At 35.5% G+C, this 72,089-nt stretch overlaps 3 protein-coding genes, 1 long non-coding RNA gene and 1 other non-coding gene across 6 annotated transcripts; 2 read left to right on the top strand and 3 right to left on the bottom strand.

Moving 5' to 3' along the window:
- Window positions 1–19,788: 19,788 nt before the first annotated feature.
- Window positions 19,789–19,895, bottom strand: LOC111921712 (small nucleolar RNA R71). The gene has a single exon (XR_002860251.1). It is a non-coding gene; the product is annotated as a small nucleolar RNA R71 (small nucleolar RNA).
- Window positions 19,896–26,644: 6,749 nt separating this feature from the next.
- LOC128131872 (uncharacterized) lies at window positions 26,645–30,319 on the bottom strand. The gene is made up of 3 exons (XR_008229794.1): window positions 30,139–30,319; window positions 28,105–28,169; window positions 26,645–27,260 (listed from the first exon to the last, which is right to left on the bottom strand). It is a non-coding gene; the product is annotated as an uncharacterized LOC128131872 (long non-coding RNA).
- Window positions 30,320–41,239: 10,920 nt separating this feature from the next.
- On the top strand, window positions 41,240–41,905 carry LOC128131856 (uncharacterized). Its single transcript, XM_052768051.1, has 2 exons — window positions 41,240–41,305; window positions 41,422–41,905. The coding sequence occupies exons 1-2, from the start codon at window positions 41,249–41,251 to the stop codon at window positions 41,833–41,835; spliced, it is 471 nt and encodes a 156-aa protein (XP_052624011.1). The 5' UTR covers window positions 41,240–41,248; the 3' UTR covers window positions 41,836–41,905.
- A 5,438-nt stretch (window positions 41,906–47,343) lies between these two features.
- Window positions 47,344–48,835, bottom strand: LOC128131840 (uncharacterized). Its single transcript, XM_052768050.1, has 2 exons — window positions 48,172–48,835; window positions 47,344–48,088 (listed from the first exon to the last, which is right to left on the bottom strand). The coding sequence occupies exons 1-2, from the start codon at window positions 48,752–48,754 to the stop codon at window positions 47,787–47,789; spliced, it is 885 nt and encodes a 294-aa protein (XP_052624010.1). The 5' UTR covers window positions 48,755–48,835; the 3' UTR covers window positions 47,344–47,786.
- Window positions 48,836–50,897: 2,062 nt separating this feature from the next.
- Window positions 50,898–69,806, top strand: LOC111921704 (uncharacterized). Of its 2 annotated transcripts, none has more exons than XM_023917288.3 (3): window positions 50,898–51,093; window positions 51,799–51,927; window positions 67,510–69,806. In XM_023917288.3, exon 3 carries the CDS (start codon window positions 67,550–67,552, stop codon window positions 69,722–69,724), a length of 2,175 nt encoding a protein of 724 aa, XP_023773056.1. In that variant the 5' UTR covers window positions 50,898–51,093; window positions 51,799–51,927; window positions 67,510–67,549; the 3' UTR covers window positions 69,725–69,806. The 2 variants fall into 2 exon arrangements, with proteins under 2 accessions (XP_023773056.1, XP_042751772.1); XM_042895838.2 differs by having other exon boundaries at window positions 51,769–51,927.
- The last annotated feature ends 2,283 nt before the right edge of the window (window positions 69,807–72,089 follow it).

The following is a 72,089-nucleotide window of genomic DNA, read 5'->3' as shown; positions in this document are numbered from 1 at the left end:
GTCCCTCTCGTGCTCTGCCTGCATAGCTATGGCATCAGCTGCTAGTAGTTGTTGCCAAATGGTGGCAACCTCCTCCTATAAGGAGCGAGTCCTATCAATGGGATCATGTGGTGCTGCAGGGTGTCTCCACATATTCCTCAGGCCCAACACCGGGATCTACCTCCTAACCCATCGTAGGGTCTCCTTCAATTAGCCCATTGGCCACCAGGGCCTCATAGTAAAGGATTCCTTGTTGAACCTCTTCCATGAACACTATGTGAGAAGTTGGAAGGATGAGAAGTGTGTAAGGAGAGTATATGTAGATAGGATTTCAAAATCCTCCTATAGTATTTTAATTTTTTTATGTTTGAGTTCCTTAGAGCTTTTTAGACACGAGGTAAGTTTCTAGATTCATTTCCAACATGATCACCCTCGAACACAAGTTGGTCGTATTCTGAACAAATATAGTTGATCATGCTATATTTACCCCCAATACGACTACATAACTGTCCAGGTTTAACCACGGTGTTCAATTACCTCCAGAGTCTTTTTGGGTTATAATATTAATGTGTACCTAGGTATTACTTTATTCAGAGTGTTTTAGTCCCATTGTATTTATAGTTTCATATTCTGTATGATTTGATATTCCAGTTCACTATAAACAAAGCTCTGATACCAATCTGTCACACCCCCAAACCAGACGGCAGAAACGTCCGGGGACTTGTGTGTGAATCCATTGTTGTAGTATCATTACAGAGTATATAATTGAAACATAACATCATCATCATCACACATGTAATATAACAACATTCATTGTTTACATCGAGTACTGTGTTTTAAACATTAAATGCCAAAATAGTTAAAGTATGATGAAACAAAATATAACAAAATATCCATAAGTTCGTTCTGTCCAACCTGCTCATCAGTTTCCTAAGAATACAAGTTAATTTAAAAAGGTAACATAAAAATGTTGGTGAGTTCATAAGCATGTTTATGAAAATGATTAGTATAACTTTGTAACGACCAGAAAATCCTATATTTTCTGAAAACAATTTAGTATGTTTTTGTCCGATCTTGTATTAATGCATGTGTGTTAATGTTTACTAGAATGTATAAGGGGAATACATAGAATGTAAAGAGAATGTAAAGAGTATGCCCCCAGACACCCCTATGTTGTCTGTGAAAGAGAATGTTGGTATACCAACCTCCGGGGTTGAGTACCGGCGCGAGTATGTTCCCGAGTAACCCAATGAGAAAAGAGAATGGTCTCCTATAAATTTTATAATGTTAATTCCTCTAAGTGAGTCATTATAACCATACTAGATAATGATAATTTCGCCTTTCTTGGCGTTTATGAACGTCGACAGAATAAGGTAAGGTTTTCGTCCCCTAGACTGGTTTTGTCTAACTGTAGCGAACAACTCAGGTGTGGGGTGTCATCCCCATATAGATCTATACACAAATCCCCGATCTCCCTCCAATAGACTTTGGTTGTAACTACAGGCTACGATCGTACACTCAATAGGTGTCAACAACACGTCTCACTAGATCCTTAATCGAATTTACGCGAAGAGAAACATATAAAGCACATTCTAGGCCCAATGAACATGTAAGTGAACAAGCTAAGGCCCACCAAGCATGTAAATCATTTCTAGGCTCATAAGGAATGAGTTTATATAACCCGGGGCCAATATACATGTAAAAGGAAAACTAAGACCTATTTCACATGTATATTATTTAGAGGCCCATAAAGCACGCAAGGAGTATCCTAGGTCTGTCGAGCGTGTTAGTGGGTCAATAAGACCAAATTAACATGTAAAGAGTATTGAGGACCTATCAAGCATATAAATGGGTCACTAAGGCTTAATAACATGAGAATGGCAAAATTTGCCCGTTTGTTATTTTATTGCTTGTTTTAGTTCAATTATTTACCAAAATGACATAAAAGGCCCACTTTTTGTAAAAATAACATTTTTAACTCATTTTTGTCAAAAATATCATTTTTGGCTTGATATTTATAAATATGTGCATTTTTGGCCCATTATAGATAAGTCCATGTTTTTGGCCAAAATTTTAATAGATTCACATTTTTAATCCCTCTTATCAAAATTTTACATTTCTGACCTAGCTTTGTTGAAAATGACATTTAAGCCCATAAAAGTCCAAAAAGTACAAATTTTTGGCCCAAAGCCATGAGAAGCCTATATAAGGCCCATTTATGAAAATGTTTACATTTTTAGCCCTTCTAGGGCCTCAAATATTGCAGCTAACCGTGTTTAGCAAAAAAAAAGCCTTTTTGACCCCTAATAAGCGTGAGTTACTTAATAAGACCCATTTTTGTGAAAATTGGCATATTTGGCCCATTAAAACCATGAAGGCCCATATAGAAACCCATTCGTGAAAATTTTCACCTTTGGCCCCTTTAAGACCATAAATATCATAAATATTCATTTTGATTTAAAAATGACTCTTTTGGTCCTCTCAAAACCGTGAGTTACATAAGAACCTCACTTTTTTGTTTATTTTGTCAAAAATGTCCCTTTACACGATTTTTGTAAGTTCTCAAATATTTTTAGCATGTTTAATCGTTATCACCTCATAATAAGTCACATAAGATGGTTTAGTTTACAAACATCACCAAGTATAGTAGATATTTCGAGTTTAGTACAGATCCAGCATGTTTTCATAACATAAACACAACATATAACATGAAAATACACACATACATGCATAAACACATATATCTACACAAAAAAAAACTTGTATTCTACCCCAAAACATAGTAAAAACCAAAAATAGGGGGTATGAACTTACTTTGGGTTGTTATTCTCGGTTTGATAAAGAGTTTGAAGGAGATCTCAGCCCTAGATGTTTCCTTGAGGAGATTTTCGAGATCTATGAAGTTCTAAGAACATGGATCTTGAAATGATGTGGGTTAAGAAGAGATTTTTAGTGTAAACTTGAAGTTAAACAATAGAGTTAAACAAGAACATACCAAGTTGGGACCTTTGGTGTGGAACTCTTGAACACCCACCCACACACACTCACGGTTTTTGGAAGGGAAGAATGAGAGGATTTCCTTGAGTTTGAGAGGAAAATATGAGAGAATATTGTGTTTGAAATGAAAAATGGAGGAGGTATAGTGAGGGGGTTCGGCCGATGGGAGGGTGAGAGAGAGAAGAGAGAGGCTAGTTCTTGAAGTATGTTGGATAATAATGCAAGTCTTGATATATGGGAGATAAATGCATGGGTATCCTCCATACAATATGGATGTGGCAACCATTCATCATTTGCAATTCTTTTTTTTTGGTTATGGCAGAGAATTTAGGAGAGGAGGGAAGAAATTAGATGTTGGGCTTGAACTTAATTACTAATCGAGTTTGTTTAGTCTAACATGAAGTTTTTCGGCCCATTGGACCCGTATATGGGTTTACGGCCCAAAATGATAAAGGAAATTTGGGTTTTCAGCCCAATGAAGTTCAATAACTTAGTTCACGGCCAAATAGGGCTTATGAATCCATTTACGGCCCAATAAGCCCATGATTACAAGATGAGTCATTCTAGGCCCACATGACCCAAAATACTTTGGTTTCATGAATTTGTGTCCAATTTAGGCCCAATTAGGGTTCCCGGATCCAAAATATCCAAATTGAAAGTTTACTGTCCATTAGGCCCAATAAGAGGATCCTAGCCCATACTAAGTTTGAACCGGGTTATTAGGGTTCCAAACCTACAATTAAGTATCTGAGTTGTATTGAATGAGGTTTTGGACTTCATTCAGGTGTTTTGATTCAAATGGATGTTTTTGATCGAGCATAGAACATGATATCACTTAGAGTACATGTCTTACAATAATGGTTACATGAAAACAGAATTTCCTAGCTAAAAATGCTAGTTGTGACAATTTGGAGGATGATACTTCATCCATATATGAAGTCTCAGAAGCTCTTGTGCAGCGGAGGTTCCAATATCAATAATAGGGTTTTGTTTCTTCCCCAAAGTGGTTTAAACTTATGGATGATGCTCCCCCTGAACTTCTAAACCAGATAAATTTACATCATCGTTAGGTGGGAAGTCAATGAAATTTGCATCATCATCGTAGTTGATTGGATTAAAATCAAATTTGGGAGCTGCGTCTTGGAATCCTTCTACATTTTATTTGAGGGAAGGCTGACCATTCTCCTTCTCAGCCTACGTCTTGGACGATTTTATGGCTATCCTAAGCCCTAGAAATCGTCCACCCCTTATCCTTAAAGGATATCTAGCCCAAAGTGCAACTATCAAACAATTGACAGTTTATACCCCTTTGTTTAATTAATCTCTTTAAGTCACCAAATTAATTCCCTATTAATTTATGACTTATATTAATCAAATAACAATATTATTATTCCTTATATTATACTTATAATATATTAATAATATTCCTTCTCTCATTATAAATCATCCTGTCAAGTTGCTATGGTGAAGGCAACCCAAAAGAACCATGCACAACCGGGTCAAATACTTGCCAAATATAGTTGTAGCCTTAGACACTATTCCAACAGTCTCCCACTTGGATAAGTCTAGTAACTATATATACAAGTATATTCCGATTAGCAATCGTAGCTCTCAAAGACGCTGTCAAACTCTGATCTAATCAATCTTGTCCTTTAGATAAGGGATCGTATAGTCCTCTGTTTAGATATCATGCTGACAATTTTATGGAATCAATTTTGTCTAGCATTTGGTTTCTCAATTTCAAATTTATTCGACATAGAACTTAATCAAACACATCAATTCAGTTCTGACCAGGCCCGGCACATAAGTCAAATCAAATCATCGAGCGGCCGAGATATCACTTTTAACCTCTTAGGATAAAAGTAACAGATAAACTTCGACTTATATGCATTTACTTATTCATTAACCAACTATACACAACAATGTGTTTTATAACATCAAGTTACTGATGCGGTTTCGCATTATCAATGTACAACCAATTAACAAATAACAAACCATATATCTAGGTTTTAAGACCATATGATATTATCGTCTTGCGATCATCCTTTTTTATCATATTCCATAAGGTGATTCCAGCAAGCGCGAGTTTGTTCCAATGCTCAAAAACTAGTTCATAAGCACTCATGAACGTTGTAGCAACCTTTTTCTATGTCTAATACCATTTAGACAATCTACATACCAATTCATGACAATCTTCATTCATACCTACTTCCAAAATATGAACGATTGTGGACAATTTGAACAATTCGATTATTCTTAATAAACTCAATTATCCTGGAAGTCAAAACATGCAAAGCGAAACAATAGTTAAATGATTAACATAAGATAGTAACATTACTCATAAATAATACTCTTTTATTTAATCATCAAATGTTAATTACATTTATCTATTACACGTTTCCAATACTATCAAATCTATACTAATATCATCCTTCAGCCCAATACTCCTAGCATGCTGCAAGTGCTTAACCCTACTCAATCCCTTCGTAAGCGGATCTGCTGGGTTATCTTCTAATGATATCCTCTTCACTACGAGTTGTCCTTCTTCTACACGATGTTTAATAAAGTGATATTTTCTGTCGATATGTCGAGATCTACCATGATCTCTCGGTTCCTTGGTCAAGGCAACCGCTCCTTCATTATCACAGAAAATCTCCATGGGCTCCTTTATGGTAGGTACAACTCCAAGATCACTGATGAAATTCTTCAACCATATTGCCTCCTTTGACGCTTCGCTCGCTGCAATGTACTCTGATTCGCACGTTGAATCAGCTACGATTTCCTGCTTGGAACTCTTCCAAGTCACTGCTCCTCCATTAAGGGTAAAGACCCAGCCCGACTGCGAACGGTAGTTGTCTTGGTCGGTTTGAAAACTGGCGTCACTGTACCCTCGCACCTTTAAGTCATCACTCCCTCCGAGGACTAAGAACCATTCCTTCATTCTCTGAATGTACTTAAGGATATTCTTGACCCCAATCCAATGGGCTCTGCCAGGGTTCCCTTGATATCTACTAACCATGCTCAAAGCAAAGGCTACATCAGGGCGAGTACAAGTTATAGCATACATGATTGAGCCAACTGCGGAAGCGTATGGTACTCGGCTCATATCTGCTATTTCAGCTTTGGTACTCGGACTTTGAGTCTTACTCAACTTGGCATTACTTTGTATCGGTAATTTTCCCTTCTTCGAGTTTTCCATACTAAAACATTTTAGTACTTTATCTAAGTAAGTGTTCTGACTAAGTCCTATTGGTCTCTTACTTCGCTCTCTCACTATCCTTATTCCTAAAATATAGGAAGCTTCTCCGAGGTCCTTCATAGCGAAGCACTTCCCGAGCCAGGACTTAACTTCCTGCAGAGTCGGGATGTCGTTTCCTATGAGCAGTATGTCATCAACATACAAAACGTGAAAGCTAACTATGCTCCCACTGGCTTTGACATATACACACGATTCATCTTCGCTGCGTACAAATCCAAACTCTTTGACTTTCTCATTGAAGCAAATATTCCATCTGCGAGACGCTTGCTTAAGTCCATAAATGGATTTCTCAAGCTTACACACTCTATTCGAATGCTTTGGATCAACAAAACCCTCTGGCTGAGCCATGTAAACATCCTCAGCCAACTTCCCGTTAAGGAAAGCGGTTTTGACATCCATTTGCCAAATCTCATAATCATAAAATGCGGCAATAGCTAGCATCACTCTAATAGATTTTATCTTTGCAACTGGAGAGAAGGTCTCATCATAGTCAACTCCTGGAGTTTGAGTAAAGCCCTTCACAACCAATCGCGCCTTATATGTGTGTACATTTCCATCCACGTCGGTCTTCTTCTTGAAGATCCATTTGCACCCAACGGTCTTACGTCCGGGCACATTATCAACCAAATTCCAAACTCGGTTGTCATACATGGACTGGATCTCGCTGTCCATTGCCTCTTTCCATTTCGTAGACTCCGGGCCTGCCATGGCTTCCTTAAAGTTATTAGGTTCATCTAGATTTATTAGTGTACCATCACTAATATACGTGTCCCCTTCGGTAGTAATATGAAATCCATAAAACTAGGGTTGAAATCTAACTCTTTCAGAACGTCTAAGAGGTAAGGACTGGTCAATAGGCTCAACCAGAGTTTCCTCCTCGGGTTGAGTGCCAACGGTGGAGGTTCCTTCATCTATCGACTCTTGAATCTCTTCAAGCTCGATTTGCCTCCCACTGTCTCCTTGGCTTATGAGTTCTCTCTCTCGGAAAACTCCTCTCCTCGCAACGAAGACTACATTGTCCTTCGGTCTATAGAAGATATATCCAAAGGATTTATGCGGGTAGCCGATCAAAATACATCGCTCACTACGAGGTTCAAGCTTGTCTTGAGCATCTCGTCTTACAAAAGCCTCACAACCCCAAACCTTGATATGTGCCAACGAGGGAGCTTTCCCTATCCACATCTCGTGAGGTGTTTTGGCAACCTTCTTAGTAGGGACTCGGTTAAGGATATGGGCGTCAGTCTCTAAGGCATACCCCCAAAAGGAGATAGGTAGTGAAGCACGACTCATCATAGAGCGAACCATGTCCAACAAGGTTCGATTACGCCTTTCTGCCACACCATTCAATTGTGGTGTCCTAGGTGGCATCAATTGTGAAACTATTCCACACTCCTTGAGATAGTCATGGAATTCAAGACTTAGGTAATCTCCTCCTCGATCGGATCGAAGCATCTTGATTTTCCTGCCCAATTGATTCTCCACTTCATTCTTGAACTCTTTGAACTTTTCAAACGTTTCTGACTTTTGCTTGATTAAATAGATATACCCATATCTACTATAGTCATTGGTAAAAGTCACATAGAAGCGATTCCCATCCTTCATGGTTGATCTAAATGGTCCACATACATCGGTATGTATTAGGTCCAATAGACCCTCACCCCTTTCACATGTACTAGTGAAGGGTGACTTAGTCATCTTTCCAAGTAAACAAGACTCGCATGTGTCATCTTCCCTAAGGTCGAATGACTCCAAAACTCCATCCTTTTGGAGTTGGGCTATGCATTTCTTGTTGACATGTCCAAGACGACAATGCCACAAGGATGCTCTATCCATACCATTGGAAGAATCCATGCACAAAACATCATTTCCTAAGTTATCTACAATCATAACGGTTTCATAAATTCCATTACATGGTATAGCTTCAAAATATAAGACACTATTTAGAGAAGCAAGAATAGAACCATTCTCATTATTAAAAGAAAATCTAAAACCTTGTCTAAACAAACCATGAAATGAAATGATGTTTCTTGCCATTCCTGGTGAATAGCAACAATTGTTCAAATCTAAACATAAACCATTCCTAAGCACTAAAGAATACACTCCAATCTTGGTCACAGGTGACGATCTTCTGTTCCCCATGATTAGATTTATCCTTCCATGCTCCACATCCCTATTTCTTCTTAGTCCCTGCAATTCAGAACAAATATGGTAACCACAACCGGTATCAAGGACCCAAGAAATAGCATGAGATGAATCGTTAGATTTAATTGTATAAATACCTGCGAAAGATGGCTTGATCTTTCCTTCCCTTATCGCTTGCAGGTACTCTGGGCAGCTTCTCTTCCAATGCCCTATTTTATGGCAATGATGGCACTCTGCCTCCTTAGGGTTAGGACAGGGTTTAGCAGGATCAACTTTGGTCCCACTAGAAGAGGAACCATCTCAGGACTTTCCTTTGTGGTGGCTCTTAGATGGAGCCTTCCTCTTCTTGCCTCTTCCTTGCCCAATGGCCAAAACAGGAGCAACTGGTGGATTGGGAGTGGGTGCAACGGACTTGTCCTTGAGGTAGCTTTCAGCAACCCTAAGGAGACCTTGGAGCTTACTTAGGGTGACCTCTTCCTTGTTCATGTGATAGGTCATCCTAAATTGGTTATAGCACGGAGGCAAAGAGTGAAGCACCATGTCGATCGCCAAGTCTTCCCCAAAGTCAACATTCAACTTGCGAAGACGATCGACATACCTTTGCATCTTTTGCAGGTGCACGGTAAGAAACTCTCTAAGACCCATCTTGGCGGAAATCATGTTAGTGAAAATCTCGTAACGCTCTTGCCTCGCGTTTTGGTGGTATCACTCCAACAAGTCTTGGTGCATTTCGTACGGATACATGTCCTCATAGGACTTTTGGAATTCGAAATCATGGTGGCTATCATGATGCAATGTACCTTCGTTGCATGACGCTCATGAGTTTCAAAAGCGGTGATTTCAGCCGGAGTAGCGATTTCTGGGTTGATCTTCTCGAGCTTCTCATCGAGGACATACTCTTTGTCCTCATAGCGAGCAATAGTGCGAATGTATCTTATCCATTCGCTAAAGTTCGTCCCATCGAAAGTCACCTTTTGACAAAGGTTCATCAATGTGAACGAGCTAGCAGCAGCATTGTTCGCGTTCGACATCTACAAATAGAAAGGACAAAGATAGATTAGAATTTTGAATCCCTAATAATTACCCAATAAGAAAATTAGGGCTAGGATCCAACAACAATATTTACACATTAGAAAAGGGATATCGTAATCTAACATGCAAGCATTTTGAAGGTAAGTGAATGACGATTCACTAATTCTCCACCATAAAACATAACTTTAAGTCTAAATGTATTGAGAATTCCTAGGTTTAGATGAGATTCATTGAAAATTTTCAATGGCATGCTTAAATCTCGATATACCCCTCTCATTTGTGACTGGGATACCGAGGATCACAAAGTGGGTGTGAATTACCATGCAAATTCACATGGTGCCTTCATTGTAACAATCACCTATTCGACGTGCCGGTAAACCACACACGCTCCATCGAACTATGATAAACAATGAATCACCCTTTGCCACCTTTGCTTAGAACCAATTAGTGTGTCGGTAAACCACACACGCTCCACTAACTTCTTAGCAAGGGTGCAAAGTGTAATTTCATGGGATTGCATCAATTCACTTTTCCTAAAGTAACTAAGATTGGGAAATTTTTGAAAACATGTAGTTACTTTATAGGTTCATTATACTTATTAATGAGTAGAGAGAGTTTTCATATCCTACTCGTTCGGCTAACGACCCTCCACCGATCAAGCAAGCGGTGGGTGAGAGTGTTCACCCATTAAGCGCCATTTTATAGGCAGCAACCTTATACCCACCTTATATACCGGCTTCGTGAATGAGGCCTACTAACGGTAAGACTAGCATTTTAATTATACATATACATACATACATATATATATATATATATATATATATATATATATATATATATATATATATATATATATATATATATATATATATATATTAGTCTTGTAATATTATATTAGTATAGGGTTGAATTTTAAACTTGTAAAATTCTAAGGTTTGAAATTTAAATTTTCCTAAATTAAACTTTTAAACACAAAATATAAATTTCAAAACTTGAGGGCAAGTTTTAAACTTTTAAAACATAGAGGATCAAATAACAAATAATTCAAACTAACAATTAATCACATAATTATCCATTTTTGATTTATTTAATGATTTCTTGCAAAACAATTTACCAATTAAAATAAAATAATTAATCAATTATCACATAAGGAAACAAATATTTTATTAATTGATAAATATCTTCAATTAGGTCAAGAATATCATCATATTTATCATAAAATCGGATTTATATTGATCTAATATGAAAAAGGCAAGTATCTCAAAGCTAAACATCAAGAAATCCCGAAGTTATCATATTCTGACGCTCGAACTCGCCAAGTTCCCAGATGGACTCGCCGAGTTGAGCCTACTCGCCGAGAACCACCATGGGACTCGCCGAGTTGAGCAGGCAGAGAACAAAAAAAACGAATTTTTTAGTAACAAACAAGCAATCAAAGTATTAATTCAATAGAAACCAATCTTGGCTCTGATACCACTGATGGGTTTAAGCCATATGAACATTTCTATGTGCACATGCAACCCTAATGCTTGGATCTAGGTTTCTCTAATTGAACATACATTGAATCCAAGACTTCTAATGGCTAATATACAATAACAACAATAGGAAATCAGAGATTAGAAGTTTACCTTGAATCACTTGCTTGATCTTGTTGTCCTTGAGGCTTTAGAGTCACAATTGTCACTCCTCTAATGGCTTACTGTCACACCCCGCTAAAGCGGAAACACGAGGCGTGGCAGTATAAAGGGTTTCATAGCAAAAGTTAAAAGACAACACCAACCATAGTATTAAAAATCATTACAAACTTACAATGGGTTTGAACAACTTTTACAAGAAATTACAATGAAAATATAAATACAACACATGCGAATGCTCCTAAAAGTGAAGTGTCCCTAAGTGCCACTTACTCGATAATTCCTGAAAAAGCATGTAAAACGAGCGTCAACTATGAAAATAGTTGGTGAGTACTCACAAGTTTGAAAATAATATTGCTTTCATGAATCGAAATCAAAGTTTTGATAAGAGTTTCCAATAACAAAAGTATATTGTTAAAATGAGTAAATAAGTTTGTATAAACAAAGTTTAGAGTTCTTTGTCACCATGAGAAATAAAGTATGTTGCCCAAAAGAAATGCAACGATCATATCCTCATGGGAAATAAAGTTTGTTACTAAAATGAGCAATCAAGTTTCATTGCTACAAGGAGCAAACAAGTTTGTTACTATAAGAAGCAACCAAGTTTGTTGCTAAAACAAGTAAATAAGTATTTAGTAACAAAAGCTCGTTGTTATAATGAGATACCAAGTTCATTGCTATAATGAGAAACAAGTTGATTGCTATTATTGATAACAAGTTTATTGCTATAACAAGAAACGAGTTTGTATGTGGATGAGCAAACAATGAGTCTCAACCAAACCTATGACTGAAGCCCTGTCGAGATCTATGCTTATCGTTCCGTAGATGAATATGGTATCATGCACTCCAGCAATAGGGCGAGTAAGGAGTTGTCAATTCCTAATAGCGTTATCCATAATGACCATTGGCTTAAAGAGTTAATGGTTAGAGATAAGGGAAGGGCCTTAGTACGATAAGTTCGCATGTTCCGTGTTGCATAGACATACATGGAGAAACATAGCAATACAATAGCAATCATGTTTGATACAAATCAATTTAAATACAACATGCAAATAATAGTTTTTCTGAACATGCTTTTCCACCCCAAAACATAAAAACTGAAAATAGGGGAGTGCATGAATACTCACAATATGCATTGAGATGATGCAAATGATGCATTGATCTACGCTCCACTGGTACTACTATCGTTTTCCTACAACGATGTTACACACTAATGAGTCTCTAATCGAAATCTAACACTAGTATACATACTACTACAATAGAATTATGCCAATATTGTATCAAAATTTAATATTGATAAGTTACAAACATTTTTCTGTGGAAATTAAGTGTCAAAGAATCAATTGTTATATAACAATTTAAGTGGAAAAATTTCCATTATTGAAATGTTAATATTTAACATTTTAGAAGTGTTCCAATGATTAAATATTCAAAAACTAAATCAATTTAGTTCTAAAAATTCCCAAAGTTTGCATTTCAGTTTTAATTGAAGTCAAAGACCTTAAGATAATTTTTCTTGACTTTTTGATGTGTCTAATTAATTTTCACCATTTAATTCCTTGAATAATCATAAATTCATGGAAAAATAGTAAAAAGTTAATAAAAATGACCAAACTTCAGATTTTGGTTCTAACTATATTAAACAACTTCCAGATAAATTTTCATGGTTTATAGATATGTATAACCAATTTTCTTATATTTAATTCTCTAAATAGATACAAATTCATGAAAAATAGAAATAAATAGGAAAATATAAAAATTTATTTCTAAACTTTTTAACCAAATTTTCTGATTTTTGAGCATTTATTCAAATAAAAATTGAAATAAATAGGAAACAGTTTCCAAAATTGCCCAAAAATTTTTCAACACTTTTATTATACATGTAGAAGCTGTGAAAATATAAAAGATATTTTTAAATTAGTCTTTCTATTTTTCTTTGTTTTATCCTCTTAAATAATCATTAGTTGGAGAATAATTATTAAACAGTTAAAGTAAATTACCAAAAAAAATTTATAACATCATTTACAGTTTAAGTAATCTGGAAAAAAAATACCAAAAGTGGTTTTCATATTGTATAATCCGGTTTTGGGTATTTATGTGTATTTAAGTGTATTTAACCTTAGAAAATAGGTGAAAAAGAGTATACAGTTGAGAAAAATCATCAAACAATTTTTGTAACCTCCTACTGTACAACATGATGTTCTGGTAAAATTTCATGAATTTTGGATGATCATAACTATTTTTCCTATTTTTAGGCCATTATAATTACCAAAAATTGGGAAAAATAGGAAGACATGATGAAAAATTCTGAAATTATTTTTCATAGTCTCCCACCATAGGTAAGAGCTGCTAAAATTTTTAGATACAATTTCACACTTCCTAAATTGGTTTTGTGATTTATTATACCCAAACAAAAAGCAAATCGAAAATCATACTAAACTGCAACATAAATCGATGAAATTTAATGAGAGGTCATTATTCACCGTAAGGGTCATCCATGAATTTATTCCGGATTTATAGACCTCTGGAAGTATTTTATATGATTTATTACCCTATTTTATTGCATTAATTATAATAATTCGAGAAAATGAATTATCTTCTGGAAATTTACAGAGCATCTTATTTTGTTGATGAGAATCTGGGAAAAATCGGATTTGGTCAGAAAATGATTTTTAGATATTTATTTTGAAATAAATCTTTCATTAACATATTTGAAAGTTTTTTAACAACAACTTTGATCATCAAGCATCTAAGCTTGAAGATCATCACATGCATGTTGTTTTGAAGACCATTCATGAGTTTGAAATGTTCAAAAATCTTTTTTGATGGAAAACTTTGGATGCATGTGGTGATTTTTACCCAAAACTTGTATAAAAGGGCATTATGTTGATTTTGACTTAGGTTTTGGTCCTTGGATTTCACCATTAACAACATGCATGTTGTTTTTGGGTGAAATCCTACCACCATCATCATCAAAACCGTGAGTTTGTGTGTGTGTGTATGTTTATGTGTTCATGATCTTTCATTAGAATGTTGTAGAAGAACAAAGAAATGCAAGAAAATCCATGAAAACTTGAAGGAAAATGAAAGGAAATCATGTTCTACCTTAATGAACACCATTAGATGATGAAGATTTTGAGTATGATGTGTGTTCTTGGACTTATTCTCTAGAAAATTTCGTGAGTATGGAGAAATGAAGAGAGAAATGGAGTGGTGGTGATGAAGAGTGTGAAAGAGAATGAGGGGTAGAGTGAGAGAGAAGATGGAGTGTAGGGGGAATTGATTGAGTGTGTTCGGAAGAGGAGACAGAGGAGAGAGAGGGGAATCCGACTTTTGAGGGTATAATATCCCTCTCTCCTTCATTTTTCTTTATAAAATTTCAAATCTTTTATAAAAATTATCCAACTTTTTATAAAGTGTGCACCTTAACCTAGTTTTTATGCATAAAACTCTTGATTTTTGACTTATAAATTAAGAGTAATTGTTAATGAGTTCAATTTTATTTCCTTAAATGCATTTTTATAATTTTAATTATTATAAGATAATATTAGAAGCTTCATAATTATTTTTATAGAATTTTTAAGGTTAAAGTTTGTGAATATGAGTTTTTAGGGCATTTAGGGTTTTTGAGAGTTTGTAAGTCTTGGATATCAAAATTAATTAAATTTTGAGACTTCAAATTATTTTTGTGTTTTCTAACTCTTATTCAAGTTAGAAATAATGTTTGTAATTTATTTTTATCGGTTTATTGGCATTCTATGTAGTGATTCCGAGATTCAATCGAAATTGAGGAATCACGTATACTAGTCCTAGTCTTCAACTTTGACTTAAGTTTCTATGTGACTTTGACCTAATTTCTACTACTAGGTCAAGTGCATGATGTGTGTATATGATTCATGAAATGCTGTTCGAGTCAAAGAGTGACCCAAATATGGATAGTCACTACAGCTCAGTAGATGTAGAATTCACATATCAATGTGAAATCTAAGTACATTATCCATTGATTCTAATTGTTTCCAAGTTTCTAGTAGGTTATAACTTAGCTTCCAGTTACTAAGTCTAGTACGTGTAGTGCCTATATGTGCAAATAAGTCTAGTCAAATCTAGAACCGACTCGAATTTTGGCGGTTGTCACAGTCTCCCCCAATTGAAAGAATTTCGTCCCGAAATTCAATTCGTGACACATTCTATTAGAACTCAGCCGGATAAAATTGTATAATTTTAGAGGTGGTGACTTGAAGAGCTATTTGATTATTTTGGGTTAATTCCTCAAGGGAAGAGTCCAAATCTTTAGCTATAATCAAATTAATGTTTCCTTAATTCAAGTTCTACAGTCTAGATTACAAGAAATTTTGATCATGGAAATCATGATCCGACCATGGCGACCTAGTTGAAAAGATTATCTAGTTAGATATTATCTGAATTAAGAGAGCAGTATAAGTTTCGATGATGCACCAACTGCACTGAGCGTTAAATCTGCATTGATCTTTAAGTTGCATTCTAAATTTGCACTAAGTGTAACTTCGCCTCTTAATAAAGAAGAGATTAGGGACAATTTGTTCACTTCCGGGTTGGCTACTACATCTGGAAAAGATATATTTTGAAATAAGAAGGGGTAGCATGAAAGAAAATAAATGATCAAGGGTAAGTTCCTAAAGATACGTATTAAGGGTAGGCAACGAAGTTTTGGTACCTCTCGAATGTAAAGGCTATTTAAGTGTCATCTACAAAATAAATTTCAAAATGATTGAGAATCTCCGAGGCTATAATGACTACTACGGTTACTCTTACAAAAATAGAACTATATTCGAAGAGTATATATAATTAGAGAGTCATTGTTTCTAATGAAGGCGGTGAAAGTTTATGATAAATTAAATCACATTGTGTAGATAGCACTTTAAGTGAGGGTTATAAGAGTGATAGAGAGTCAAGAAAGGGAAGCATTAGAGTCAAAGTATCGAGTCCGGTCCTTAGGGACATGAGCGAGTAAGTCCAGAAGTGAGGAGAAATGTTGAAGATTTATTAGAGGCTGGAACAAATGCAGAATGCCATTTTTTTCGACCAGCGATCTACTCGTCGAGTGCACTAAACTGACTCGACGAGTCGCCTAGTATTCTCACACATACGGAGTTGTCCGCACTTATACTCGACGAGTCACATAAATGACTCGACGAGTCATTCATTTTTAAACAAAGGGGACTGCTGATTTGATGCTGATGAGTGTACCACTTGACCACTTATTTCTTCCATTTCGATTTTTGAAGATCTTACACTGTTTCTCCTGTATATTTGGAGCTGCCACACGAGATTTTGATGCCCAAGCCATGGATGAGCTGTTCCTATGGCTAAAGTCAAGAGAAGAAGGAGTTGAAGAAGATTTATCAACCTATCGACTGCTACCCAAGGGGAGTTTGTTCTAATTCTCTATATACTTGCATTTTTAGTTTTTTGCATACTATGCAATGAGGGCATTGCATAAAATAAGTGTGGGGTAGGGGGTTGGTCATACATTAGGAAATTTAGAATCTTAATTTAGGCTAATTTAAAAAAAAAATTTGCATACCAAAAATATTACTTAGGATTTAATTTAGGAAATTTTTGTAAAGTAAAATTAGGATTCCATGTTAGAATTGTGTTGATGATTGCATGAAAACCCAAATGTTTAGTTGAGCCTATATACGTTCTAGTGCATTTGTGGCTTCCTTATTCCAGTGAAATCATGGGACAAAAACACGACCCTGCTCAGCCCGAGGGATGCAATATGTTTAGCAGCCTAAACCTGAAATGTATCCAGGAAGATTGTTATCATTAACCAATAAAGGTTGAGATTGAGTGCCCCTGCTTAAGCATGTAGGTTTATTGAGTGAAAAAAGTGAGGTACATGTAAAAAAAAAGAGAGAATTACAAGAAAAGTTGTAAGAATTTTGGAGCAAATAAAGTGAAGATCAAAAGATCAAAATTCCAAGAAATTCAAAAGTTGAAGATACCAAAACAATCAATAAAGGTGGTGAATTCAAAGAAATTAAAGATCAAATTATCAAGGAAGTGAAGAATTCAAAAAAAAATTCCATAGGTGTGTCATAAATTGTAATTCTAGATTATGTATGCTTGGGTTGCTCAACTAAAAATACCTTGAGGTTAAGAGGTTTTCTGGGGATGGATTTGGAGGGTTGCATAAAATGAGCATAGTTCGGGGTGAGTGGGCGAATGTTTATGAGGATTGTGAGTATTTGGAATATGGGAGGTCCTTAGGAAAAATTTTAGACACAAATGCATGCGTTGCAGTCTTGGCATAATGGCTAGGTTAGATTGGAGTTGTCATATGTGATTCTAATGTTTTAAAATTTAGTTTTGCTTGGGGGCAAGCAAAAGTCAAGTGTGGGGTATTTTGATATGTGCATATTTAGTTCATATTAAGTATAGATTTTTATTCATTTATTAGCTAAATTATTGCATTTTATGGACAAAAGGTACTTAAAAGTGTTTGAATTATATTTTCAGTCCAAAAATGAAGCTCGGAAGCAGAAGGAAGCAGGAGAAGCGGTTGAGAGATCGAGAATGGAACAAAGAAGAAAAACACCAAAAATAACACCTACTCGGCGAGTAGGGTCGACTACTCGGCGAGTCTGATCGAAGATTCGAGAAGATAAAGACTCAGGATCCCAGAGACTTATCACAATATGGGGACTGAGAGATGGACTCGACGAGTCGCCACCTGACTCGACGAGTCGATTCGTATATATAAAGATAACTCCTCAGAACGATGGAGGGGAGTTCTGGAACGATTTAGAAGAGTTTAGCTGCGATTAAGAAGGCAGAAAAACCCTAGAAGACAACGAGAGAAGCTAGAATTCAATCCCGAAGAAGAATTGAGGCAAAATTCCATCATTCTACTTAATCTTTTGTTTTATCATTATGGTTAAACAATTTGACTCTGTTTGTTTGCTGTTATTTACTTCAATTATGAGCTAAAACCTTTAGACTTCTGTTTGGGGATACAAAGTTGACAATATGGTTTGATTGATTGGTAGGATTAATTCTAAGTTGGTGAATTTTTGTTATTTTAGCTTGCTAAAGAACCTTGTGTGTGAGTAATAATTAATTTTCTGTTAATAGGAAGATAATTGATTAGCATGAACATCTATTGATTATTAACCTCATATGCTATGTGATCACTATGCCATATGTCTAGGATTAATGAACATGAAACTAGAGTTAATAAGAGAATTGAGTAAATTCATGTGCAAGCTTGTGTGATGACCATCAACAAGAAGTTAATTAAAAGATTAAATTAGTTAACTATTGCAAGTCTAAAATAACCCGAATAATTGATCTAGTAAATCTAATTAAATTAGACAACTGGCCACTGTTTAAGTTAGTTTATTTGCTAAGGATTAGTGTAGTGAATACAAATCTAATCATTTGAATCGGTAACCAACAAAAGAATTAATCCATTGCACCATTACCTTAAAATCAACCATAGGATCAATTGAGTTGAACTAAACAGAAGTTCCTTTCCAATTATTGAATCTAGTTAAGTCTTTATTTTCTAGTTCTTAAATTAGTAATAGTTAGCAAGTTTCTAGTCTTGAAAAACTAGAGAAACCCTATTTTTATTAATTAATTTAGATAGAATTAGTTTTTAATTTTAATTTGTCGTTCCCTGTGTTTGATACCCTACTTATCCAATTATACCACCATTGATAGGTTCACTGCCTTTGTGTGTTGTTTTACAATTAAAAGTAGGTTTAAAACTAAGTGAGTTTGTACACATCAAGTTTTTGGCGCCGTTGCCGGGGTACGGTTCTAAAAATTAACGTTAAATTCTAATTTAATCGATCCTTTGTGTGGGATTTATCTCCCACAAAGTTATTTAAAAGGTAATTCAATAAGTAGAATTAGTTTTAATAAAATTCCGTTTGTTTAGAGTAACTAGAAAAATTTTCTGTTTTTGCCTTGAACTCGCCGAGTGCACTCGTTCCGACTCGGCGAGTACATCGTTGTTTCAGCTTTAATTTTTTAATTTATTTTTGTTCTTTTTATGCGTTTTCTGTTTTGTTTACAGCTGTTTCATGACCCGAGGATCTGATACACCTCTGGTCCCCCCTCTTGAAGACCCGGAATCCGCGCTAAGGAGGAGCAAAGGCAAAGTCGTTGGAGAATCCGCTTCTTCAAAGAACTCGCCACTCAAAAACCTCAAGTCCGTTTTCAGCAAGAAGAGGAGCAGCAAATCCGGAGCATCCAGTGCCTCTTTGAGAATTGAAGACCCAATTCACAAAGATATCGAATACGAGACCGAGGAAGAAGAAGAACACACATTCGAGCACGACTCTGAGTTTGAAGACGATTTAGTTATCACTATGGCTAATATCGATGAAGTCCCCATGGGGGAATGGAAGAAGAGGATGTGCGATGACACCGGCCCGGGACTTGTGCAGCCCGCAATTCCCGCGACCGCCACTTTCGAACTAAAAGGCCATATTCTCGCTCAACTCAAGGAGATTCCTTTTTTATGGGAAGGATCACGAAGACGCCTACAAGCACTTGGACGAAGTGAATGATGTGGCCGACTACTTCAATGTACCGAATGTACCCTGCGAGACCCAGCTTCATCGCATGCTCCCAGTCACGTTCAAAGGAGCTGCAAAGGATTGGCTAAAGTCACTACCTCCCGGATCAGTCACCACATGGGCCAAGATGAAAGAGGAATTCATAGACCACTTTTGTCCGCCCTCCAAAATAGCCAAGCTAAAGAAAGCAATTGCCAACTTTGAGCAACAACCCGGAGAATCTCTTTATGAAGCATGGGAAAGGTACAAGAATTTGCTTAGAAATTTCCCACATCATGACCTTCATAGCCAACAAGAGGTCTCCATTTTCTATGATGGAGTCAATTTCACTACAAGGCAATTGCTCGATTCACAAGGCCCTCTCACGAAGAATGTGCCCCCGGTAATTAAGGAGCTAATTGAAGAATTCTCTAAGCACTCTAGAGAATACCACAATCCAAGAAACGAAGTAAGTCGGCGAGTAGTGAACGCGGCAAATGATAGCATGGCGGCGGTGATAGCTAAGCTTGATAGTCTTGATAGAAGAATGACAAAAATGGATCAAACAATCCATGCTATTCGGGTTGGATGTGAGAATTGTAGAGGGCCCCATCTCACAAAGGATTGTGATTTGGATGAGAATGGAAATAAAAAGGCTCAAGTATTCTATTCAAGCGGCGATCGATACGACGAAAATTGGCGGAAACCGAAGAAAGAATGGCACCCATATGAAGAATATAAAAAGGCTAATGAAGAGAAATACAAGCAAAAAGAGAGGGAATACTATCAAAAGGATGAACTGGTGATAGAAAAGAAAGTTGATTTGGAAGAAATGTTCACTAGATTCATAGCCACGTCTGAAAAGAGACACAATGATCATGATGTTGCAATACATGAGACCAGAAACATGCTAAGGAATCAGCAAGCATCCATTCTCAACATTGAGAAACAGCTGGGACAGCTTGCACACCAAGTGAACGAAAGAAGACCGGGTCAACTTACAAGTAATACCGAAACCAATCCGAGAATGGAGAATGTTAGTGCAGTGACCTCCAGCAATGAAGAAATTTTCACACATGCACAGAGGATCTCCAAGAGGAAGACAGAAAGGGCAGAAGAGTCGGCTCCAGCAAAACCCGACATGACTCGCCGAGTCCCTCTAATGGACTCGAAGAGTTCATGCGTAAATGACAAAACTGTCATTCCTTTAAATGCACATAATCCCCCTCTGTCATTCCCAATCAAATCCATGCCTGTGGAAAAGGTTGAGCCTATAGAGCCCTTATGAAGCATGTTAAAGCTCTCCAAGTCAATGTGCCATTTGTAGAAACAATGCTCACAACACCCAAGTCATTCAACTTACTGAAAGGTCTCTTTGCTGCTAGGAAAGACTTGGCTGAAGTAGCGGAAATAATGTTGAGGGAGCTACCCGAAAAGAAGGGCGATCCGGGGAATATTATAATTCTGTGCCAGTTTGGTAATGAAGTTGTCACCCAAGCATTGACCGACTCGGGTGCAAGCATCAATCTGATGCCTTTCTCTTTCTTTAAGAGGTTGAATTTACCGGAGCCAAGACCGGTAAATATGAAGATCCATTTGGCGGACAAAACGACAATTCATCCATGAGGCGTTTGTGAGGATCTTCTCATTAAAGTCGATAAGTTTATCTTTCTAGTAGAGTTTGTGGTGGTTGACATGGAAGAAGGCCCCAAAATTCCAATCATTTTGGGGAGATCATTTTTAAACACCGCATGTGCCTTAATTGATGTATGTGAATCTACACTAACATTGAGGGTAGGTGACGAGTCCTTAATATTTAAAGCTTTACCAGAAGCCAAGCAAGAAGAGGAAAGAAAGGGAGAAATCTCATTTATTCATTTGGAGGATGAGATACTACAAAAAGAACTTGAACTTTTGCAAGAAGAAGATCCAAGCAAGTTTCTACTACATTCTGGAGAGGATGGAGATGTTAACAAGGACTTGGAGGAGTTATAAAAGCTATTGGAAGGAGCTGACTCAGAAAACACCCAAGAAATGATGGAATACGATCAGACTCGCCGAGTCAGTTTACTGGACTCGACGAGTCCATTCGAATTTGATAACAACTCGGACGATTTAGATCTGCTTGTTGCTAGTCCTCTGTATAATTTGGATTTGGATATTTTTCCTCATTCTTTAAAAGAACAAACAACAGAAGAAGAAATGGATATGGAAGTTCAACACGCCTATATAGCATGTCTTAATGCAATTCCACTTGAAGATGGGGGAATAATAGAAAAAGAGGAGAAGGAAAAGGATAGGAAAGTGGAGGCTGATCAACCATCCATTACCAAACCTAGAGCACGCACCTTCACAAAATACGAAGTAATTCAGTTTGAAAGAAAAGAGGTGAAAAAGAAGGTGAAAACGAATGGGGTGAAAAAGAAAAAGAGGAGAATGGAAGCCCAAGCAGCTGAGGATGATGCTGTGAAAAAGAAGAGAGAGGAATCAAAACGGGCTTACAAAAAGAAGATTCACGCTTACAAAACGAAGTACAAACCACAGAAGACTAGGCGTGCATTCCCGATGCTGGAAGATGACGAGACGTAGACGGGAAGGAGTCCAGCTAACGACTCCATAAAAAGAAGCGTTTGGCGGGAGGCAACCCGTTATTTAGAGTTTGCTTTCTTTTACCTTTTTAAGTTTTGTTTGAAAATTTTTTCGTTCGTTTTTAGACTTTTAATTCTCCAATTCATCGGATATGTCTGCTTGAGAGTGCATATGGACTAAGTGTGGGGTGAAATAAATTTTCTTTTCTAAATAAATGACAAGAATTTTGAAAATTCTGAATTGTTTGCAAGAGACTCGCCGAGTCTGACTGTGACTCGACGAGTCCATATAGATTTCAGAAAAAATTGGCATCGCGACCAGACTCGCCGAGTCTGACCCCGACTCGACGAGTCGGTATTATTCACAGAAAAAAATAATAGAAAGAATTACTTTTACAACTGGTAACTAGGGTTTTAACCCTAAAAGAATCGGTTTCTTTTGAATAAAAAAAAACCCACTCGCCGTGCGCCTCTCTCTCAATTCTTTCTCAAGCATTCATTTTCCTCTTCATTTTTCTTCAAATTTATTCAAGTTCCATCGCAAAAGGTAACTAATTTCTTCCTCTTTTCTGTTAAAAGCATGATTCTAAGATTATCTATGATGGAAATTGCATAGGAAAAAAAACGATTTTGAAAAATAGTAAATTTCTAGGGTTTCGATTTTTCATGAATTATGATGTTTTGCATGCTTATTCTTGCCTAATACCTTATAAACATGTGTCTAGACAAAACCCTTGAAGTAATTTTGAGGTTTCAAGGTCCAATTTAGACCGACCCGCCGACTGACTCGTGCAGTTCTTGCTACTCACCGAGTCATACATGGACTCGACGAGTCGAGTCGGGGAACATGTGCATGACTTCTATTAATTATAATCTATGTTTCTGGGTTTTGTATCTTTGTTTTGCAGAAGTAATGTTCAACAGGAGGCAAAGTTCTAGTGGACACCAAGGGGACTTTCCTTGGTTGAATTTCCCACAAATCGAGTCCGCTTCAACGATGCGGAAGTGGAAGAAGAAGTTGGCCGACATAAGGAAAAAAGAAATTTACGTGCCCAATAGGATAGATTGGGATTGGTTGCAAAGTGTACGCTATGAAGAGGAGTTAGCTCCTTATCTTTTAAAGGAGTTTACCCACGAAGGAGAAACGATGATTTGTGAGGGGTGGAGTCGGGTCTTTCGAATTAAAGAGTCGGTGTATTTGGAGCTATGCCTAGAGTTCTTCTCCACGGTATCTTTCATGGGGGGTGTGGATTGTTATCACCCAGCAAGTTTTAGTTTCTGCCTTAGGGGTGAATTTCATCAATGTTCAGTGATCGACCTTGCCTGTCGATTGGGAATTTATGACCAGCCCTTGGTCTCGATAGCTATCTTTCGGGCCTTTTTGGAGAAATCCCACATGGTGTTTCCCGATGGAGTGACGAGCACGGGTTGGTGGAACACGATTGGCAACAAGGTTTATATTTCGAAATCGGCACAAGAGGGGGGCATTCGATCGCCTACACACCGCCTTATTCATCGTATCATCTCATCCACTATTAACCAAAGGAAGGATGATGACAAGGTTTCTAACCTTGATGTCTTCTACTTATGGAGCATTATCACACCCGGCATTTTTTGCAATATTCCTTGGTGTTTGGCTTCATATCTATCGGAGGGTGCGGTCAAGGATCGCAATACTTCTCGAATTAATGGTGGTATGTTTGTCACCCGGCTAGCCAACTTGTTTGGGTTGATGACCCGTGGTGCATGGAACTTTATGACGATGATTCCTACACCTCCATTCAATCCGATTCTTTTCCGGTGGGCCAGGATTATTGAAGACTATGGTGGTGGTCATTATGCTATTCCGCATGATGATCCGGTAGTTGGTCCCGAAGCACCGGGAAGGAGGGTCCGATCGAGGAGGGAGCGGGATGTGGAGGAAGAGCCGCCGGTGATTCCGGTTGACAATGAAGAAGTACCAATGGATTGGTACAATGTGGAGATGAGGCGGTTACAAGATCAAATGGCACGGGGCATTAATTTTAGCAATCAATCACATATCCGGCTTTTAGACAACTTCAACATACCGCATATCGATGGTGGTAACTTTCCATATATTCCATCGTGGGAAGAGGTGATTAGTATAGGAAGGAGTGGTGTGGGAGGAAGTGGAACAGCGCCGGATCATGACGAGGAGGAGGATTAATTTCTTTGCGTTTTTATTAAACAATTTTCAATTTTTATTATTATTTTTTTTGTTTTTAATTGGTTTGTTTGAATGTGTTAAGACTTTCTACTGTTTTGCTTAATGTGTGATTGCCTTGATTATGTTTCAGAATTGAATTAGGAATGCTTGCATAGGAGGGTTAGAGTTATAGAGTCAAAAGGGTTATAAGAGTGATAGAGAGTCAAGAAAGGGAATTCCCACGTCGATACACACTAGAAGAGGAACCATCTCGGGACTTTCCTTTGTGGTGGCTCTTAGACGGAGCCTTCCTTTTCTTGCCTCTTCCTTGCCCAATGGCCAAAACAGGAGCAACTAGTGGATTGGGAGTGGGTGCAACGGACTTGTCCTTGAGGTTGCTTTCAGCAACCCTAAGGAGACCTTGGAGCTTACTTAGGGTGACCTCTTCCTTGTTCATGTGATAGGTCATCCTAAATTGGTTGTAGCACGGAGGCAAAGAGTGAAGCACCATGTCGATCGCCAAGTCTTCCCCAAAGTCAACATTCAACTTGCGAAGACGATCGACATACCTTTGCATCTTTTGCAGGTGCACGGTAAGAGACTCTCCAAGACCCATCTTGGCGGAAATCATGTTAGTGAAAATCTCGTAACGCTCTTGCCTCGCGTTTTGGTGGTATCGCTCCAACAAGTCTTGGTGCATTTCGTACGGATACATGTCCTCATAGGACTTATGGAATTCGAAATCATGGTGGCTATCATGATGAAATGTACCTTCGTTGCATCACGCTCATGAGTTTCAAAAGCGGTGATTTCAGCCGGAGTAGCGATTTCTAGGTTGATCTTCTCGAGCTTCTCATCGAGGACATACTCTTTGTCCTCATAGCGAGCAATAGTGCGAATGTATCTTATCCATTCGCTAAAGTTCGTCCCATCGAAAGTCACCTTTTGACAAAGGCTCATCAATGTGAACGAGCTAGCAGCAGCATTGTTCGCGTTCGACATCTACAAATAGAAAGGACAAAGATAGATTAGAATTTTGAATCCCTAATAATTACCCAATAAGAAAATTAGGGCTAGGATCCAACAACAATATTTACACATTAGAAAAGGGATACCGTAATCTAACATGCAAGCATTTTGAAGGTAAGTGAATGACGATTCACTAATTCTCCACCATAAAACATAACTTTAAGTCTAAATGTATTATGAATTCCTAGGTTTAGATGAGATTCATTGAAAATTTTCAATGGCATGCTTAAATCTCGATATGCCCCTCTCGTTTGTGACTGGGATACCGAGGATCACAAAGTGGGTGTGAATTACCATGCAAATTCACATGGTGCCTTCATTGTAACAATCACCTATTCGACGTGCCGGTATACCACACACGCTCCATCGAACTATGATAAACAATGAACCACCCTTTGCCACCTTTGCTTAGAACCAATTAGTGTGCCGGTAAACCACACACGCTCCACTAACTTCTTCGCAAGGGTGCAAAGTGTAATTTCATGGGATTGCATCAATTCACTTTTCCTAAAGTAACTAAGATTGGGAAATTTTTGAAAACATGTAGTTACTTTATAGGTTCATTATACTTATTAATGAGTAGAGAGAGTTTTCATATCCTACTCGTTCGGCTAACGACCCTCCACCGATCAAGCAAGCGGTGGGTGAGAGTGTTCACCCATTAAGCGCCATTTTATAGGCAGCAACCTTATACCCACCTTATAGACCGGCTTCGTAAATGAGGCCTACTAACGGTAAGACTAGCATTTTAATTATACATATACATACATACATACATATATATATATATATATATATATATATATATATATATATATATATATATATATATATATATATATTAGTCTTGTATATTATTATATTAGTATAGGGTTGAATTTTAAACTTGTAAAATTCAAAGGTTTGAAATTTAAATTTTCCTAAATTAAACTTTTAATCACAAAATATAAATTTCAAAACTTGAGGGCAAGTTTTAAACTTTTAAAACATAGAGGATCAAATAACAAATAATTCAAACTAACAATTAATCACATAATTATCCATATTTGATTTAGTTAATGATTTCTTGCAAAACAATTTACCAATTAAAATAAAATAATTAATCAATTATCACATAACGAAACAAATATTTTATTAATTGATAAATATCTTCAATTAGGTCAAGAATATCATCATATTTATCATAAAATCATATTTATATTGATCTAATATGAAAAAGGCAAGTATCTCAAAGATAAACAGCAAGAAATCCCGAAGTTATCATATTCTGACGCTCGAACTCGCCGAGTTCCCAGATGGACTCGCCGAGTTGAGCCTACTCGCCGAGAACCACCATGGGACACGTCGAGTTGAGCAGGCAGAGAACAAAAAAACGAATTTTTTAGTAACAAACAAGCAATCAAAGTATTAATTCAATAGAAACCAATCTTGGCTCTGATACCACTGATGGGTTTAAGCCATATGAACATTCCTATGTGCACATGCAACCCTAATGCTTGGATCTAGGTTTCTCTAATTGAACGTACATTGAATCCAAGACTTCTAATGGCTAATATACAATAACAACAATATGAAATCAGAGATTAGAAGTTTACCTTGAATCACTTGCTTGATCTTGTTGTCCTTGAGGCTTTAGAGTCACAATTGTCACTCCTCTAATGGCTTACTGTCACACCCCGCTAAAGCGGAAACACGAGGCGTGGCAATATAAAGGGTTTCATAGCAAAAGTTAAAAGACAACACCAACCATAGTATTAAAAATCATTACAAACTTACAATGGGTTTGAACAACTTTTACAAGAAATTACAATGAAAATATAAATACAACACATGCGAATGCTCCTAAAAGTGAAGTGTCCCTAAGTGCCACTTACTCGATAATTCCTGAAAAAGCATGTAAAACGAGCGTCAACTATGAAAATAGTTGGTGACTACTCACAAGTTTGAAAATAATATTGCTTTCATGAATCGAAATCAAAGTTTTGATAAGAGTTTCCAATAACAAAAGTATATTGTTAAAATGAGTAAATAAGTTTGTATAAACAAAGTTCAGAGTTCTTTGTCACCATGAGAAATAAAGTATGTTGCCCAAAAGAAATGCAACGATCATATCCTCATGGGAAATAAAGTTTGTTACTAAAATGAGTAATCAAGTTTCATTGCTACAAGGAGCAAACAAGTTTGTTACTATAAGAAGCAACCAAGTTTGTTGCTAAAACAAGTAAATAAGTATTTAGTAACAAAAGTTTGTTGTTATAATGAGATACCAAGTTCATTGCTATAATGAGAAACAAGTTGATTGCTATTATTGATAACAAGTTTATTGCTATAACGAGAAACGAGTTTGTATGTGTATGAGCAAACAATGAGTCTCAACCAAACCTATGACTGAAGCCCTATCGAGATCTATGCTTATCGTTCCATAGATGAATATGGTATCATGCACTCCAGCAATAGGGCAAGTGAGGAGTTGTCAATTCCTAATAGCGCTATCCATAATGACCATTGGCTCAAAGAGTTAATGGTTAGAGATAAGGGAAGGGCCTTAGTACGATAAGTTCTCATGTTCCGTGTTGCATAGGCATACATGGAGAGACATAGCAATACAATAGCAATCATGTTTAATACAAATCAATTTAAATACAACATGCAAATAATAGTTTTTCTGGACATGATTTTCCACCCCAAAACATAAAAACTGAAAATAGGGGAGTGCGTGAATACTCACAATATGCATTGAGATGATGCAAATGATGCATTGATCTACGCTCCACTGGTACTACTATCGTTTTCCTACAACGATGTTACACACTAATGAGTCTCTAATCGAAATCTAACACTAGTATACATACTACTACAATAGAATTATGTCAATATTGTGTCCAAATTTAATATTGATAAGTTACAAACATTTTTCTGTGGAAATTAAGTGTCAAAGAATCAATTGTTATATAACAATTTAAGTGGAAAAATTTCCATTATTGAAATGTTAATATTTAACATTTTAGAAGTGTTCCAATGATTAAATATTCAAAAACTAAATCAATTTACTTCTAAAATTTCCCAAAGTTTGCATTTCAGTTTTAATTGAAGTCAAAGACCTTAAGATAAATTTTCTTGACTTTTTGATTTGTCTAATTATTTTTCACCATTTAATTCCTTGAATAATCATAAAATCATGGAAAAATAGTAAAAAGTTAATAAAAATGACCAAACTTCAGATTTTGGTTCTAAATATATTAAAAGACTTCCAGATAAATTTTCATGGTTTATAGATATGTATAACCAATTTTCTTATATTTAATTCACTAGATACAAATTCATGAAAAATAGAAATCAGTTTCCGAAATTACCCAAACTTTTTGTATTACTTTTATTAAACATTATTAAGCTGGGAAAAACATAAAAATTTATTTCTAAACTGGTTAACCAAATTTTCTGATTTTTGAGCATTTATTCAAATAAAAATTGAAATAAATAGGAAACAGTTTCCAAAATTGCCCAAAACTTTTGTAACACTTTTATTATACATGTAGAAGCTGTGAAAAATATAAAAGATATTTTTAAATTAGTCTTTCTATTTTTCTTTGTTTTATCCTCTTAAATAATCATTAATTGGAGAATAATTATTAAACAGTTAAAGTAAATTACCAACATTTTTTTGTAACATCATTTACAGTGTAGGTAATCTGGAAAAAAATACCAAAAGTTGTTTTCATATTGTATAATTCGGTTTTGGGTATTTATGTGTATTTAAGTGTATTTAACCTTAGAAAATAGGAGAAAAATAGTATACAGTTGAGAAAAATCATCAAAAACTTTTGGTAACCTCCTACTGTACAACATGATGTTCTGGTCAAATTTCATGAATTTTGGATGATTATAACTATTTTTCCTATTTTTAGGCCATTATAATTACCAAAAATTAGGAAAAATAGGAAGACATGTTGAAAAATTCTGAATTTATTTTTCTTAGTCTCCCACCACAGGTAAGAGCTGCAAAAATTGTTAGATACAATTTTCACACTTCGTAAAGTGGTTTTGTGATTTATTATACCCAAAAAAAAAGAAAATAGAAAATCATACTAAACTGCAACATAAATTGGTGAAATTTAATGAGAGGTTATTAGTCACCGTAGGGGTCATCCACGAATTTATTCTGAATTTATAGACCTCTGGAAGTATTTTATATGATTTATTACCCTATTTTATTGCATTAATTATAATAATTCGAGAAAATGAATTATCTTCTGGAAATTTACAGAGCATCTTATTTTGTTGATGAGAATCTGGGAAAAATCGGATTTGGTCAGAAAATGATTTTTAGATATTTAATTTGAAATAAATCTTTCATTAACATATTTGAAAGTTTTTTAACAACAACTTTGATCATCAAGCATCTAAGCTTGAAGATCATCACATGCATGTTGTTTTGAAGACCACTCATGAGTTTGAAATGTTCAAAAATCTTTTTTGATAGAAAACTTTGGATGTATGTGGTGATTTTTACCCAAAACTTGTATAAAAGGGCATTATGTTGATTTTGACTTAGGTTTTGGTCCTTGGATTTCACCATTAACAACATGCATGTTGTTTTTGGGTGAAATCCTACCACCATCATCATCAAAACCTTGAGTTTGTGTGTGTGTGTGTGTGTATGTTTATGTGTTCATGATCTTTCATTAGAATGCTGTAGAAGAACAAAGAAATGCAAGAAAATCCATGAAAACTTGAAGGAAAATGAAAGGAAATCGTGTTCTACCTTAATGAACACCATTAGATGATGAAGATTTTGAGTATGAGGTGTGTTCTTGGACTTATTCTCTGGAAAATTTCGTGAGTATGGAGAAATGAAGAGAGAAATGGAGTGGTGGTGATGAAGAGTGTGAAAGAGAATGAGGGGTAGAGTGAGAGAGAAGATGGAGTGTAGGGGGGATTGATTGAGTGTGTTGGGAAGAGGAGACAAAGGAGAGAGAGGGGAATCCGACTTTTGAGGGTATAATATCCCTCTCTCCTTCATTTTTCTTTATAAAAATTCAAATCTTTTATAAAAATTATCCAACTTTTTATAAAGTGTGCACCTTAACCTAGTTTTTATGCATATAACTCTTGATTTTTGACTTATAAATTAAGAGTAATTGTTAATGAGTTCAATTTTATTTCCTTAAATGCATTTTTATAATTTTAATTATTATAAGATAATATTAGAAGCTTCATAATTATTTTTATAGAATTTTTAAGGTTAAAGTTTGTGAATATGAGTTTTTAGGGCATTTAGGGTTTTTGAGAGTTTGTAAGTCTTGGATATCAAAATTAATTAAATTTTGAGACTTCAAATTATTTTTGTGTTTTCTAACTCTTATTCAAGTTAGAAATAATGTTTGTAATTTATTTTTATCGGTTTATTGGCATTCTATGTAGTGATTCTGAGATTCAAGCGAAATTGAGGAATCAAGTATACTAGTCCTAGTCTTCAACTTTGACTTAAGTTTCTATGTGACTTTGACCTAATTTCTACTACTAGGTCAAGTGCATGATGTGTGTATATGATTCATGAAATGTTGTTCGAGTCAAAGAGTGACCCAAATATGGATAGTCACTACAGCTCAGTAGATGTAGAATTCACATATCAATGTGAAATCTAAGTACACTATCCATTGATTCTAATTTTTTCCAAGTTTCTAGTAGGTTATAACTTAGCTTCCAGTTACTAAGTCTAGTACGTGTAGTGCCTATATGTGCAACTAAGTCTAGTCAAATCTAGAACCGACTCGAAATTTGACGGTTGTCACACTTACAAACACCAACTAGCAAGAAGATGATTTAGGAGAGAGGAGAGAGGATGAAATCGGCCAGGGATTCTTTAGAGACAAGAGTACCGAATTCCCTCAGCCCTAGAGGTCTATTTATACTTGTAAGGCTCTTAGGGTTTCACCCTTAAACCCTAATTGGATAACTTAAGCCCTAAGCAATCCAAATCCTTCCATGATAAGCCTTGGACGATTTTATGGCTATCCTAAGCCCTAGAAATCATCCACCCCTTATCCTTAAAGGATATCTAGCCCAAAGTGCAACTATCAAACAATTGACAGTTTATACCCCTTTGTTTAATTAATCTCTTTAAGTCACCAAATTAATTCTTAATTAATTTATGACTTATATTAATCAAATAACAATATTATTATTCCTTATATTATACTTATAATATATTAATAATATTTCTTCTCTCATTATAAATCATCCTGTCAAGTTGCTATGGTGAAGGCAACCCAAAAGGACCATGCAAAACCGGGTCAAATACTTGCCAAATAAAGTTGTAGCCTTAGACACTATTCCAACAATTCCAATGGTTCGAAGATAGATTTTTTATTAATAACAGGATGACCCTTCTTCGATTCCTTCCCATACTTACACACATCACATAAATGGTCATTTTCAAACTTGAGGAGTGGCAGTCCTCTCACCATTTCACCAGAAACAAGATCATTCACATACCTGAAATTAAAATGAGCAAGCCTTTTGTGCCATAACCAACTAACGTCAGAAAACGCCTATAGAAAGTAGACATAGCTGAGGTTTGCCAATAATCATGTTGATGTCGAGTGGGTACATATTCTTGTTGCGATTATAATTGATCAAACATTTCTTCCGATCTTCAATCATGACATAGCCAACTCGACGATTTGAGGCAGTGAGTTGAGCCACACTAATCAAATTATGCTTTAAATGAGCCATGTAAGCCACGTTCGACATGGAGAAATTTCCATAGGTGAGGATTCCATAACCACGTATTTGAGAATTGGAGTTGTTGTCGTATGTTATGTAACTAGCATTTGGAGAAAGTTTGGTATCTCGCAGAAAGTCCTTCGACATGGAGAAATTTCCATAGGTGATGATGTCATACTGTTTCTTGCTCTGAAGCACAGAATGCCTACAAAATTATTGAGTGATGGAGTTTTAGGCTCCGAGTTAGATTTTAGGACAGGGGCACGTGCTTCAGAATTTTGTGGTGACTTTCGAACAACTATAGTTATGTCGGATTTGTTCCGAGATACTTTGGGGAACAAATAGAATGCCATAGTTTTCTCATCAATCTAATAATCATATTCAATGATATGTTGCTTTGGAACAACTTTTCTTGGACTATTGACATTTGGGATGGTGAAAACCACTTTGTCTCTCGGAGTTTCATTCTCATATTTGGGATTTTTTACTTTCCAAACAAGTTTTTGTGTATGAAGATATCCAAGAAACATGTTTCTGAAAACTTTGTTTTTTGTTTGATGGTACATTTGTTTTTGAAACTGTTGAGGTGTGAAAATTGTATCATCAGACTTGGCTATAAAGATACATGACAAAGTCTGAGGAGTGTTAGTTATGATTAATTGAGCGTTTTTAACAAGTCTATTTGGAGTGTGATTGACAACTTTCTTAGGTTCTGATTGACTAGGAAGATTAGTTGGTCTTTTAATTATCTTGACAGGCCCAGAGGTGTTGTAATTCCAAGATGACGATGTGATGACATTCCGAGATATATTCTTTTCAGAGTTTTCAAGAAACCTAGAACTTTGTCTTGACCTAACTTCCTTTTTAAGGGCACTTTTGGCTCCCCTTTTAGGATCAACGACATCTTTTCTATTCAAGGAGGGTTTCTTCCTTTGGTCAGATGTTGACTTGGAAGTTTGACCTATGGATGGATTGTTAAAATTAGGCTTGATTGGTACCAAGGTTGTTTTGGATATCACTTGGGAATTCGATTCATATGAATTTGAAGAAGTATTACTTGAGGTTTCAACATTATCATCTAAGGATGCCCATGAAAACTCAGAAGTAACTTGTTCAGTTGTCAATGGAATTATTTCCTCGACACCACAGTTGTTAGGAGGATTGTGTTTTGGAACTAGATCTGTATGATTTGAAATGCCATAATGGAATTTTGTGGTCTGATTCAGGACCAGGTTTGTCAGAGGCGGAAGAGGCATGGAATCAGGACACTTGACAACTATTCGCTGAAACTCAGGAATCAGAGATGCAAAATTTTCAAACGTCTCAAGAAGAGGTGACAAAGGAGAGACAGGGGTATCCGAATGTTGGTGGTTCGGAACATCTCCCATAAATATTAGGTTTTTCAACTCCTTCAAGGGACTAGTTATAGGTTTCGGAAACTCACTTTCGAGACTAGGGGCTTTTGACTACGGATGATGAAAATTGTGAGTCATCCGTTGATTTCCTTCAAGAATGACAAAGCATCTATTTTGGCATTGGGACGTTTGTTATCGGAAATTAAAACATTTCTTTCAGAATAAGTGTTTTCACATTTGTCTTTAAGAATGATACATTCATCTTTTGACATTACAAGCTCTCGTTCTAAAGACTCTATTTTTAAATTCTTATCCTCGAAACATAACCTAAGACGACTCAGTTCACTCTCCTCCTTCTCATTGGATTCTATGACAGACTCATAGGCTTTATAGATGGTGTTTATATCTGTTTGGATATGGGTTAGATAAGATTCACAAAGAGATAAATCAAAATTATTGTTAGTAATCATAGTTTTACCTGCTGAACGATGCTTTGGCCTGGTGGATCATTTGTGGCCATATAGGAGTAGTTTGGTTCAGCAACTTCATCTTCTTCTTCTGACTCAGATGACCAAAAGCCTTCATCACATTTAATTGTTTGTCTTGCCATCAGACACATGTTTCTCCAGTAGCCACAATGTCATCATCCCCAAAAGACCAATAACCATCAATATTTCTTGATACAATGTTGAAAAACACCTTTTCACTCTCAGCCATCTCTTGAGCTCATCGTGCATAGTAAGTTGGATCCTTGATTTTTGGTTTTTGAGAGACTTCAACTAGAAAATCTTTTGCGAAGTGATTTTCATGACTAAATTTATGGCACATAATTTTTGGTTTGTCAGATTTCGGTGTCTGTTGAGATTCCAAGGTGGAATTTGGTGCAGAGATGTTAGGTTTGTAGGCTGGTGGATTTTCGGAAGGTTTGGTGAAAGTTTGAGGATTGTTTTGGTGTGGGGTATGAAAATGGTTATTAAACGGTTTATGAGAGAGATTAAAAGAACGTTGGTATTTCATAGAAAGCAAGGCAAATTCTTGTTGGAAATGGAGTTCAGAGTCCATAGCTTCCGAATCAAGATCACCATCAATAAGATAGCAAGAAGTGGCTAAGATGGGTGGTGAGGGTTGAATAGGTGGAAAAACGGATTTGAATCGGATCCGATGTAGATGGGTTCGAAACAAGAGGTTCGAAGGAGCTAACAAGAGCTAGAGACCTCCTGACAGGTCTCTTAAGGTTTGTGCAACATTTGATTCATGACCTTGAAGTTCATCAAACAGTTGGAAAAGCTTCAGCTTCTTTAGAGATCCATTGCTCTGAAGAAAGGATTTCACATTTCCCCATCCTTTACTAAGACTATTTATGAACTTGAGATTGTATTCCAAGGGAGTTCAGACAATCCCATGACCTGTCATGTTGTTGACAACGATTAGGTACCGGTTAGACGCTAAAGCAGCAGATTCACCAAGGGTTGTTGTAATAGTGTCAAATCCATTGACAACTGAGGTCAGACGCTTGTCTTTCATGTTTTCTGAGCCTTCGAACAAATCTTGGAGAGTATCCCAAATCTATTTGCTGATTTGCACAGTGTTCAAAGAGAGATGGTGGAACATCAAACACCATTTCGGAAAAGGCAACTTGATCAGCATGCAGCTTGTCGATATCATCAACAGTGAGAAAGAGTTGGACGTTGTTCTTCTTGACCCATGAGTGGTGCAGTAGCATCTCTAACCGTTGTTCTAGCTAGAACATGAGGACCTTCTTTGACGGATCTCCAAATAGCTTCACTTTTCTCTTTACCCAGTAAAAACCTTTCAAGTCTCACTTTCCAATGATCATATTCTTCAACAACTAGCAGTGGGGCGGAACAAGTAGGGCAACCCACGCTATTTGCTATTTGCATTGAATACGTTTCTTGACGATTAGAAGCAGCCATTGAAGTTAAGATATCTCAAGAAAAAGTGGTATATAGAAGAACTTTTATCCTGAACACAAAAATGATTTAAATACCAAGGTAATTTCAAATCAACTATAATCTGATTTTTAGATTCAAAGGACAACTACTCAAGCTTTGATACCAACTGAGAGATCAAGGGATCTGATTGCATAGGGACAATGTTTGAAAACTCAAACCTTGAGTTAATGCTTAAGATCAATGTCTACTACTAATTGATTGTTCCAATCAAGTCTAGTAAAACCAGTCGAGACTAAAGTAAGATGTTCAACAAACTATTCAAGTCATAAATGAAGAGTGAAGATAATGATCAAAGTAAAGAAAACAAATTAGTAAGAAGAATGTTTGAAAGGATGATTTGAAAGAGAAGTGCAAGTGGAGTAAATTCAAACAATTCTATCTATGGAGCAACAACCCGTCATTTATTCTTGTCATTAAACTCTCCTTATATAGAAAAAGGAGGAACACATTACAAACCGCAATACCTACTAAGTACCGGAAAATGTCACTACTTCTAACATTCTGATTGTCCAAATATACAAAAAGACTAATTCCTAAGTAATGTTACATCACAGAAAAGAAAAGAATAATTAATGCATAGCCGGATAAGTTATCTTAGACTCGTTTTCCATTTCGGACTTCAAACTCCACTTCGCACCAGGATCTTCACTCCGAACACCAACTTCATTTCTGACCGCAAAATGATCTCTCACCTCATCCCACTTCAGACCTCAGACAGACTTCAGAATGTTCAAGGATTGGGGATTGGTAGAGGTTCACTTTCAGGTTCCAACACTTTTTAGGACGTTATAGATTCGGATATCAAAATCTGCCATCCGAAATTTTGATATCCAAATTTTTGGATATCCGGTTTTAAACAGCCCTAATAAGTATACATAAAATATGAATTGAATATCATTTTAAATCATAAAATAAATTATTTTATATTTTTAAAAAATTTTGAAAAATTAATTTATAAAAAACAATGATAAGTATTTATTAAATAAAGGGGTAAAATTGTTCCGTTATTTTATAGAGAAAATTACTAATCTAACTATTTTCCCTACTTACCTTTCATTAAGTAGCAAAAAATTAGTTTTTAACCAAAAATAGGCAATGAAACAGTAGATACTTAAGGAACTACGATTTCATCAAGAAACATATGGTTTGGTCATTCAGAGATTAAACGAGCTAAAGTTTAGGGCATTTGGCTACTTTTGAAGGTTCATTTGTTCGAAATATATAAATTTGAAAATTTTCATTTAGGTCATTTTCCATGGTTTGAAGCTAAAGACACTGTCTCAATGGTGGCTCCGGACAACATGTATTTTCTCGAATTTTTTTGTTTGTTTTTTTTTCATCAACATGAAATCTATTGGCATTTGTTATATTTTTTTGCAAAAAACTAAAAAACGAAACGGAAACAATAGGTGTCGTGTGCCACCTACGGTGTACAAGCTGTTAATGCACAAATTATGCATTATCTGGTTGTACTATGGTGTACAAGCTATTAATGCACAAATTGTACAAGCTGTTAATGCCACATACGACACCTACAATTTCGGTTAATACTTTTTCCGCTTTTTTTTAAACTTATGTAGTGTTATAGTTGTACGTAAATGTATGTTTTTTGGGTTGATTTTGTAGTTTAATAGAGAAAATAATTGAGAGCTAAGAACAAAACAATAGTTTTCGAAGGAAATAATAGGTTTTAGAAAAAAACAGCCGTAAGTAATTACTCGAAGAAAACAATAGCTTTTAGAGAATATAAAGTGAGTTTATCAACTACGATTTGGTATGTAAGAATGATTTTATATATATATATATATATATATATATATATATATATATATATATATATATATATATATATATATATATATATATATATATATATATATATATATATATATATATATATGGGAATACCCATTTATGAAACAGTGGTCACTTTTGCTCATCTGCGGTGTTTTTTTTAGCTATTTTTGGCTAATTATAAAATTTGGCTATTAAATGAAATGAAAAGTAATCAGAAAAATGACTAAATTTGTCAAAAAGTTATGTTCTTTAGGAGCTATAAATGAAAAGTAATTAGATAAATGACTGGATTTGTCAATTATTTTATTTTATAGAGAAAATGACAAAAATAGCCAATTACACTAATTGCATTACAAAAATAGCCAAAAAAAATCGGGATTACATATTTAGCCACCCATTTCGCAGATGAGAAGGTCCCATCTGCGAAATGGGTGATTTTTAGGTATAAAAACGTTTTTTTTTTTTTTTTTTTTTCATTTTTACCATTCTCTACACAAAAACTCTCTCTAACTTTGGGCTTCTCTCGGAATTTTGGCTAGTTTTTGAAGAAAATGGAAGATTATGGCAACAATCCCGCAAATATGTTTAGATTTTAACTCTTTTAATGTTTAAAGTTATTTTTTTTTATCAATTGTTGTATTATTTAATGTTAAAAAAGGGTAATTTTGTTGTGTTTGATAGTTTTAGTATATTTTTAGTATACTTGAAGTTTAAATGCAAGTAGAGACAAGTAGAGACTGCGTAGATAATGTTTACAATTTGTTATTTTTGTAGTTTTTTTAGTTGTTGTATAACCTGAAATCTTGTAAATTTTTATCCTATAATTGTTTATATAAACTGCAAAATAGTTGTTTGTATATATATTTATCGTATAACATTTGTATAAGTTGAAAATTTATCGTATATATATTGTTAGAAATTGTTTTTATTTGTCGTATAAGTTGAAAAATTTGTATAAAGTAGTCGTATAACTTGCAAAATTGTTAGTTTGGTTGTCGTTTTATTTTTAAATTTTTTTGTTTATATGGTTATATAATGTTAGTTTTAATTAGAAAGATAAAAATTGTTTATATATTTGTCGTTTAAGTTGAAAATTTGTTTAAGTTGAAAATATGTTTAAGTTGAAAATATTTATATAATTATGTATGATATTGTTTTCTATCGTAAATATATTTGTTGTATAACTTGGAAAATTGTTTATATATGTGTATGTTATTGTTTTTTATCGGGGAAATATATATATTAGTAATTAAGAAAGTATTTGCAGTTCGTAATCATATATTTAAAAAAAATATATTTTTTAGTTATCTAATTTGTTTTTGTGTTTTTTTTTGCAGCATGATTTTAGTTTAATGAATACGAAAGCCTTTGCGAACCTAAAAGGCTCTGGTGGTAACATATGGGAAGTCTTTGAAGTTTTAGATGATGTCCGACGTGCTATTTTCAGAAATACCGTCTTTGGCTATTTTATTGATGTCCCTCGTTTACAAGGGGACGCTTTATTGTTTCATAAAATGTTCCTTCATCAGATCCGGCCGGACCCTATTTTATCTCCAGATGGAATAAAACGTTTATATTTTTGAGTAGGCAATACCAAAATGGTTTATGGGCCGGAAGAGTTTTGTTTGATTACCGGCTTCAATTTTGGGGAGTATCCAAAAAACATTGGGAGAAAAGGGTCGGAAAAATTAATAAGCAGTAAAAAAAGATGTTTACTGCTTGAACGGCTATTTCCGGACCATACTAATAGTTCGGTGAAAATCGGCGACCTGAAAAGTTTAATTTTAAATCAAACATTCCTAGCACTTGACGACCTTGATGCAGTTAGAGTATGTTTGATATACATTTTGTGTGAAGGTTTTTTGGGCAAAGAAGTTAACGATCGGGTGCCACAAGATTGGTTTTTTTTGGCTGAGAATTTGGATCTCTGGAATAGGTATATTTTCTTTACGTTAAAAGTTCTATTTTATTAAAGTTATAATTTATATAATAATCAATTTTGTATTTTTTTGTTTTGTTAGCTTCTCTTGGGGTAGCTATCTATGGGATTTTACTTTTGTTGACCTTGAGGATACGTGGAATAAGATACATCATTATTTATCACTTTCTCAGCGTGGTCAAACTTTAAAGTATTCCGTCTCAGGATTTACGGCTCCAATTAGGGTATAAAAATTTTCTTATATTTAAATTGTTTTATTGTTATATTTTTTATTTTAATTTTAACTTTTATTACTGTTATTGTACAAAATTGTAGATATGGATATATGAGATGATTCCGGCTGTTCGTGCATGTGGATTTGCATTGAGAAAAAATAAAGACTTGCCTCGGATGAAAAGATGGAGCGGAACAAAAAAATTGAAATGGGTTGACGTGAACAAGATTTGGTCAAAGATGCAGGTTTAAAAATATTTCGTTTATTATTAATAAAGTTGATTATTATAGTTTTATATGCATTTTTAATATGTTTAATTTTTTAGGAGGGGCTACCACCAAGACAACATGTTACCGGGTGATGGTGAGATGACATCTTTTTATTATATGTCATTTCAAGAGTATGTATATGGTGAAGGGAAAACAGTTCCATCCCCAGTACGGGGCCATTTTAGGAGACAAGACGAATCTTCGTCTAGTATGTCGTCCAGTGGTCGCTCTCATGGTAGAGGTCGGGGCAGTGGGAAACACAAGCTAGACGAGTTGTTGAAACGGGTACATGCACTGGAGCAGCATGTGTTTATGAATCAACAAAAACCTACAGAGGTTTTTTTTGAAGAAGTGAATAATGAACAATTTTGGAACGACATTATTTTTGAGGAACCGACAGTGTCACAAAGAAATTATGATGAACAGGTTAGTTATACGCTACATTATTTATTAAATTTTATTAACATATATGAATACATGTGTTCATATTTTATATTTGAAAATATAGGTTGTGCAAGATGAAGTGATGAATAAAAACAATACAACTCAAAATATTTTTGGTGATACTCAAGACGACAAGGTTGTTATAGATGTTACCTTTACGATTTTAATAATTACTTTTTAATAAAGTGTATTTTGTTATTAAGTAAAAAGTTATATTTTTAATGTAGGTGTTGGAGGAGAGTACTCAGTATGCGGGGAACAAATTTGATGATGATGTGTGTGATGTAAACGATTATAGTGAAGTTAAAGAGGTTATTATATAGTTACATTTTAATATTAATATTTTGTTTATTTAGATATTATTGCTTATTAAATTATGTGTATTTCGTTATTAAGTATAAAGTATTATCTTTAATGTAGGAGTGGGAGGAGAGGAATGACAATGCAGGGAACAAATTTGATGATGATGTGACGGATGAAGACGAACTTATAATAATGGGAAATGTAGATTATTTTCATGATGATGATGATGACAAAGAAGTTACACCCGATAAACCTAGGAGTCGAAAACCATCACAATTTTTATGCACTCCTTACACCGAGGTATTCGTTTTATTTATAAACTGTTGATTTTATGTTTATGTGAATTATCTGAAAGATATACATTTAAACATTTGAATATTGTTTTTAGTTGCACACGACACCAAAACAAAAAAGAAGAACAAAAAAGAAGGTTGGTATGAAATCAACAAGCCCCGTTCCTCCTCCAGTTTTTGGTGTTGCTCATGACTTCTCCAGGTTGCGCCTGCAACCTTACGTAGCAGGCGGTGAGGATGTCATCCAAAATTATGTATTGCATTCATACGATGTGCAGCATCGTTTGTTTAATTTCGTGTTAGATAGAGATTTTTGGAGCTCATTGTTTGGGCATACACACGACGGATGGTTGGAGTCAGCGGTAAATAAATTGTTAATTAATTCTTTTAAAAGTTAATTGTTTTTTAGTCAATAACAAAAGTATCATGTGTGCAGCATATAACCATTTGGTACCGACTTTTGATGGAGAGACGGTTTGAGAGCGACCGACATACAATAATGCCTCCAAATTTTTTTGTTTCTCATGCTTTGGAAGAAGGACAAGACTGGAGGGCGTTTATGGCTGGTATTGCTACATACCCCAACTTCATGGTTGCTTGGTGGGATGTTGATACGGTAAACTTAATAGTTTATATTGAAAATAATATCGTTTTTTTGTTATGTTTTTGTATTGTGATGTTTTTGTATTGTGATGTAAATAAACATAATTTTATTTTCTGATCCTTATACAGGTCTTATTGCCGATTCATTCATCCCCTAATCATTGGCTATTTGGGGAACTACGATTAGCGTCAATGGAAGTGCATATTTATGACAGTCTTGGTAGAGGTGCTTATGAAAAATTCCAATCCGAAGGAATCTTTTCCAAATTTGAACGTCGGGTGGCAAATTATTTGGACAAGATTAAGTATTGGGCGCGGAGGAACATCCCAAGGATTCCATTGAATATGCAATTCATTTATGAAGAAAACGTTCCCCAACAAAGTAGTCATTTGGGAGATTGCGGTGTTTTTCTTTGTATGTTTATGGAGCAATTGGTTTCAGGTCAACCAATACGTGTTCTTATTGACCCAAAGAACGCAGCTTTAGAGTTCCGTCTCCGGATGGCAAAAATTATTTGGGGGTCTAGTCTTGCTCCTCTGTAGTTGGATTATATAAATGTATATACAAATTAATGTTGGATTTCATTATTAGTTTATCTTTAGAGTTTACTCAACGGATGACAAAAAATATAAATATAACGTTACGACAATTACAACAATTTAATGACCTACTAATTACTTATCAATAAATTCAACATAAGAACGACCACAACATTTGTTTTAACGTTACAAATACAACAATTTATTGACCTAACAACTTCAAAACCATAAAAACAATATTGAAAAGCTTACAACTTGTAAACAAGAACTGCCAAGAACAACACCCAACTACAAACCAACGCTATCTTTAACTTCTTATTTTCTGATTGAAAGAGCTTATTAGAGTTAGCTACTTTAGCTATTACCATAGAAGATTGGTCCTTCTCTTCATCAACCCAACTGATAAACCCGCATTTTGGTCCCTGTTAAATTTAATATCCACAGTAAGAAAATAAATTTGTGTCATGTAAACACGAGGGTTTAAATTTGAATGACGGTAAGAACATGATACCAAATACGGGCAAGCGTAGAACAATCTTCCTGGGTTTTTAGCTGTACCCGAAATCCTAACGATACGTTCTCCTCCACAATTGCAGTATGCCATTAGCCTTCTTATTCTTTTAAATCGGAGTTACTTTCTCAGTTAAATTTTTTCATAATGAGTGACACCCATTTATAGAATAAATCATATTACGGACAATTCTTTTTGACTATAAAATAAACTGGTTTGACTATGAATTCAAAAAGTTCAACTATGGAATGCAGACAAGTATATTCTGTAGTATTGTCATGTCGGTCAGTGAAATTTGACTATGAAATGAACTGGTTTGACTATGAATTCAAAATGTTCAACTACGAATTTAAAGGGTTAAACTATGAATTTTGATCAGTAGAGATACAATATCTTCTATTTATAATTCCATTTGTGTGATCATTGTAGAGCACAATTATCGGTATTGAAAATGAGTAGTCACAGCCAAAGAACCTTTTCTCAACTACCAATTTTCTTGCATAACCTTCAAAGAACAAATCCTAATACCTTCACAACCATTAAGAAAACCGATAACAACCGCTTTCAATTCTGTTTTGTGGCATTAGGTTGCGTGGTATAACATACTTCTTTTATTGAGTTATACAATATTTCATGGTAATGTATGTCGATTAGTTCTTACATAACACTAATATGTCTTCGTTTTTATGTAGATTCGTACCTTCCTTAGGTGCATGATACCGCTGATATATGTGGGTTATTTACCCCTTCTTGGGAGCTTTCTGACAACAATGTACTTCACAGTGGCTTTAGATGGAAATCATGAGCCACTACTCTTAGCACTTGGTTTGGGAACCTTACAGTGTGAAGAATCATGGAGATGGTTCATGATGAGGTTAAGAGATTGTTTAGGTGAGGACACAGAGGTTGGTTTCATAAGCAACATGTGTGATAACATAGACTTTGGTGTTGACAGTGCCTACCCGGATTCCTATCATGGATATTGTCCTAAAGATATAGCTCGAAAGATACGTGAGTCTATCGGACATAACAATACGGAAGTCGAATCGTTGTTTTGGAAGTCATGCAATGCATATAGCGTTGATGATTTTTACTTGTGTTTCGAAAGGTTGCAAAGTACATGTAGGCAACCACCTTTCTGCACCTTGCTTATGAGTCCAATTTACTGGCTTGACGATATACCAATTTCAAAATGGACAAGAGCATTTTTCCCAAAAATACGTTACAATGTTAAATCGATTGACGTCCCTGAAATTTTGCAAATTATATCCTCACGTGAGTTTCCTATAACAACGATAATTGAGTTAACCACCACGTCGATAAAATCAAAGTATGCTGAACGGGCCGAACTGGCTGGTAAGGGAGATTGTTATATTTTGTTTTTTTATTGTGCTTCTATTTTTATTAAAATATCAAATTTTACAGGGAGGTTGTCTGGTGGGTTGACCCCTTACGTTGAGAGTAAGGTTCAAAAAAGTCTCAGCAAGTCTTACAATTGTAATGCAAAACGTTTGTATGGGGATACATTTGAAGTCCATGACACTTTTGCCACCAGCAACGTACAACTTGAACGAAGGGTATGTAGTTGTGGTAAATGGCAAAAAAGCGGTATACCATGTGGCCACGCTATAGCATGTCTAAGAACCCGTACATCTGAGTCCATTCAGAGAATGGTTGAATACAAGTTCACTAATTATGTGTATCGAGTTGCATATGGATCTGAGTTGGTGAATGGTATACCATCATATGAGCATTGGGAAATACCAAATGAAACGGTGGTCCTGTTACCTCCCTCAATGCAGTAGTTATTCATGTAGCACATTTATGTTTTATGTAGTATTATGTATTAGTTTTTTATGTACTCCGTTTTTATTTTACTGCTGTGTTACGTATTAGTTATCCATGTACCCAGTTTATTTTTTATGTCGTATTATGTGTTAGTTATTTATGTACCCCGGTTTTATTTTATTGCTTTCTAAATATTGGCTATTGAGGGAACAACATACATTAAAAGAAATGGACGTTTATTAAATAGTAACGACTAGACACATACAACAACAAGCAACTTAAATAACGAAAAACAATTAACTTAACCAACATGCATATTAAAAATAAGGGACATTCTTTAAAACATTCCATGCATCTAAGTGGGTAAACTCGCTACCATCGTATTGAAAGCGGTATAGTTCCAAAGCCACCTGCCGTAGAATGTCTTCATCCGTATTTGCATGTTCGTTATCCAACTTGTTATAAATACGTTGAAATTGTTTCACCTTCATTTTCATATCCAGAAACTTCGCTTTGACATCTCTTCTTCTTCGATATTGAGTGCGGTTCATTAAATGGTGAAACAAATGACAGACACGAGACCAAAATGATCCAGCACGAACTTGTGGGGGACCCGGTGGAAAATCCACCTCTACAGTTGTAATCCAAGCTTGAACCAAAGCGACCTCCTCTGCGTTCCTCCATATATGTGGTGAGTCCATAATTGCAAGGAGGGAAGTAATAGAATACAATTACAACGGATATTGAAATCTATTTATAACGACTCCTTACTTTCCTGGTGCAATGAGTTGTCAACTCAAACAGCAATGTATTGTGTTGTCATTCAACCGGGGATGAATTGTCAACTCGAACAGTGATCTGTTGTGTTATAAGTATAGTACACTGCATTCGTCAGTTAATTTTGACTATGAATTGCAGACATATTAGAAGTTTGAACTGCGATTTTGTGTAGAAACTACTATAAATTGACCCTAAGTTACATGCAAAACGTTATTAAATTAACCAATATAGTTGTTCAAATATTGTTTTTTAGATTCTACCCTCTTTGTTTCAATCCAAATGACTTCTATATCATGGAGCAATGAAGAGTTCTTGGTTCTTATACATGCTTATATTCATGTGTACGAGACAAGCAAGTTGAATGATCCAATGTTTTGGAGACGTCTAACAAATATTTTCAATGCTGAAAACCGAATGGCTACAAGAAACGATCGTGACGAACTAGACATCTTAGCAAGATGGTATGAAATGAAAACCGAAGTTCTATTATTCAACGATCTTTATACCAAAATTGACGACACCCGTTTAAATGCTACTGAGGATGTCATCTTGGAAGCTGCTAAGGAGGAATACAAGTCATTAAGTAACGGGTTGGAATTCCAGTTTGAAGCCCCTTGGAATATTTTGAAATATATCCCGTTTGTTTAAAATCTATTTTAGTTTATTATTTGAGTACTAGGTTATTTTCATGTACTAGGTTATTTTCATGTATTTCTTATGTATTTCGTATGTATTTCGTTTGTTTAAAATCTATTTTAGTTTATTATGTGAGTACTAGGTTATTTTCATGTATTTCGTATGTAATTCGTATGTATTTCATATGTTTAAAATATATTTTAGTTTAGTATGTGAGAAACTCGTATGATTAAGTTGAGTTAATATATATATTTTAGTTTATTATGTGAGAAACTCGTATGATTAACTTGAGTTAATAAATGGTCATTGCATTAGTTATCAAAATATATTAGAATACATTAGTAACAAGATTCCATGAACCATTAAAACATCACAACAATTACATGAAAAAAACGACATAATACGAACAAAGCATTAACGTAAAACACAAGTCCATGGCTTATTCTTAACACAAATTAGAGCGGTCTACTTGAAATAATGTTTATCTCTAACAACCTTCCAAACTTCCTCATATTCGAAGTCTCTGCCTTCATGCTCAAAGATGTAAAACTCTGTAACAACTTCCAAGAACTCTTCTTCGTCACGACAACGAACATTGTTATGTTTCGCATAACTACATGCTCGATTGAACCATGTCACTTCCTCCTTTGCATCCGTCCACTTAGTAACAACATCTGATTTTTCTCTTTTTTGCCCTTCTCCCATCTCATGGTTAAACAAAGATGTGATGCGACTCCATTCATCACCAATTAGGCAATGCGGGGGAGCAAGTAACGGTTCACCATCCTTAACACTTAGCCAGCACCGTGTTAGAACTAACACCTCGTTTGTCGTCCATGGCCTTTCAGAATTGGAACCAGGTAATTCATTCGAAGAACTTGCTGCATTCGACGACATTTCTAATAATGGGAATTCGTTTCGTTTAGGTGATTTGGGTGTTTGGTTTATAGATCTAAACATCTATTTATATAAATAAATAGACTATGAAATAATACTTTGACTACGAAATGGTTATATTTGGACTACGAATTTCAGCTTTATGCAGTGTTTTGTCATGTCAAACTGTCATTTATCTCTTGTCACTTAAGGGACCCACTAGGATGTGCAGGTTACTACAGTGACTTGTCATTACTGTCTAGTCATTTCAAAGTTGGACTTCTCATTACTGTCTAGTATGTATAAATACCACTTATTGCTCCAGTTTAATACAACATCGATTTTATTATGAGTTCCTCACACAAATTCGAAATTTGCTCATGCAACGAAGTAGATTGTTACTACTGTGATTCGGTAGACCCCTTTTTTACACCCTCTTCAGCCGGGTCATATATGTCACATGAAAATTTTGAAGAATTAAAGAAGGCTGAAGCACAACAAGAAGAGGACAAAGAGTCATCTCGACTTCTCACTCAACTTGCTAATGATATAGGTTCGGAATGCAAACAAGCTGAAGAATGGATTGACCTCAATAAAAACAAAATCAAAGAGCATAAAGATTGGATAAAAAAGAGTAAGAAGGCAATCAAAACGACTGAAAAACGGCTTGCTGAGAAGGATGAGCAGTTGATACACATTATGGTAAAAAAGGATCGTTTCGAAGACAAAATGAGAATTAGGGATGACTATATAACAATGGAGAAAGAGAAGTACCCGTTGCAGTTCCCTGAGTTTAAAAATTAGTTATAAAGTTGTTGTAATATTATCATGAAACAGATTAGGTTGCCAAAGGATCGTTTGTTGTTTTTTTTTAAATAACATGTTGTAACTGTTAAAGTAAATCTGCAAACTATATTTTATAATATAAAGGCTTCATTCATTGTTATAATCAACAAACTTAACTAAAATATGAAAGCATAGCAATGTCTTGTAAGAGTTAATAAAAATATTACAATACATAATAAGCTAACAACTCGTCATTACTCTTAATTTCAAGGTTGTTTTATATCAAAATCAGCATTATGGGTTTGTGAGCAACCCGCTGAACCACCAATATTATATGCCATTTCTGCAGTAGAAATTATGTGACCTGCTCTGCTACCAGACGCCCTTCCAGTACAATTATTTCTCGTGTGTCCTAGTTGACCACATGTAGAACACTCTTTTATAATTGGACCCTCGCCTTGGGATGGAATGCGGTCTGTGTTTCTTGGCCTGCCTGGCTGACGTTTATCCATTATAGGTGGCTTAACAATCATCAAATCATCGGGGATCTCCCATTCGGATGGCTTCGGCAGAGGGTTTATTGATTCCTCATATGTTTCCTCAGTGTTTCGGTAAAGTAAGCATTTAATGCAAACCTCGAGCAGTCTTGGTATTTGTTCACTGTTAAACATCTTATGACATGACCACAAGGTATCCCATCAAGTTGCCAATGCCTACATGTACATGTCATATGTTGAAAATCAACAATCACATTTTGTGCCCCCTTTTTGACCTCGCATTTCGTATTTGAGATCATGCGAACATCCCATTTGGTAAAATTTTTCTTGTTTTCTTTTACAACTTCATCCGCCCAAGGGGTAAGTGTTGTTGTTGCTTCCGCTAAAAAAACAGCCAAAATGAAGAAGTTAAAATCAATAACATCGAAACTAATAAAACATTAATATTACAAATTTACGTAATACCTGCAAAGTTACGTCTTTGAAACCACCATTGTTGCATTGTAGCACGAAAAAAATCAATCAACATAAGTATTGGCACCTTACGTGCGTGTCTAGATAATGCATTTATAGACTCCGCACTGTTGGACGACATAAGATTGTATCGGTTCCCTTTAAAATGTGCCCTTGACCAGATTTCTGGATTTATACTTTTTAAGTACTCCCATACTGGTTCTTTTGTCTTTTTCATAACATCCATGGCAGCATCAAAAGCATCAACTGTGTACGCCCTACACGCCTCCCAAAAAATTCCTTTAACCGTCTTACTCTTGCCGAATCTAGATACTATGTTGAAATACAAATGGACACCACATATTCCATGATGAGCGTGAGGAAAAATGTTGGCAACGGATGTTGCTATAGATGGAGACTTATCAGATATAATTGTAAGCTCCTGCATATTTCCTATGCAATCACGTAGTTTTTGAAAAAACCATGTCCAAGAATCAATACACTCATTTTTGCATATACCATATGCAACCGGTAATATTTGATTTTGTCCGTCCTTAGTAACTGCAAGTAGCATGGTACCTTTGAACTCGCCCATTAGGTGAGCTCCATCTACTACTAGGGTCTGCTTACAAAAATTGACAAAAGCTCGTACCTACAATACATTGTATATCTATTCAAATACACCAAAATAAATATTAAAAAAAATTAGGACATGATAATACTAACCGAGCAACCGAGTGCGACGTACAAAAACTCAAACCGATCATCAGCATCTGTTTTAATATGTGTGACAGTACCCGGATTATGTTTGGCCAAGTTGTGACAATACGTCGGAAGTTTGGTAAAAGAATCCTCTTTCGTACCCCTTAACGACAACAATGCATATTGCTTCGCACGCCATGCCTGATGGTATGAGATATTGATATTCAATTGAGCATTCATATCATTAACAATTTCTTTTCCCCGATAAACTCTACTATAGTCTTCAGCCAAAACATCAGCAACATATTCACCCAAAACATATTTGTTTGCTTGTCGATGATTAGGTTGCAACAATGTTGAAGAACATGTGTGTACATCAACAAATTTATTCACTTGGAAAAGTCCATCAGTATTTTTAATTGCTTTTGCTCTTAGTAACCAAGAACAATTTTTCGAAACACACACATCTTCATACCTTGATTTGGTGGATCTACTTGTCCTCGTCTGGAAACCTTCTCGAAGACATTTTTTACCAATACACCGCTTTAAAAGTTCTTTGTTTTTAAATATACTCTCACATTGAATCTTTTGAAGATTAATGTCTACCATCTGTGTTGGGATATCTTCATTATTATCAACTGGCCATGCTGGTACAGGGGGCATACCGTGAAAAAGGTTATCGGGATACTTAGCTTTAACTTCATCACCCAACTCATCTCTATCGGAATTACTTTGTAGCTCGGTTATATCTAAACATACATCACCAACATCAACATAATGCCCGTAAACATGATTTTTTTTCATTTTTTTGAGTTGAATTTTTTTTTTCTTTTTAGTTTTATCTACCACACGCCTATTCATAAGTTTAACTTCTTGTTCGGCAACATCATCACAACGACCACCAACATGATTAAGATATGTACCAACATCATCATCACCAACATACTTGTAATTCTCGGGATCCACATATTGAATAGGTGAATAACTAACATTAACATTTTCAGCAACACTGTGAAACTGAGGTACACTAGGAGTATTGAAAGTACCTATCGGATCATTGCTCCCTTTAAAACTGCATAAATTACCAACAACTTCGTTTCCAATTTCACCGCCCCCATTAACCTCCTCAACTTCATCAACCACCACAAACACTTTCACAGCCCTTCCTCCACTACATTTGATTACGTTTATCAACATTCTAACATCCACGTCTTCAACTATAGCTATATAATAATTTAATTCAGGATGGTGGAAACGAAGACTAATTCTATATTTGTCTAACAAACCAATTTTGCTTCTTACCATAGATACAAAATCACTATAACTAATATACTCAGAAAATATCAAAGCAAATTCAGAAATACCTCCCTGTGGACATATGTATTCCAGATTAGTTCCATTAACTTGCCATCTCCCACCGGTTACAAGACAAACCAAATATTCAATCATTTTTTGAGCAAATTGTAGAGATAGAGAGTATTTCACAAACCAAATAACAACCAAAATGATATTTTTTCTACAAAAGTTTTTATATAGCAAAGCCCATTTCGTAGTCAAACCAATTCATTTCGTAGTCAACCTTAAAAAAAAAAAACAAAACAAAAATAAAAAAAAAAAATTGCATCATTTCGCAGATAGGATCAGAGGATTTCGCAGATGGGACCTATTTCATCTGCGAAATTACCCCTATTTATACCGAAAAAATAAAAAAAAAAAAAATTCTCATCTACGAAAGTACAAGTGCCTAAAGCATAACTGTGCTTTAGGCACTTGTACTTTCGCAGATGAGAAGCCCATTTCGCAGATGGGACCTTCTCATCTGCGAAATGGGTGGCTATATATGTAATCTCGATTTTTTTTGGCTATTTTTGTAATGCAATTAGTGTAATTGACCATTTTTGTTATTTTCTCTATTTTATATTCCTTATTGATGTGTGTACTTCACCTTTTTCTTTTATATTCTTTATTGATGAGCGTACTCTTCCGTCACCTTTTTCTTTAAGTAGTGCTTGAAGCTTTATATTCCTTATTGATGTGTGTACTTCACCTTTTTCTTTTATATTCTTTATTGATGAGCGTACTCTTCCGTCACCTTTTTCTTTAAGTAGTGCTTGAAGCTTCAAAGCTTGAGTATTTCCTTATTTGTTGGCTGCACTGGTTTACCAAATAGTGGCATTATAAAGCTCAAAACATCATCTTTACGAAATTCTATAAACCTCGATTTTTCTTCAGGTACGCATGGGCGGATCTAAAAGGGTATCCAATAGTATGCCCTTAAATTCTTTTGTTATTTTCTTAAAAATAAATAAATATTATATATTAATTATTATGTTTACGTACCTTAATACAATATATGCATTGTTACCCATTGGTAGTTTGATTTGGTGGCAAAGCCATAGATTATCATTTGCCATGAGATGTAATCTCTTGATTGTACATTGTATGTTTGAGAATCTTACATTGGAAAATAATTTGGGCCTTTAAGTCTAAATTAGGGTTTTTCTTTTTTTTTTTTTAAATAAAATTTTAACAAAATAGAACATTAAAAAGGAAAAGGAGTTTATCTAGAAACCAGCATAATTATATTTCGCACATTAAAAAATTTGATTTTATGGCTTCAAGCCTAAAACTACATATGTATAAAACAATTGATAGTTAATACTAAATATAATCATTAAAAAATTTCTCTTTGAAAATTTTTATATAATAACATTCCTTACCGAAAAACAATCTAGTTCATCGTTGTAAATTTATTCCATCTTGGACCGAATTTTCAATTCGATCTTGTAGACTGGAAAACGATATCATGTAAGATTTTGATTTTATGTGATAATTAGTTAACTAATTATATTGTTTTCAGTATTAATCCTTTTTAAGTGTTACTTTTTTATTTCATAATTTGTGTAGGTTTTTAAACAATACATTGTGGTTTTTCAGTTAAAAGGGACTGGTATCCGGGCAAGTAATCGTATGCGCCGCATGTTACTAAAAAAAATATATATATTTCTAGATACATTACTAAATGACTGCATACCGTAGTTGTGTTTTCAAGATCCGCCACTGCAGGTACGTACCTTTCTTTCGCACGTTACATTGTCAATTTAGTAAGTCAAAAATTAATTTCTTTCTGAAAAGATTCAACAAAAAGAACGGCATTATGATGATCTTTGTAACACCGTAAATTTCAAAACGAATTTTCGTTTAAGATAATCATTTTATTCTTAAATATACTTGTTTAAAAATCTCATTCATAATCGAATTACAAAACGGAACTCTATTTTCACTTATATAGAAAACCAGGATCCTCCAAATCATGACTCCTTCTCTGGTGTGTACAATCAAGCCGGTGCCGTCCCGTGATACTGAAAGAAACCTGAAACAACATAACACAAACACCGTAAGCACGAAGCTTAGTGAGTTCCCTAAAATACCACACATATAACACATATAAGCCACTCGAGGCTATAACTCTATGGGTCCGTACACCCAACTCTGTGAACCCTCAGGTTCTAACTCTAGGAGCCCTTCGGTTCCAACTCTGCAAACAGGCACAGCATAAATCACATAGAAATAATGCAGTACAACACATATCATACATAGCATACAAATACTCTGTCACATAACTCTGGTTACATACTCATGGTAAAGTATAGTGAGAAGACTCACCTCGCGTGTCTCGATATCTCACAACCCTGGGAATCCCTCGTGCCCGATTCTCCGAGCTCTAATCCTCCTATAACATCATATGTCCCTAGTTAACACTTTATATCTCTAATGTTGACTATCCCTAAGAAGTCAACACAGGTCCACTCTGGTCAACGGTCAACGGTCAACTTTGACCGGACTCGGCGAGCGCTAGGGCGACTCGGCGAGTCTAGACGTTCTCACCAATTCTCTAAGATTCCCTTTCTACACGTCGAGTATCCCCCCTGACTCGACGAGTTCCTCCTGGAAGAATCGCGGGGCCACCCCGACTCAACTCGCCGAGTCTGAAGAACAACTCGGCGAGTCCCAGTTCGACTCAGACCACCTGATAACCCTCTCTAACTCGCCCTGACTCACCGATCCAACCCATAACCCGGACAAGACCATTCTAAGGCAATCTTCAAGCTACTCGCCGACTCTGTTCATCGGACTCGGCGAGTCCATGCCATACAACCGCTCAAACTGCTTTCTAAGGTCAGATCTGCTCCGGCAATTCATAGGTCTGGCCTTCCTAGACTGGTTCATCACGTAAAGTCCTTATTTCGGTGCTCATAATACACCCCATGACTCATAATTGACGTTTTGACCTAAGGCATAAGGATTCCAATCCAAAACCTCCATTGATTCCCGAAAAGCTCAGGCATGGGACACTCTGGACTTCCAAGGGTCCCAATATAGGATTCCAATCGCATGGGGGACTAAGGAAACACTCAATCTAGCCACAAAAGGGTTCAATAAACCCTAAATCCATATACACATCAACATAGAAGGGAACTACTCGAAAATATTACCTGAATAACGTTGCTCTGTGTCCCCAACTCTCAGAATATAGTTTCTCCTGTTGTTCCCTTAACCGAGCCTCCTCTTCCTTGCAAAATAACACTTCCAAGATCAATAATGGTCTTCTACCTTGCTCCAGATGCTCACAATCAAATTAGGGTTTCACTCATAGGGCTGGGGTGAACAATGACGGCCATAAGGCCCCTTATATATGTCCCAAACCTAGAAAGTTAGGGTTTCGCTAAACAGCGCGGACTCGCCGAGTCCAGTAGCGAACCCGCGACCAGATCCGCGATCCTACTCGGCGAGTCTGAGCTCCAACTCGCCGAGTCCCCTCTTAAAACACCCAAAATCATAAATATAACACTACCTGGAATTCCGGGCTGTTACAATCTTAAGATGTCATTTGTTGAAAAAGCTTGAACCACTGTCTTTGGCTGTTTATGATCACCTTATTCAATAGTTTATAAATTCAAAAGTTTCTTATATGATTTTAGTTAAATAAGTTTGAAGTGAGTTAATCGAACCTTAAATTTACAAAACTTGTTCCTGTAAAAGAGGATTAATCACTCATTTGTTGGTCTTTGCATAGCATCCTTGTATCCAAGGTTTGTTCGATAAAAATGATCAAATAATCGGTTCATTGGTTTAAAGTGTTTATGATGAATGTTTGCACCATCGTGGTCAGATATGTTGTGTAAATACCATTATTATTGTGCATTTAGAAGAATACTTGGTAAAAATGAGTTGCATTGGAAAATGTTTATAATATAAATACTATTAGTGTATATGTATTGTATTATTGTAGCCTATTTGTGGTATATTGTTAGCCTATGTATTTAGTGTAGCCCAATACTTTGTATATGTATATATACTTTTGAATAATGAAGATTAAGTTAATGAGTAAATAACTCCTATCATGGTATGAGACTAAACCAAGGAAAACCATACTTTCCTTCTCTCTCCCCCCCCCCCCCCCTCTTCTTCTTCTTGATCCTACTGTTGTCGGCAACAACCCTAGCTGCCGCCAGCCAAACCCTCATCCCTTCCGCAATCCTCACTACTTTCTTCTTCTCTTTTACAATGGTTAGTGAACCAACCAATTCATCCAACCAAAAAATCGTATGTTGTTCTCAATATCAAGACCTATGTTCCCATAATTCTTGATCACAATGAACTCAATTACAATACAAGGTGGGAATTTTTTTTTTTGAAACGAAAAATCTAACCTACTCCTAATCTACTCCTTAAATCCACTTATGTCCACGACGTGACTTGAACCCTCAACCTCAAAGAGGGAGGGCAACACCGATGCATGGTGGGAATTGTTTGAAACCGATTGTCATGATTTCAGTGTTCAGGATTTCCTCATCGGTGACTCTCAACCCACTTCCGAAAAAGATAAAGAATGGTTCGAGCTCGACTCCGTGTTCAAAACGTGGCTATACATAATGCAATCTCTCCTTAACATGATTCTCACGTAGAACTCCACATCCTACTCGGTTTGGCAAAGCCTTGAAACCTCTTCCAAGATAACAAGGATGCTAAAGCAATTGAACTTAACAATGAACTAAGAAGCATAACTCTAAGCGATCTTACCATTGCTCAATATTGCCAAAGAATGAAGTCCATATTCTATCTCTTGATGAATATTGAAAACCCTATACTCGAGAAAACACTCGTGTCTCACCTTCTCAATGGTCTCTCTCCGTAATATGAATATATCGTTAATCTCCTTAGCCATCGGGATCCTTTACCCACCTTTCTTTAAGTCTGCTCAAAACTATTAGTCGAAGAACAAAGATTCAAAAGCTCCTGACATCAACAAGCCTCCTATTCAGACCATTAATCATCTCCCTCGATTTTCCTCGGTGATCAAAACAACCGCAATAGCACCGGCTTCGCCTGTGGTAATCGCCGTCCTAATCAGTAGTGGCGCAATGGCAGTCACAACAGTGATCAACAACAACATCGATAACTTCTTGATGTGTCCTTCTACTCCACATGGTTGCTCTTGGATGACCCATCAGTAGTCTAGTCATCAAAGCCCAAAATAAAGGCCCAACTCAGGCCCAAGTAAAATTAGGGTTTTCACATGAAATGACGATTAGGGTTAAGTGTTCTCACTTAACCCATTAAGTCCATTATTCCACTAAGACATCACACAATGGAATCGGGAAGAGTCACAACTTCAGTCTGCTGGTCCAAACGCGGGTCCCAATAGACCCAAACTAACAAACCCAAAATTTGGGTTTTGTAAACCCAAATTAGGGTTTCTAGCCCAATCACAAAGCAGCCCAATCAAAAATTAAGTGTTTAGGCCCATTAGGTTTACACTAGATCGGGCACCACCCACCGCCACCCCGGGTGGTGGTGATCGACGGCGGCTCATGGCGGCAGGCGGCGGCAGCCACCATTCCAATGGTGGTGGTTACTTTTCCAGCCAAAACATCGCTTAAACAACATAATACGACCGTTACAAACCCAAAACACACATTAAACGCACACACACAGCCACCCACACGGTGGCAGGCGGTGATAGGGAGTGACAGCCACCACCTCACGGTGGTGGTGGTGGATTCTCTTGGTCCCCAGAAGAGCAAACACACCCATACGCTCGTAGACATGAGCTGAACACCAAAGTTCACTCAACTCAGCCACTTCAGGTGGCAGATGACGACTGAAAGCACAAAAACGGCGACCTAAGTCCACCGACGACCACAACCGCTAATTACAACGTCGCATTCACAGTGAGAATGAAAGAGAGAAGAGGTGGGTGGTATTATACTTACCTGCAGCTTCCCATTTGCTCACACCCAGCACAGCGACTCCACAAGGCTCAACACTTCGGTCTCGGTGGTTCATTAAATTTCCCAATTAGGTCTCCGGGAGTAGGGGTCATGGTGACGGCGATCAATGGTGAGATAGCAAGCAGTTTAAGGTGGCAATCGGGCTTGGTGAATCGATCAGCGGCTGAGGAGTCTCACCTTGGCGGTTGATCTAGGGTTAAGGTTTCCCAACGTACATCACTTGAAACGGGAAGGAAATGAGCACTGGGTCTATACCCGTGCTTATTCAAACATCCATCCATTCTTTACATAATTGACCCCTACTCCACCAAATCTTCTCAATATAAGTACCATATTTACCAATCAACCCCCACCTTTAATAATTCCTTACAATACAAGTCGCAACAATTACCAACCGTCCCCCGCCTCTAGAAATATTTACAAGGTGGCCCGAAAATTACACTTTAACCCTCAAAATTCATAATTTAAATCAATTTGCTCCCCAACACCAACACCCCGCTCAATATTATTTAATTAAGGAATATTATAAATTTGTAAATCTTTATCGACATATTTAATCAATAACGGGATGTTACATACCAACTATCTAACTAACTATTACGACTTAAGGCGGTGGACCTTTTTGCAAATAAAATAGTACAAACAGTCAGGTATCGAACTCAAGGAACGAATTTAATTTACTAACTTAACTACTAATAGATTAATCTATAAACAAGAAAAAAAGTTTATCTGATTTTTCAAGTTCATACAAACTTAATAACTTAACTAATGGTTTTAATCAATATACTAAAAACACTTTCGTTTAGTTCGAATCCACCTTTTTCCCTATGGTTAGTTACTAATTATGGATTATTAAAGTTGGTTACTATTTATCATGTAGTTAGCAATTGGAGTCCAAATTTACGAATATTTTCACTAATTCATGAACTACCATGTATAGTCATACACAAGTAAAACACAAAATTAGTTATTAATTATAGTTGGGCTATGTAAGATTTATCTAAAAATACACAACTAATAATCATGTTCTCTGGCACAACTAAATTTTTTACTTTTATTACTTATCTAAGATGTGTTCAATCCTAGCTCTAGCAATTTAATGGTCACTAAATCACTAGGTAACAAGTTCATGTAATTTAATGGTCACTAAGCTACATTAAACTTGAATTAAAGCAACAAAGTTACAAACTTTAACATACTAGGTAATGATAATCAAACACATGCTCAAACCCAACTTATAAACTCCATAAATTAATAAACTAAGCCATAGAGTCAAAGTTTCATCTAGCTAAACGAAAGCAAATAAGTTCGGCTACTCATGGCTAAAAACAAAAACATAAGTTCAACATAAATCAACATGATTAAATTAAATCAAACTGATGTGATGATGTGTTCTTCAGTTTATTAATCTTCAAGAAAATTCTCCTTCAAAAGTAAGTTTTGTGTACGTCTCTGAACTCTAACATCGGATATTTCATATTATTTCTCTTCCCAAAACTCTCTAAATCGATAATGCAAGATGCAATTTATATTTTTGCAAAATATGTGGCTCACGTCGTGAAATAGGGTCTCAAGTCATGATTTTGGTAAATATCTGTATCGGGCAACGATTCTGACTTCTCACATACTTATCTTCTACAATTACCTCTTCACGTCGTGACCTTGAGTTGCCACGTCGTGATCTTGGTTTTTCGTTGGAATTTTCTTCTTTAAATTTTAATCCTCCAAAGTTCAAATCGTTGTCAATTCTGGTCCATATTCTTCAAGAGTATCTTTATTGGCTGCAAAATATAATTTAATTCAACAAGTATCACATATCTTTGCAATTAACCAAAATATTTTTTCAAATGTATTAAAATATTGCCTAAAAATGTGTATGAATATGACAATATCAACATACCCCACAACATCAATACGCATATTTGCGTCTAAGGTTCCTAACAACTTTCATTATCACTACCACATAAGACAATCAATTTTGAACTCATCCATTATACCAAGACATCAATGCGCATATTTGCGTCTAAGGTTCCTAACAACTTCCCAATCATAAATACTCACAATAATTATGAACCTTCACTCCTTAGTTTATACGACACTCATTTTTTCAACACTCTGAATCCGTTCTCAGAAATCTTTCTTAACCCCAAAGTATTTTTGGTTAAGCTACCCAAGCGTACATAATCTAGAAAAATTACAACTTTGATACCACAATGGACTCTTTGGAATTCTTCAGTTCTTTGATAATTGCTCTTTGATCTCTTTGAATTCATCTCCTTTTTGTTTGATTTTTGGTATCTTCAACTTTTGATTCTTTAGAATTTTGATCTTTTAATCTTCATACTATGACAGCTCCAAAATTCTTACAACTTTTTGGTAATTTTCTCTCCCTTTATATATATATATATATATATATATATATATATATATATATATATATATATATATATATATATATATATATATATATAGAGAGAGAGAGAGAGAGAGAGCTAGGTTCAAGTATTCTAACTAGTTATTGTGTGGATATCGTATGCTATGAAAATTACTAAGAGAATAAGTTGTTTAACAATGCGAATACGTTCAATCTTACAAAAATATCGTCATTTTCATGAATTCTCTCTAATTATTATTTATTTTTGTTCTCACACATCGATTTTCACTCATTTTCATTCTGACATAATACGACCCAATAAACATTCTAACAAAAATGAGAATAATAATAATATGTGTATAATAACCTAATAGATGTTTTAATTAGTGAGAATGTGTGTTAATGACAATAGTTATGTAAGATTTAATGTATTTATATTATCAAACAACATATTTTCTTTATTATTCTCATTGCATACGATATCCGCACATTAATTAGTTAGAATAGAATAACCTAAGCATATATATATATATATATATATATATATATATATATATATATATATATATATATATATATATATATCACTTTTCCGCTCATATCCTACATGCGTTAGCAAGGGAGTTTAACTTCAACCTTTATTGGTTAGAGGTATTAGTCTAAGTGCTATGACTACTTAAGCTCTCCTGGATAGGTTTCATGTACATGCGGAAAACTTATTATGACACATAAACTACCAGATTATCTTTCATATCTCATGACTTTTCACTACAACTTGGGAAGCCACAAATATACAATAACATATGTTCACTCAATTAAACATTTGAACTTGCATTGGATCATCCCACGTAACACTAACAACTTAAGTTTTTTAATTGTTACTAGATACAATTTTTAGATTATTATTTCAAATCTTATTTTAATAATTTAAATTTTTTAAATTTCCTAGCAATTTTCCTTTTTGGACCCCTTACCCCACACTTATTTCATACAATGCCTTCATTGTATGCATAAAATAATTTAAAAGCAATAAAAAGGATAAAATGAAACAGACTCCCCTGTGGTAGTAGTGGCGAGATTGATTTTTGAACGCGTGTGGAAAACTTGGACACCTTGAGTATGTAACTGGAACTTGGATTCCATTGATACATGTGAATGTGCCGCCAAGATGTGAATTAGAAAATTGCATCTTCAAAAAGTGTGGTGCATAACATCTTCAAAGCAAAGCGTCTCAATGTGGGAAATCATATGCCACATTGTCTTGTTGAAAGAGTAGAATAAAAATTCTATTTCTTACTGAATCATGACGTAATAAGAAAATTCACGACGTGATGTCGATATAAATCGAATTATGAATCATGATGGCATTGATGTCACGACGTGGAGAGTAAAATGTACATCTTGAAAACTAGATGCATCAGAAAGCAGTTTTGAAATACTTATTCCATTCAAGGCATGTTCAATTGTCCTTCTTAATCAATTAAGACTCTTCTAAAACTTCTAATTTTATGGACCCTTTATTTCTCTAATCTCTTTTCTCACATGAAATTCACCCCACACTTATTAAAAATCATGGGCTTCGACTCGTAACACTAAGATAGAAGGCTTCTCTCACTTCCTTTATTTTCTCATTTGTTCTCTCTCGATATTCTGATAAATCTGCAACAAAACAAACATTTGTGGAGAAAATAGAAAACAACCATCACACAATCTGGTTACAAGTTTTAAAACATAAAAACAAGGGAAAATGACAAAATGTCCTACGGACTTTCTAGGGTTTACCCGTTGAGTCCTTAACGTTTTTGTTGGGCTTAATGGGTCCCTAAACTAGGATATGACATGCTCTTTTAGTCCATGTCAACCTGTAATAGTCGGTTCAGTGACCTTTTAGACCAAAAAAACTCACATTTTTCCCTATAAAGCCAAAAAAATAAGTTTGGGGATCAATCCGTAAAAAAAAACTCTCTTTTTCTTCTAAAGCCGATTCACACTCAATTCGAAGAAAAAAATGATTAACTCTCATTTTCTCTGTGAACTTCATCAAACCCATGCATCCTTCTCAACATCGCATCCATCAAAACTATAAATCGGAGGGAGAATGAGAGTTAGCTTGTGCGATTTTGAACAGAGATGAAGGAAGGAGGGGGTCAATTCCTTGAAGAGCCGAAATTGAATCAAAGAAAATAGTGGAAGGGGGGTTTTGATCGAGAATCGATTAGAAGGGGAAGAGAGTTGTGATCTTCGATGATTGTATGTCACGATAGAGGGTGAAGATGGAAAGATGAGCAATGATCGATTTCTTGGGAGGGTATAAATTGAGTTTTTTGGTCTAAAAGGTCACCAAACTTAATTTTTTTTATAGGGGCACAATATGAATTTTTTTGTTCTGAAAGGTCACTAAACCGGCTATTATAGGTTGACAGGGACTAAAAGAGCAAGTCATATCCTAGTTTAGGGACCCATAAATCCCGACAAAAACTTTAGGGACTCAACGGGTAAACACTAGAAAGTTCGTAGGCATTTTTGTCATTTTACCTAAAAATAAAAACTCACAAAATTAAACACCAAAATAACTAAGAAAATACAAATGAATAAAAGGATAAAAATCAATACTTATTGTCGTCATCTCTTGCTCCACTTGTCTTGGTTCCATCTCCTTGTCTCGACCATAACTCCTCCTATGTCGTAATATAAGGGTAATGAGGTGGCATAGTGGGTGGTCGCTCAACGTTCAGGTGTGTAAATAAAACATCGACTGTCTGATTATGATAACTGATACCACTAAGTAGATTATCCAAATGTGCACTAACCCGACTATGGAACAAGTCGTTTGGTACCCCACCCTCGAATTGTTAAGGTGGTTGTTGTTGTTGGCCCCTTCTCCATGAGCTCTAACATTTCTCCTTCCCCTTTGCCTCGGTTGCTTCCCTTGTTGATCCATTTGTTGTTCATCATATTCCGGGGGTATGACATATCCCCCACCAGATTCATTACAACTCTCATAAGACTCAAAAATTGAGTCGTCAAATCTGAATCCTTAAAACATGTCATATTTTGAATAAAGTTAGGACTCAAAATCCCATATGATCGAGCGAGTCGAGTAACCAAATGTCCACCAGTGTGATGATGCTCCAAAGATAGAATAACTTTTTGGATGGCACCTTGTCACCATGATGTTTGTGATTCATTGTGAAGGTGATCAAGCGATGTAAAAACTAATGGATAGGTGACTGAATCTGTCCTTCACAAGCATTATGCGAACTATACTCGTGATTAGAAATGGATCTCCACAATTGCACATCAAGCAATCTCGTGGTGAAGTATCGTACACATCCTTGTAAAAAGAAGATGAAATGGGGTGATTGAGTTACCACTTATGCCTACAATGCCATTCGCCTAGCAAACTCCCTTAGGCTACATTATCGATAAACACCTCCCAATCTAAATGCAAGGGCCCGGTTGAATGTCGGCCCGGTCGTCCGTTCTTAAATAAATTATGCCACCCGTTGCATTGGAAAGTGAAACTGTCTCCTACAAATAGTTTAGTCCAATACCGCTCCACTTTTGTTACTATACCAATCCCACTCAGCCAAGACCAATCAATCACGGGTGCTAACGCGAAGTCCCGATTATATAACCATCCCAGTTTATTTGAATATTTTTTGAGCATGGATTGCAAAATATTTTGTGGAATCATTATAGTGGAGGTATACTAGGAACATCAATTTGTTCCTGTTCTTCCAGATTTGCATGCCTCAATTTCATGATACCTAAAAAATTAACAGCAAGAAAAACCAACAAAACCACTAAACGGATTAAGCAATAAGTAGAAAACAGAAAACTGAGTACCCAACTTTCATTTCGTGGTCATGAAGACCACATCGTGCTTTTGGTTCGAAACGTATACTGCGGTCGATCATTTTCAGGCCAAATGCAACTCAAATGCATGTTTCGGGTTTGTTTAGGTTGATATTCTATGGCTTTTAGACATACATGCAGTCACAATTCACTTGAAAAAATCGACCTAACTATGCAATTTTGCTTTAAGAACAAACCCTAACTTCTAATTACTAAAAATTTAAGGAAATTAAAGATTAAGGAACTCATACATCATACCTTTGATGATGTAACAAAATATAGAAGTAGGAAAAACAAGATTTTTGGTTGAAATTAAAGTTTGGGGGCAAGTTCTTGCTTCATGACATAAAGTGGGAAAAATGAGTGATCGCAAACAGCGACTGGAGTTTGAACATACTTCATGACTTTGACCTCTTCATGTTGTGGGCTTGGGCTCACGTCATGGGCCATGTAAGGGCGACTTTTAAGGTCTGTTGGCATGTTGGGCTAAATTGTTTGGGTTGCTTCAGTCCAAATGGTCCATAAAAACAATTTTTTATTTAATTAATTTATGAAAATCATTTTTTTCTAAAAAAAAGTTTTTCATAAAAATATTTTTTCTTCATTTTTACGATAAGGGCCCCACACTTGATTTTTAAAATATATAGAGAGTGGCCAAAAAGTTTATCCAATAAATGGAAAACAAAGAAAATAAAATTTATCCTAAAAATGAAAAACAAATAAAAGAAGAAAAGAAAGGAAAATGAGAACTGAACTCATGTTGCCTCCTGAGAAGCGCTTCTTTTGATAGATTCATGAGCCAGACTCCCTAAGCCCTACGTGGTATTGGTTGGAGATACGTTCTGCAATTGCAGCTTTTATTCCCTCCACCTTTTCTTATACACCTGTACCCTTCTTAAATAAGATTTCTTAGGATTTTACTTCTTTATTTTAAAATTGCTTTCCTCGAGCTTTCATTTCACCCATTTATTCTTCACAAATACAAATTATCCTTTTTCTTTTTGTAGCTCCTTAGCTTCGACAACCTTGTTATCCAAAGTTGGCTTGCTCAAGTCTTGTATAATTTCTTCTTCTTTATCACTTGACACCCAACTTTCTTCACTTTCTTCACTCAATAAATAATTTAGAGTTTTATAAGCAAAGATCTCAAAACCATTCGAACTGAAGCTCTTGGCATGGTACACTTGACTTGTTCTCTTGTTTGAATTTCTTCCTCCATCAACTTCTCTAACTTCTCAAGCTCGTTTCCTTCATCCATAAAGAATACTTCATTTTGAGCACAATCCTTCTTGAATCCATCGTCAATGCCAAATGTCATTTCATTATTCCCCACTCGTTAGGTAAGCTTTGACTCGCGGATATAAACCAAAGCTCATGTGATATTAACTAAAGGGCGTCCAAGGATAATTGGGACATCTTCATCCTCCTTCATATCTAGCACCACAAAGGTGATTAGAAAAATAAAATTTTCAATTTTTACTAAAATGTCCTTAACTATTCCTCTAGGTCGAGTCACTGAACGATTGGCCATTTGAATTTTCATTCTAGTAGCCTTCAATTCTGAGGGTTGAGTTTTCGATAAAATGAATAAGGCATTATACTCGCTCCAGAATCGGCTAAAGCATATGTCTTCATGTTATTTCCAAATTCACATGTAAGTGTAAGGCGTCCGGGATCAACCATCTTCTTTAGTATCCCCTCCATAATAACAATGGAACATTGCTTACTAAGAACCATATTGGAGGTCTTCTCCAGTTTTCGTGAGTGTCTAGTAAATCTTGAAGAAATTTAGCATACCCAGGAACCTTTGGCAAGGATTCAATAAAAGGAATATTGATCGGAATACCCTTAACTTGTTGCATAAAAATTTTATGTTCTTCTTCCAAATGATGAACTCTTGCTGGAGAAGGAAAGTGTAGTGGAGGTTGAAAAGCTTGATCATATGAAATTTTTTTCTATTCAGATTGAGACCATGTCATGAGGATTGAATCCTCACGTCATGATGACAGTGATTCAACAACAATTTCTTCTTCGACTCTCATCTGCTTTGTCTACGATTCGGGCTTCTTTGTCTCTTCTTCCAAGGCTTCCAAGAACTCAGAGATGGTATCTTCTTTAGTGTCTATGGCCATGACATGTGGTTGCTCCTTTTGATCGGAATTTTTAGGTGGTATTCTTTGATTAAATTATGTTGGCAAATTCCCAAGTTGAATCTAAATGTCTTTAATGGAAGCTTGATGATTTCTCATAAGAGCATCAGCTGAATCGTGATGTTTTTTTTGAAGCTTCCATGAACCTTGTAAGCATTGACTCTAAGTCCACCTTTTTCTCGGGTTGAGGTTGCTCCTTTTGGTAAAATCCCCGTTTGGTTTGTGTATATTTTTCTTCCTTTTGCTTTTTGTACTCATTGTATGGAAACCATTCTTTTTCGGCTTCCTCCAATCTTCATCATATCGATCGCCACTTGAGTAACAAACTTGATCCTTCCTATTCCCGTTTTCGTCCAAATGACAATCTTTTTTCAAATGTGACCCATTGCAAATATCACAACCCACATGTATGACATGTAAGGATTGATACATCTTCGTCATTCTTTGATCCATATTATTCAACATAACAAAACCAGTCACCATGTTTGACGAAGTGCCATTCCCAATTCCTTTTGTGTTGTCATTGCGAGGATTGTGATACTCCCGTGGATTCTTTGAAAAATCTTCGATTAGCTCCTTAATTTCAGCAGGATTTTTATTTATTAAAGGTCCTTGCGAATCAAGGAGTTACCTTGTCATCACATTTATCCCATCATAGAAGATCAAGACTTCTTGTTGCATATTAAGATCATTTTGCGGACAATTTCGAAGTCTATTTTCCATTTATATGTTGTTTATTTCATAGATAAGACTACTCACTTTTATTATTATTATTTTTTATTGCATCATTAACAAACAATAACAAAGGTACTTCTTTTAATATATTATTGGACATACCTTAGACTATTGCCATTGAAAACTGAGAATGTGTTCGGTCGTCAAAAACATTTAAACGAAAAAGAAAGTCCTAGTCAAGCCTACATGGAATTATACTATTGGTGATTCTATTTTGTTTTTTTAAGTAGATATAATAAACAATAAAATAATAGTTTATTTGTTTATTTGTTTGTAAATGGAATTATACTATGGGTTAGTTTGGATTTAGTAGGGTTGTATATGTTAAAGAGGGATATGTTTTTTTAATAGATAATTGGATTGAGTTTTACTGAAAATAAGAGTAGTCTTTATGTAAACTGGCAAATTTTGCAAAAACAATTACTAAATGGTTGCTGTGGGGGCAATTAAATTTTACAAATAAAACCTCTCAAATACATTAAAGTTTTCAAAAACTAATAAATTAATGTAACATCAACATTACACTCTTTTATTCAATTTCACTTCTTAATTTCTAGAATCTATCGAAATTTAATAGATTGTAACATTAATATTTATTATCATCTTTTTAGTAAAATGCACCATTGACATTTTTTTGTTTAGGGTCTAAAACATCAATTCCTTTTCATGTGTGGTCCTTATTTATGTTTTGATCTCAGTCCTCTTAAACTTTCTAATCCAATGAACCTTACTGTGTTAACTGATCATAGCCAATAATTATCATTTTATATTTAATAATATTGTATATTATCTCGGGTTGAACAAAAATCAAGCCGCAAACCAAAATATCCAAAATAACAAAAAAAAAAAAAAAAAAAACCAAGACCGAAAATTTGAAACCATAAAACTGAAGGTTTGGTTTCTACTTTTTAAAAAACGGAAATATTCGATTCGCTTTCGGTTTTAGAGATTGGAAAACCACAAAAACCAAACCGCGCCAACTTTTATAAATTGATTATAAATATATTTAATTTACAAATATTATATATAAATCTGCATAATTCTATAACAATCAGTAGAATGGTAAGTTGGTTAAAGTGGTGAACTGACCAATTTGTGGTAATGGGGTTCGAATTCATTTACCTTATTTTAATTGATTTTTAGTTGTTTTGGTATACTCATCCCTGTTAGAATTCATTTAGCTTATTTTACTTGATTTTTTGTTGTTTTGATATGCTCATCTCATATGGGTTGGGGTAGTAAAAAATCTTTCTTCTCTACTTATAACTGTATTGACCCATTTGAAAAATTCTACATTTCATTACATATATTGTAAATTACAGTTTTGGTCGCTGTGGTTTATGTGAATTCGCACTTTTGGTCTAAACTTTGAAAATAGACAAGACAAGTCCTTGTGATTTCCTAATTTTACAGTTTTGGTCATTGATCTATATAAATAGATTATATTGCCCTTCTTAATTTCTTTTTCTATTTTCTTTTAATCACTTATAAATTTTGATAACAAAAATAAAAATAAAAAATATACACCACACCTACCCACCCACCCACCCTCACCATAACCGATCATGTTCATCTCTGTCATTCACCATTGGAAACATCCCAGAGCTTTAGTTGTCACCGCTGCTTTATCAAATATTTCAAATCCAAAGCAATAAAATTTTGAATGCTATACTTCAGTCGTTCAACATCCATTGAAACATCAGACTTTAGTCGCTTATTTTGGTAAACAATGCATTGAACTCTATAGAGTTCAATGGAGTGCCACATTATCATTCACTATTCCATACAATTCTATTCATTTTTATTTCTCAGTGTATTAAACTCTACAAGTTCAATGAAACATATTAAAAAAATAATTATTTAAAGATTTAAAGACTTTTCTTTTTTCCATTGAAGAGTTCAATGACCATTGAACTCCAAATTCATTGAATGCCAAAGTGGCATTTCATAATGGTGGAGTTGTATCCATTGAATGACAAATAGGCATGCCACCTCGTTCGACTCTTCCATTAAACTCCCTATTGTGGATGCTCTCACTAGTAATCAAAGTTTTAATAGTGAACATTCATTATGGAGACATGAGTTTAATTTCATCATGGTAATTTCCATTTTCCAAATACGGAACTTATTAAACATGTAGCAATTAATTTAGACCAATTATACAGCAACTTTGACTTTGTGCAATTTTGATATATATTCTATCATTGATCAAAGTAAGATTTTCAATCTTGTGCAGATATCTTTAAGAAGCATTAGCATTTAGCCAAATTAAGAAAATGAGGAGAATGATGGTGGAGATTCCGATTCCTGAAAAATGGGAACAATTATGGTATACATGTGATCTCCGAGGGTTCATCATCTTGAGTCTTTCCTTACAAACATTTATGATTCTGGTTGCTCCTTTAAGAAAAAGAACAAAAAGCAATTGGATAATCATGTCATTGTGGTCTGCATATCTGCTAGCTGATTGGGCGGCTAACTTTGCCGTTGCCCTGATCTCGAACAGCCAAGGAAACCCTAACTGCAGCCTCGGGAAAAAACAGGTTAGGTTGGCTGTGGAAAACGAGGACCTTCTTGCCTTCTGGTCACCATTTCTTTTGCTGCACCTTGGTGGTCCCGACACTATTACCGCTTTTGCGTTAGAAGATAATGAGTTGTGGCTTCGCCATCTTCTTGGTCTTATTTTCCAGTGTTTAGCTACTGTTTATGTGTTTGTTCAGTCACTACCAAAAAATCGGCTATGGATTCCCACAATGTTGATGTTCTTAACAGGAATCATCAAATATAGTGAGAGGACATACTCGCTCTATCGCGCTAGTGCTGATAGATTTAAAGATTCCATTGGTACAGCCGCTGATCCTGGGCCGAACTATGAACAAGTAATGGATGGATTCTTTTCAAAGAAGATGGATAAACTACCAACAAGAATTGAAATTGTTTCAGATCCAGATCGTGGGGCTACATCAGCAAGAAAGGCTAAAAAAGGGTCTTTGACAGAGTTGGAGCTAGTGCAGTATGCATATCAATTCTTTGAAACATTCAAAGGGATTATTGTTGATATGATTTTCAGTCGACGTGAACGGAATCAGAGTAGTGCTTTTTTCCAGAATCGAAACGCAGAAGATGCTTTCAAACTGGTCGAGATTGAGTTAAATTTTATGTATGAGGTTCTCTTCACCAAGATTCCTTTGGTGTTTAGTTTAACTGGAGCCATTACCCGGTTTTTCTCATTGGCGACGATTTGTTCAACAATCGTTTTATTTATATTCGAAAACAAAACAAATTTTAAAAGAGTTGATGTCATGATAACATATGGTTTGCTCTTTGGTGCTTTGGTTTTGGATTTCGTCGCACTACTCATGCTCTTACTATCAGACTGGATCATCATTTCTTTACGGAAGTCTCCTGAGATTGAACTAAAAAACAAGACTCTCAAGACAAGACTCGTCAGTGCATTTTTTAGACTCAGGTTCGCGGGAACTCTTGGGTACACAAAAGATCATTCCCAATCACATACTTGCAAATATTCCGAGATTAAGTTTTTAAGACGAAGGTGGTCGGAATCCATTTCAACTTACAACGTTATCTATTACTGCTTGCACCCACGTCCAGGCATACATCAATTTCTTTATCAAAACTTTGGGCTTAGTGGGCTTTTGGATGAGATCAAGTATGTTAAATCCAAAAGCTTCACCCCAAAACTTAAAGAATTCATCTTCAATGAGCTGAAAGTAAAATCAGAACTTGCAGACGACTTGGAAACTGCAAAGGAGATATGTTCGGCACGAGGAAATTGGACGATCCTCATGGAAAATGGTTGGGGTAGCTTACTTCAATATATTATAGATGTTGACTATGATCAGAGTCTCATACTCTGGCACATCGCCACTGAGCTATGCTACAATAAGGCACCCATACCTGCCAACAATGATCATCGGGAAATTTCAAAACTATTATCAGATTACATGTTATACCTTCTTATCATGCAGCCAAACATGATATCTTCAGTGGCAGGTATTGGGCACATACGGTTTCGGGATACTGGTGCCGAGGCCATGAGGCTTTTTGATGAAATAGGTTGTGGAGTACAAAATTTGAACCAATTTGTTGCTTGTAGTGGAATTCTTAGTGTACGAACGGAAGTGCCACCAGTGACGATAAAAGGTGACCGGAGCAAGTCGGTGCTATTTGATAGTTGTAATTTGGCCAAAGAGTTGATGCATATAGAGGAAAGGGATATGAATAAGGATAAATGGTTCATTATAAGCAAGGTATGGGTGGAGTTATTGTGTTATGGTGCATGTAATTCACGAGCCAACACTCTAGCAGCACAAGTGAGCAAAGGAGGTGAGCTCATTACCATCGTTTGGTTGTTGATGTTTCATTTGGGTTTAAGTGATCAATTCCAAACTAATCGTCAACCAATAGCAAAACTCATTGTTGGCAAGTAGTTTAGTCTTTTTCGACCTTTCTATGAAATTTGAACACCTGTAAAATACTATGGTTCATAAAATATTTTCCGATTTTATGTTAGATTTATCTAAATATGATCTCACAAAAATACCAAAATACTTTAAGTGTGTTTCAAAAGACATCCAAGTGTGTTTCAAAAGACATCCATAGGGGTGTTAATGCAAAGCCCCAAAATACTCATCAATTTTTTTTTTTTTTCATTTTTAAAATCATTAATCCATACATCACGTGTCTCAAAATCAATTAGAATAAAATGTATCAAAATCATCAGAGTAAAATAATCATTGATGCGGAAATCATAAGGAGATGTTATGCAGTCATGTCATGCCTTTCCCTTTGGAACTGAAGGTACCTAAAAATGTTTAAACCACAAACTGTAAGCATAAAGTTTAGTGAGTTCCCCAAAATACCACATACCATAGAAATAGGCTCAGCCTAATACACAAATGAGCCTAACCCACTCATTTTAATGGGCCAAACACAACATTTATAATAAATGGGCGCAGTATAACATACAAATGCGCCCAACCCAACATACATAAAGATGTGCCTAGCCCAATATATAACAAATGGCCCAACCTAACATACAATAAATGGGCCCAACCCAACATATAAATAAATAGGCCCAACCCAACATACACATGCAAGAGTCACAAACACAGCTAACATCCTACACATTATAGTGAAAAGACTCACGTGACTCATGAATCAGCTAAACCATAGCTCAAAGCCCCGCAACAGATGCTATGACACACCTATTGAAACATACAAGGTCCAACCTTAGCCTTGAATATTAATATTGGTTAAAATATTAAGGATTTTAACAACTAACTAAAACTATTATAGATGTCTGGAAACGGTGATGCTCCTGCTCAATCCTTCACTCAAAACTCTAGCATCACTCTCTTATTGATTCTGTCAAAAGAGAAGCTCGTTGGTCGAAACTACATGGAGTGGATGAGGAATATAAAGATGACTTTTTGTTACGAGAACAAGGAATATGTTCTCGAAAAGCCTTTTGTTGAAATCAATGAATCCACTGTTACCGCTAAAGAAATAACTGCTCTCAACAAGCATTCTGATGATGCCACCAATGTGATGGGTTTTGAGCATTCTAACACTTCGTAAGTGTACATGCAACCCTAATAAACCTTGGATCTATGTTTGTCTAAGATACATGCAAATAATTAATTTTCCAAGGTTCATATCCTAACTAGCATGGCATGGGGAACATGAATCAAATGAAGCTAGTAGAAATACTTACCTTGTAGTAGTAGTTGATTGCTTGGAGTTTTAGAGCCTAGCACCAATAGTGTGGATGCCTCAAATGGAAATCACAAATCACCACAAACTTGCAACTTTGAGATAATAGTCACTACTATCTTGAAATCGGCCCTCACCTCAACAAGTGTCAACTCGTGTGATTTCAAGAACCAAAGCCTCCTTTATATAGTGTGCTGGATTAGGGTTACATCCATGTAAACCCTAATACCCATGTCTCTTCATTTCCATGAGATCCATGGGTTAAAGCTCCATGGAGTATCCATGGACTTTTCCATGCAAGCCTAGCCCATTCCAAATAAGCATTAGCCCACACTATATAAATATAGAAGCCCATATTTAATTAGTAATATCTTTGATCTCTAAATTAATCCTAGATTAATTATAGATCAATACTAATTAAATAATATGATCTTATATTAATATATTAGAACTTATAATATATTAATAAATCATAACTTGTACTATTCTCAAAAGATTATCCATAAATTGTTCGGGTGAAGTGCAACCCAAATGGACCATGTCGGGTCGGGTCAAGTACATACCAAATATAGTTATGGACTTAGACACTATATCCAACAGTCTCCCACTTGGATAAGTCTAATAACTATAGTTGCAAGTATGACTTCAGGAACCGATCAGCAATCGTAGCTCTTTAAACTCTGTTTAACTAGAATGCGCCATTTAGATAAGTGATCATATAATCCTCTATTCTAGATATCAGCCGGACAAATACATGGAACATGGTCTTACTTATTGTCTAGCATTTGTTTCCCGATTTCCGATTTGTTTGACATAGAACTTAACTGAACACAACAATTTAGTTCTGACCGGGCCCGGTACATAGGTCAAAACAAAATCATCGAAGGGCCCATATATCGCTTCTAATCCTAGAAGGAACAGATAAACTTCGACTCATATGTTTGTTCTACCACTCATTGAATTACACACAAAGGCACGTTTTATAACATCGAGTTACCAATGCGTTTTCGTACAATCAATGCATAACCAACTCGTAAGTAACAAATCATATCTCTAGGTTTGAAGACTTATATGATATTA

This window comes from Lactuca sativa, chromosome 1, assembly GCF_002870075.4.
Source record: "Lactuca sativa cultivar Salinas chromosome 1, Lsat_Salinas_v11, whole genome shotgun sequence".
NCBI lineage: Eukaryota > Viridiplantae > Streptophyta > Magnoliopsida > Asterales > Asteraceae > Lactuca > Lactuca sativa.
This window is presented reverse-complemented; position numbering and strand designations above follow the sequence as displayed.

What these genes read in the sequence shown, in the direction of transcription:
- LOC128131856 (XM_052768051.1), top strand. Translation starts at nt 41,249, where the DNA reads ATGGCTGGTATTGCTACATACCCCAACTTCATGGTTGCTTGGTGGGAT. An exon ending in CTTGGTGGGATGTTGATACG is followed by an intron (nt 41,306 to 41,421) that starts GTAAACTTAATA and finishes ATCCTTATACAG; the next exon opens with GTCTTATTGCCGATTCATTC.
- LOC128131840 (XM_052768050.1), bottom strand. Translation starts at nt 48,754, where the DNA reads ATGGGCGAGTTCAAAGGTACCATGCTACTTGCAGTTACTAAGGACGGA. An exon ending in TCAAAGACGTAACTTTGCAG is followed by an intron (nt 48,089 to 48,171) that starts GTATTACGTAAA and finishes CTGTTTTTTTAG; the next exon opens with CGGAAGCAACAACAACACTT.
- LOC111921704 (XM_023917288.3), top strand. Translation starts at nt 67,550, where the DNA reads ATGAGGAGAATGATGGTGGAGATTCCGATTCCTGAAAAATGGGAACAA.